Genomic DNA, 72,089 nt, shown 5'->3' on the forward strand with positions numbered 1-72,089 from the left:
AAATTATTTATGCTTGGAAAAAATGTGGATATTTGAATTGATGGATTTGGGAGTTGGTGGATTTGAAAATCATGGAATTTATGGCATTGATTACAAAGAAATTGTGGGAAAATTCCCGGTTCAAGCGGATGGATTATGCCCGCTATGCTTATGAAAAATGTGAAATTTGTTTTATAATTTAAATTGTGGATTTTATGATTTTTAGATGCACCGTGCACGTACTGGTGTTCTGATTATGTGATATGGTATATGTGATATGGTTAGTGTGCACACGGTTGTGATTAGCGCGCAGGTGGGTGTGATTAGCGCGCAGGTGATGTGATTAGCGCGCAGGTGGGTGTGAGTAGCGCGCGGTTGATATTATGAGGGTGTCCTGTGGATGCCATCGGAGAGGGCGGCCACCCCCCTTTGGCCGGGACACCAGGTTAGCAGCGGCGCTGTGGGACGCCACGCGACCGTATGCCGGTTTCTCTCTATAACCTCCTGTCTGGCGGTACCTTGGGACGCTGGGTACTGTTGGCGCCACTGGTATATAGTGGGTGCATCAAATGATTTTCAGAACTGTGTTTTAAAAATAAAATGTTTGGAAACTGAATTGGAATTAAAAATATAATTGTTACCGCTTCTGGTATTTAATTGATGTCTTGGTTTTCGGGGCATATGGATAAAGGGTTTTTGTGAAATTGTTTTAAAAGGGGAACCTTTCCAACTGAGAGAATTGTAAGGGTTTTGAGAGAAAATATTATTATTTCCAAATAATTATTATTTATACTTATTACTGTGATAATATATGGTATAGTAGTAGGGTCGCTCACTGAGATGATTAGCATCTCACACTCTTAAATTCCGTTCCTCTAGGTACCAGGTTGTCGGTGTTCACTCGGAGCGGACTTGATCTTCCTCGCTGTTTTAGTTCGGCAGTACCCTGTTATTCTTTTATTGCAGTTGTAATATTTCTTTCACTCTTGTTGTATTTATTTTGCACTGGATTACTGTATTTATTTTTTTTAAGTACTGCAATTTGTGGAACCAATTTGTAGTTTGTGGGAGGAATAAGGGGATATTTTTGAAGTGTGTTTTCAGTGCAGGTAAATTTGTGGTAAGTAAATCCCTTAGGGGAGGTGCTGCCGGATTTTCCGTTGGAAGGTTCGGTGGTATTTCCCTGGGATCAGGGCTGTCTAGGGTTCCGGGGAAGGAATTCTGGACGGGTCCTGACAAATGGGGCCCATGCTGGTTTTTTGGATTTTTACTTATGATTCAACATTTTAATTTTTTTCAATAAATTTATATAAATTGCCCACACCACATTGATTTCCCAACAAGTGTTTATTTGGTATTTTCTTTTTATTATTTCTTTTTTACTTCATACCATATATCTCTTAACGGGATGTTTAGGAAGTGTCAAAGTTGAAAGGGAAATTGATTCCCAGGAATTAATTCTCTAGGATTTAGTTTTCTAAGAATTATTTTTTCTATTGATCTATTTGGTGAGTAATGGAAAAGTTAGGGTTGATAAGTAATTAAATTTAATATTATATAATAAAGTAAGAGTAAATACATATTTTAAAAAAAAATTTTAAAATTATTTTCTATGAGATTTTCGAAATGACATATATATATATATAAGAACAACTTTTTTACATATTTTCTTATATTGGTGGGAATCTAATTCTCTGGGTCAATACTTTTCCACTTCACAGTAAGTATTCAAACAAAAAAAAGTTATCACTATTCCGAAGAAATTATATTCTCACTAACTTTACATTTATCCAAATATGCCGTAAATACTAAATTTTTAAAGAATCTCAAATTCCTAAAAATGACATTTTCTCTAATGGGATGTCCAAATATGAAAGAGCATATCCCAAATTCCTATAGACTGAAAGGCATTGATTAATTAAATTGAAAAGAATTGTAATTAACTCTTGGGTAACAAATTCCAATCCATAGTGCCTTCACCTCAAATTTCTATAATTCTACTTCTTCTTTTTTCCTCTTATTTTTTTTTTAATAGTAATCTATAATCATTCTTAAATTGTTTATTTTCATTATATCATGAATGAGAGTCCATCTATCTGAATATCTGATTCTTAGTTGGATCCTCTATAATTTTGTTTACTATGCACCGAGGTTATGGTATAGCACGATATCCACATGCTGGGAAAATGCATTCTCTTTTTCCAAAACCACTGCGGGAAAGTGTATGTCTAGAATTTATAAGTTAGTCAAAAATTAAGAAAGTAAAATGATACAAAACATGATGTTTAGGGGATAAATTCTCATCACCATATGTGATATTCTTTATCTTTTTTGTCTTTTCCGATCGATTTAGTCAGAAGGACGTGACCTCTACTTTGTTTGTATTGCTAGAAAATGTTCTATTTCTACCTCGCATGGTAACATATTTATTTTATGAATTCACACCGAAACATACTGGTACTTATTATTTTTGGTCAACATATTAATAATTAATATTCAGAACTTAATTTACACTTTTTCTGGCCCATTCATTCGTAAGGGACCACTCTTAAATTTTCTTAAGTAATTTAACATTTTGTGCATTAATGAGAGGTTTTTCACAATTATACATATGGGGCACGTGGCCCCCACAATTTTTTTCGCCCTTTAGTTTCTTTTATAGTTTAGTTTCGATACTTATTTTGATATATTTATTTAATATTTCTAGCATTATTCTGAATATATATATATCTTCTGTTGAATAACAAATAGAATTTTACCAAATTTATAAGTCCAAATTTATAAATAAAGTAGATGGTTTTCTTTTCTTGGAGTGCTCTCCTATTATATATATATATATATATGTGGAAAGTGCTACCGGTACCCTCTATATTTTAAGCTATTTGTAAAATCAATTATCCCTTATAATATCTCTTATCTAATTTTAATGATTAAAAGAAATCTCTTATCTAATTTAGATAATATAAATAATGCAACGTTTAAATAGTAACAGGGGAAGAATTTAAATAAAAAAAATCAACAAACATTTAATTATTTTCCGCACTATTATTCCTTTGAAGTAGAAAAATAAACATATTCCACCAAATTTTTGTTTAAACCGGAAAGATAATAGCACTCAATTTATTTTTCATTTTTGTTTAAACCGGAAAGATAATAGCACCCAATTTATTTAGTACGTACTACATACATATAACTATTTCAGGGTACAAGTCACTCCTTCATACATATAAAAGTTGGTAATGCTGGATTATTATTCATACTTTTCTCATAGACGGTAATAGCAGATTTTCCAAATTGATCACATAAGGAAGAATAATGGAACTGTATCCGCTGAGACCATCATAGTACCTGGACCATAACATCACACCTCCATACTTGGACGTGTTTTTTATAACCGGAAGAACTTGATCGATCAGCACATCAGGCGGGATGTACCCGCTTCCGGCAGCATCGGCGGACGCGGGTAACCCCAGAAATAGCTTCCCTGCCTTAAGAGACGAAGTCCATACACTCCATGAGTTTAAAAGTAGATCGACACCAGCATCAGCACTATACTGGCATGGAGGATTATTATAGAACTGAACCCAGACGAAGTCGAAAAGCCCCGTGTCAATGGCTGTCCCAAGATAATAATCAGGATAAGGACACTGAGGAGCTGCTGATAGATAGTAAGTTTTTGTTGATTGTTGATTATATAATTCCTTCAAGTCAGCTGCAAGATTGTCATAATATAGATTGGATCCACCCTCAATATCGAAATCCACACCGTCTAAAACGGCATCGCCAAAAGGACGTGTAGCAGATGAGTCAGTACCACCCAGATAGGAATTCCAGATCTGGTCTGCAACATTTTTGGCATCCTCAGCAGATGATAGAGAATAGCTTCCAACAGCTCCTCCAATAGAGAGGAGGACCTTAATACCTAGGCTCTGACAAGTCTTTATCTCTTCCCCGAACTTGGTGCAAGTATTTGACGGTGGGTCGCAGTGACCTGCAAGGTTGAGTACCAGGTCTCGGCCATTGCCAAATTGGATAAGAAAAGCTATGTTTATGTAAGAATAGAGGCCAGTATTACAGGCTTCGGCTAGAGTTCCTTCGTTGCCGTTTTGACCCCAGTAGGTGGCTATTCCACCATCAGCCTCAGAGATTTGTAGTAAGGCCGAGCTTAGGAGGCAAACCAGCAGAAGAAGTTTGGCTTGAAGAGCCATTTTTTATGAATATGGACTCTGGAACAAACTATCTTGTGGTGTTTGTGTGATCGATAGATGGGGATATGTTGTTTGCCAATGGTTTAGCACCCTCTTATAGAGAGGTCTTAGGAGTGCTAAAATTGTAATATTATACAACTTAAGTGTTAATGAGAAGGAACACAACTAAAATGAGAGGTAAAATGGAAGCTGACGTGGTTCATGTATGTGGAGATTTTGGAAGAGTACAACGTATAAAATATATATATATATATATATATATAAAATGCTTAAATTGTTTGAAGTTGATAACGTATTTGTAAAGATTTCTGTGGTCCTTAATTATTGTACGAAGAATATGAATTTGATATTATCTTCAACAGCATATTGTAAGGAAATATTATTTAATTGTAGTACAGTACTGTTAATAAGGGGGACCACATGCACCTAAAACTGACAAAAATGGAGATCGCGCGGCCCTCGTGTTTCTCCTGATAAACCCATCATCCATATCCACATGGATGTGGAGATTTGAGAAAGACTACAAAGTCATTAGATAAAACACATGCTTAAATAAACGTGGGACTTCTTAATTACTGTACTATTAATAATATTTGATATCTCTAACAGCATATACTATGGAAATTCCTAATTCTATACTTTTAATTAATTAATCACTTCTAAAGTATTGCCTATGTTTCATACCTACCCTTTTATCTGTTTCTCTTCTTTCTTTTTCAATCTTCCATCATTATTTCATACGTACCCTTTTATCTCTTTCTCTTCTTCCTTTTGCAACCTTCCATCACTATTTCTCTACCTCCTTAATTCTCTTCAATACAGTATATTTAAAGATTAATTGCATTTTAATATTCCGTATTTTGCTAAATATTAGATCTTCAAGTTTAAAACATTCTACATCAAATCTTCAGTTTATAATTTATTTCACATTAATACAATTTCTATATTAATTTTTAAATTGACTAATAAAAAGTTAAAAATTGAGAAAACTAATTAATTTTTTTAATTTACTAACAATATGATAAAAAAATTTGATTAATTAGTTAATGAAAAAACTAATCAATTTTTTGCTAGTCAATCTATGAATCAATTTGAGAATTAAACTAATTTTAACAAATTTTAGAGGATCTAATGTAAAACATTTTAAATTTAAAGATACCAAAATATATAATACAAAAGTGCATTTAACTTTAGATGTAATTACAAAACTCGAGATGCATTATGGCATCTATAGTGGTTGTGGGAAATTCAGCTCTAGTTATGGAAGCTCATGCATTTTGCATGGGCTCTTGACAGTGAAGAGTTTGGGAATCATGCTGTCTTCATAGGATCAGATTGTCTTGATTTGGTTAATGATATTAATTACTTGTGATATTATTAATTCTTAATTATATATGTTTATAGAGGATATGATACAATGAATCATATATTCATAATCGAATAATTTATATACGTATATATACCTTTACAAATGATAAGAGAATTTTATATTTCACAATCACATGTTGGCGCTGATTCTTTATTAATTAGCTAATTCTTCTTCCCATGAGTTTTATACTAGTTTCCTTACTCAAGGTTAATTTAAGTTTGACTGGTCAAGTTAGGAATAGGCAAGCGACACCAAGTTTGGTTAGAAGAGCTATTTTATGAATAGGATCGCTCAAACTATTTGTGTTGTTTGTTTATTTTTCTAAGGCTTCGCAGAGCACCCTTTTATAGCGATGCTTTGACGGTGTCAAAATTGCAACATTATCCAACTTCAGTGTTAATGAAAAAGGAACACAACTAAAACGAGGGGTAAAAATGCCCAATGAAGGTTGACGTACGCTCATGCACCTAGAGAGAGAGGACAAAACGGATAATAAAAAAAAGAAAAGAAAAAAGGAACACATGCTTAAATCGTTTGAAGTTGATAAAGATATAAAATGTTACATTTGGCCCTTAATTATTATCCTATGAATATTAATTTATGATATCTTTAACAGGATGCATATACTTAGGTTAAATATTTTATTGAATTGTAGTACCATAACGTTAATGAGAAGGAACGCACGCAGCAGCTAAATCGAGGGCAGAAATGGAGGTCCTCAGTCGTGTTCCTTCCTGGTCATCATCCATATCCATATGGATGTGGAGATTGAGGAAGGCTACAATGGATAAAATAGAAGACATGCTCAAATCGTGGGACGTTTTAATTAAAGTACTAATAATATTTAATATCTTTAACAGCATATACGATATATGATAATTATGTAGTACTAATTAGTAATTGTAGGTTTGATTTAGAAGCAAAAACTCTCTAGTTGTAATGAGTTTAGTGCTGACAATAATAATAATAATAATAATTAATTACCTATAAACTACTGCCTGTGTTTCTTTATTCAGCTCTACTGATGGAAGCTCATGCTATCTTTTTGCAAGGATTTTTGACAATGAAGAGTTTGGGAATCACACTGTCTTCATAAAATCATATTGTCTTAATTTAGTAAATGATATTACTCGTAATATTGTCGAGTCATATAAGTGTTTTATGGATAATACGATACAACAAATCATATTCATAATAATTTATATACATATATATGCATTACAAATGAGTAAGCTTTATACTTTACAATCACATGTTGGCATCTTTCTCTGTTAATTAGCCAACACTCCTTCCAATGAATTTTATATTAGTTTCCTCGGCTTGTGGTTAATTTTAGTTTGACTGGTCAGGATAGTGGACTTTTAGAGTTTATCTTGTAACACCCCGTCCCAAAGTACAATGAAAATTTTCCAACTTTGACCGTTAACCGTTGACTTTGACTTTGATCGTTGACCAGGGAGTCAAAAGTTGACTTTTTGTTCCGGTTGGAATTCTAGGTTGACTGAGGCACCGTTACGAAGTACACGTTAGCACGAGTTCGTAGACTAGTAGCACGTTGAAAACGAAGCTACGGTTTGAAAGTTATGAGCAAAACAAGTTGAGGTCCAAACTATCCAAGGGGTGCCGGAGTTGACTTTTTATTCATGCAAAGTTGAGCTTTGAATCATGCATGGTTGTGAAGTATTAGTCGATACGAGTCCGTAGACTAGTGGCACGTTCGATTTGGACATGTGGTTTGAAAGTTATGGACCTGTAAAGTTTTTCAAATACTGTATTATTTTAATATTATTTTTTAAACGTGTAACGATGTGCCACGTGTGACTTAATAAATGTGACCATGTGTCACCATGTTGAGATGCCACATGTCAACCATGCTTAATACCCTAGTATTTTATTATTGTTATTTGTTTTAATAATATTATTTCTAATATTATTTAATTAAATTATTTTGTTTTCTTTTATTTCTTTTTCTTTTCTTTTTTTTTCTTTTCCCCACATGGGGAAAAAGGGCACGGGCCTTCTTCTTCTTCTTCATTCTTCTTCTTTTCTTCTTCCTTTCATTTCCTTCTTCCTCTCGGACCGTCGCCGTTTCTTCATTTCCAGCCACCACCTTGCTACACGCGCCGGCCAGTGATGAGCGGAGGGAGGAGGAGAGCTCGGCCGCAAAATTTCACGGTCACCGGCTCCAGACGCGCCCAGATCGGGCTGGAGAAGTCGCCGATCGGAAAATTTCTCTCTCCTCTTTTCTTGTGTTTTATGGCCAACCCAGTCCAAATTAAACCTCTTTCCCCTTTATTTTGGGTCCTCTGAGTTCAAATATGGCCTCCAATTTTCAAAATTCGAAGCGGTTTGCAAGATACGAGGAATTGAATCTCGGTCGAATCTTTCCGGCCACCTCCAGTCGAATTGAACTCAATGGAGATCGGTAATATGATCCTCATCTCACAAGCTTTCCATAGACATATAATTTGTCAATTTTGGATAACGTTTGTGTTTGACCCCCCGGGTACCGGGTATTATTTATCTGAATAAAATATTAATTTATTTGACTGTGTGTGAATTGTGTTCTAGGAGCACGGCTGAGTCGTGGGATTGATCCCTTGGAGGATCTTAGATTAATTGCGTGCTCCAGGTGAGTGACACACCTTGAAAACTATTTTGGGCAATTAATTATATTTATGCTATGTTAATTTGATATCTAGAATTTGTGTTCATGTGGTAGAATTTAAATATAATCGGGAAAAAATATTATTTTATATATATAGTTATTTACCCATTGATGCTAAACGGAATTTTGGGTCATTAAGAAATTCCTGATTATTATTATTTTATTGTGATTTACTTGTATTTATTACACATGAGCAAGTAATTTCAGTAATTCATTGTGTTTGGATTTTACATTATTTTGGGCATAATTGGTTTAAATATTTTAAGAAAAATATTTGTTTAATTTGGTGGTTTAATTTTTATAATTATGCCTGTGGTATATTATTTGTTGAACCTCGTATTACGAGAAAAATTATTATTTTATTGGTTATCGATGTTTTCGTACCGGGTTGTTAAATGAAAATATATGGGATGCTAAATGTGAAATTTGGTATATTTTCCACGGTAATTTTGGAAAACGGTACGGTTATAATTAATTTAGTAATTATTTTAGATACACTCATACAATATTGGTGTTCTGGTATATATGTGGTTTAGCGCGCAAGTATTATCTCTCCCGTGAGTTGCCATTGAACCGAGGGCAGGCAAGTCTTATATATTGCGCATCAGCCGCCTCCCTCCTTGGCTGGGATGACGGTTTCAACAGCGGTACTGTCGGGACGCCGAAGTGCCATTTGCAAGTTTCTCTCTTTAATCTCCCCGCCAGTCGGTGCTTGGGACACTGGGTATCGAAGGGCATCACTGGTATATGGTGTGGTGCATCAAATGTAAATTTTCAGATAAAATTTCAAATCCCAAAGTGTTCAAAAATTATTTATCATATTTCATTACATTTTATTTATATTTGGGGTATTTATTTATTTGTTGTTTATTAAATTATTTGATCCCTTGATTTTCGGGAAATACGAATAGCGGGTTTTGTGAAAATGTTTTAAAAGAAGAACATTTCCAACGGAGTGAATAGTGAGAGTTTTGAGAGAAAGTATTACATTCAAATGTTTATTTATTTATTTATTTAATTGTTCGGTATTGATTAATTAAATCCCTTTATTTGGTATATCATTAATATTAAAGGTGTTCAGTAGATAGGGTCACTCACTGAGATGATTAGCATCTCACGTTTTAAATTCCGTTCCCCTAGGTTCAGGTTGGGAGATGTTGATTGTCCGGGGCGAGCCCAACGTCTCAATTCGTTGCCAAAAGTCCAAGAAGTATTTCTTCCCTTTTCCTCTCCATCTTGTACTGTTTCATCTGTCATTCTATTAATTTCACATCTAATTGTATAATGCTCTGTATACTGTATTGGACGTGTAGTTATTATTTATGCACTGAGTTGCTGTTATTCTTTGAAGTGCTGTAAATTTGTGGAAACAAATTGTAGTAACATGGGAGGAATAGGGGGATGTATATAGAAGTGTGTTTTCAGTGCAGGTAACTTTTGGTAAGTCCTACCCTTAGGGGAGGTGTTGCCGGATTTTCCGTTGGAAGGTTCGGTGGTATTTCCCTGGGATCAGGGCTTGTCTAGGGTTCTGGGAAGGAATTCTGGACGGATCCTGACAATTTTGTACGACATATCTTGGTTTACTGCCCAAATTATAAAGTAAAATACAATTTATTTTGTTGAAATTCAAGATGAAGAAAGAATTACAAACATTTATACAGAAGCACATGAAACTCATGAATATACAGATAACATTTATCGACACACCTTTACCCTCTTTTCCATGAAAGAGGGTTTATCATGTTTTTCCGTCATTAATAAAATACTAAATCTATATAACATGTTAATTATTAAAAAACAAAAGTTTTTTAACATATGAAAGTGTATACATTAAAGATATGAATAAATGAAGTATATTATTACATTAATTGGAGTTCAAAAACCGATAATCATAAGCCAATCTTGGCCCTTACAGTTCAAGAAATTGATAGTAGATTTGTTGGCTAATTGTTGTCGTCCGAAATGAAGAAGGCGTGGTTAGGTACCTCTTAACACCGGAAGAAACACATTTTTAAATTATATAATATTTTTTATTAAATATTTAGTACTTGTTAACATTATTCAATATTGAATTTTCTGAATATAATTATTTTTATAATTTTTTTCTTACTAATCATTCAATAATACAGTTTTATGCTTATTTAAAAATATTTATTATGATATGTTCAAAATATTTTTGCTATAATATATTTTTATTTTTAAAAAAATAAATTTTATAATTGAGTTTAATAAATTAATGAATTGTTTTAGGAGTTATATGAAAATTTAATTAACGAATTTGAATTTACATATTTTAACACAAAAAGTTAACTGGTCAAACTTGGATGAAGAAATTTTAACTTGGATACAATATAGTAAGGCACTTTGCTATCAATTGATTGCGGAAAACTTCTGGTACAAGCGCATTTAATTTTCTTGTTAATTAGTTGGGAAATTACATGCCTAGAGTAGGATTAGATTGTCCTACCTTGGTTCATGATACCTTCTTGATATTTTGCCATTGTACTTTTATTTTTTTTGGGAATCAATATAAGCAATATATTTGTGAATAGAAAATCACGTACATATCCTATCTAATTTTAATGAGTAATTCGATGTTCAAATAATAGCTGAGGGAGAATTTAAATAGAAGGAGAAAATGAAATAAATATTAAAGTAATTCCAGCACATTTATTCCATAAAAGTGGAAAAATAAATATTTCCCACAAATTTTAATTTAAACAAGAGTGATAGTAGTGCCCAATTTATTTAATATTAGTGGATATAAGATTATCCCAGGGTACAAGTCACTTTTTCCATACATCGACGGTAATTATGACGGATTATTCATACTGATACATTCTCATAGTTGGTAACTGCTGATTGTTTTTCAACTTAACAAAGTCAATAATAGCGAAACTGTAATTACTCAGACGATCGTAATACCTGTTCCATACCATGATACCTCCATACTTGGGCGTCGCTTTTATCAGCGGAAGAATTTCATTGTTCAGAACATCAGCCGGGATGTACCCGGTCGAAGCAGCATCAATGGAGGCCGGTACCCCAAGAAACAGCTTCCCTGATCCCTTGAGTTTCGAAGTCCATGTATTCCATGCGCTTAAAAGACCCGCAGTACCAGTCACATTACTATACTCGCATGGAGAATTGTCATAGAACTGAACCCAAACATAGTCAAAAAGACCCGTGTCAAGGGCATTCTGAAGATAATAATCAGGATAAGGACACTGAGGAGCTGCTGATAAATAAACAGGTTTTATTCCCTGTTGGTTAATAGCCTTTAGGTAATATGCAAGATCTGCATCATATTTTGTGTTGGAACCGACTAAGTCAAAATCTACGCCGTCCAATACAGCATCGCCGAAAGGAAGTGTAGCAGTCGAGTAAGTACCACCCAGATAGGAATCCCATAACTGGTCTGCAACATGTTTGGCATCTTCAGGAGATGTTAGATTATAGTTTCCATTTTCTCCTCCAAGAGAGATGAAGATTTTGACACCATGCAGGACTTGACAAGTCTTTATTTGTTCGCCTATATGAGTGCAATCCGGCGGGGTGCAATGACCAGCAAGGTTGAGTACCAGATCATTGCCATCGCCAAATTGGGCAATTGAGGCTATGTTTATGTAAGAATAGAGTTTAGTTGCACAGGCTTCCCCTAGAGTTCCTTCGGTCTCATCGGAGTATTGACCCCAGTAGGTGGCTATGCCGCCATTAGCAGCTTCAGAGATTTGGGCCATTAAGGCCAAGGTTAGGATGAGGCAAACCACAGCAAGTTTGGCTTGTTGAACCATTTTTCTTTGAATACTATATTTTGTGGGTCTTTGTGTGATGAACGGTTATGGGAATTGGGATATGTTATTTGCCAAGGGATTGTCACCCTCTTATAAATGGATTTTGAGTGGCAAACTTGTAATATTATTGAATTGTAGTGTAGTATAATATTGATAAGAAAGAACACAATAAAAACGAGGGCAGAAATGGAGGTTCTCGTTGGTGGATCCAAGGATATGGAGATTGAGGGAGAAGGCTAGAAAGGGATAAAATAAAACCCCATGCTTAAATCATTAGACTTGATATGAATATAACAGATAAGATTGATCCTTAATATTATTGGACAATCAATAGTATTTAATATCCTCACATCATATACCATGCAAAATCCTAATTATCTACAGATTATTAATAACCGTATAAACTTGTGCTGATGTTCCCTATTTATCCCCTTTTTATTCATTTTGGCTTTTCTAGTTACTGAAGAAACAAAGTCATTCTACAGAGATAGATTGTTCTTATTTCTTACACATACTATTTTTTGGATAATTATTTCTTACACATGCTAAATGTACTAAACGTTGACATTTGATGTCTTTCTAAGAAATACTGTTGAAATTATCAAAATATTTATTAAACTTATTAATCAAATAATATAATAATATATAATTAATTTATTTTTTTAATTTATTTATCTATTTAAATATCTATTTTTTTATATTTAGATTATATAAATATACCAATTAAAAATATTTTGATATGTGTCATTTAATAAATATTTTTATAATTATAATAGTATTGTAAGATATAACATATGTTAATGTTTAGAGAGGCAAGTCAGTGGTGGCAAGATATCTCAATTTCTTAAGTTTGGGTCCAGGTTGAGGCCCTAATAAACAGGATCTACTTGGCCCAAATATATATATATATATGTATGTGGGTAATGTTCTGTTTTTATTATTATTATTATTATTATTATATATGATATAAAAGTAATATTTTTTTATCCATTATTAAATACTTATAAGTTTATAATGATTTTTTTTTTACTAATCATTAATTAAGTATAATTTTATAAATTATATTTATTTAAATGTTTTTTTATAATATATTTTTATTTTTTAATAAAATAATTTTTTATCTCAGTTTAATATAATGAACAATTATGTTATGAGCTATATCAAAATTTAATAAATAAATGAGAATTTATATATTTTTACATGAAAATTTAATTGTCCAAATTTGAATTAAATAATTTTACACTGACACGATAAGACAGGACACTTTGCCAAATTTAAGTGTGGTGGTTCTGGCATGAGTTCAAATATCACTTATACTATCAAATATATATATATATATAAATTATAATTTATAATATCTCTTTAACTTATTTAAATGGAAAATAATTCAATTCAAATAATAACAGGGGAAGAATTTAAATTTAAAAAAAAAATAAGGCTCAAACTGTGAAAGATAATACTTAAATTTCCCCACAATTATTCCACAAAAGTAGAAAAATAAACATTTTCGAGCAACTTTTATTTAAACCAAAGTGATAGTAGTACTCAATTTATTTAGTCCTGCATATAATTATTTCAGAAGACAAATCACTCATCCATACATTTTTTTTTTTTTTTGGCTATATAATGTAGGTACTGGTAGATTATTATTCATGGATTTCCCATAGATGATAATAGCAGATTTTCCAGATTAACACAGGGGCAGAGACTAATAATGGAACTGTATCAGCTAAGACCATCATAGTACCGTGCAAATTTTGAATGCTTCTGTGAGCAATGCTCCTTTCTGTTATTAAAAAAAATAATAATAATAATTTAAAAAAAAAAGAAAAAAAAAAAAAAGGTGTCTTAAAATTTACAAAAGGCATACCAACTCAATTTCACTTGAACTCACTTGTACCATAACATTACAACTCTATTGCTTCACATCTTTTTATGAACAGAACTTGACTGACTGCTATGGTAGAAAATCTTGTATGCATAGGTGAGATGCTACTACTCCAAATGATTTGATTTTTATTCATGCTAAAACTGTTCAGACTAAAATGGTTGAAACTGTTGAATAAATTAATATTTGTGGACTTGGCATAATCAATTACTCACTTACAGGGTCTATTTATGTCATTAATGGGACTAGTTTATTTTATTATTTTGTAGTAGGGTCCTTGATCACACACTTTCTATAAGACTCCAGTTGACCCATTAGACTGGAGGACCAACTCTCTTTAAAAGCCCAATGACTTACCCATATTTTTTCTAGTATTATTATATTATTAAATTATTAGTATTTTGTGTGTGTTAAAATTAATGGGTACGTGTGACTTGCAAAGACTATAAAAGGTTTAGAGCAAGCAAATAAACATATGCCATACGGTATTTTGATATTAGGGTTTTCAGAGATCTGAGAGTGGTTTGAGAGTAGTGTGTCCATAGGCACTATTTTATATTGTTTTTTATTTTGCAGGATTAAAGATTTAATTTATCAATGGCTGCGTTTGGAGGTTAGTAATTCATGATTAATAGAATTTATTATGTATATTTAGATCCATAAAATTTCTAACAATTGGTATCAGAGACTGGTTAATATGCATAATAAATTTCATTGTAATTAGTCTTCGTTGTATCTACGATGATCGAATTGAACTGTATATGGCCATTGAATGATATGTGGGATTCAAATATATGTTCTTTATTTTATTTTTCTTTCTGCATGCATGGATCTGTGAAGCTATGATCTTGATGTGCGAGGAAATATAATACATGCCTGATTGTTATTTGTAAAAAAATAAAATTAAAAAAAGAAAAAAAAAAGAAATTGTGATGTGAAACTAGTGGTAATCGGGTTTTGAATCAAATTTGTGCAAAGTATATAAACCTTGTTTTAGTTTGAATTAAGACCTGGGCATGGTGGAAAATTGTTTTTCGATGTGTTTTGTATTGTTTAAAATCTCGAATTGGACCTGAAAAGCCTTAATAAATAAATAAATAAATAAATAATTGGAGAAAACGTGGCCGAATACAACCTGGATTTGTGAATTGTTTTTGGTTAATTTTTGGCCAAAATTGATGCCAACAATGAGATGACAACAACAAGACCAATTTTGCCCCCAAAAAAAAAAAAAATTCTGCAATTTTCTTGGAATTACATGGGTGTTTGTTCGAGTTTTGGCCGAAACAATTCTTGTGTTGGGTGTTTATTTTTTTGCATTTTTTGAACCAAATTGATATGGGGCAAAACTTTCTCAAGAGGAGAGGAATCAAAAGGCATCTATTTTGCTCAAAATTTTCTGGAATTTCTTGTGATTACACGGTTGTTTATTTTAGGCTCTCCTTTAGTCAAATTGATACTTTAAAATTGTTGCCCATGCCGAAAGGAGAAGAATGGCATCGGTGTTGTATAAAACAGTGGCCGGAATTGTATTTTACAGGCGGGTTTGTCAACCGGGTCATGTGACCCATTAACCAGGAAACCGGGTTGTCCTTGACACGGCTGAAGGAGGAAGAAGGCTGACGTCAGCAGCCATCTTGCTGACGTTAGCAACCCGAAATTAAAAAAAAAAATTTATTTGTTTTGTTTTGTTTATTTATTTGTTGATGATTTATTATTTATCTATTGTTTATTGTTAATAATTTAAAAAAAAAAGAAAAAAAAAGGGAAATTCTTGTTATTTATTTATTTATTTGTTTATTGGTGATTAGTTCAGTTATTTATTTGTTTAATTATCACATTCCAATTTTATTAAATTAAATTAAATATTTGTGATTGGAAAATTAGATTGTGTGAGCTTATCCAAAGAAGCTTTGTGTCTAGTTGGTATAGTAGTGTGGGATTTTAGGTACTCACCTATCGTGAGACTTATTTTGTTTGCATTATGTGTACCAATGTAATGTGTGTTGGCATAGTGGATGGGTTATCTTTTATTTACTTATATCATGAAATTGCCAATTTGTTAATTATCTTCCACTTATTAACCAGGGTCTATACGGGTAACTAGGCTACCCTGTCGGTAGTTTTAGTTGCTTTGTATGACGCCTGGAATGGGAGTGGAAGTTAATTAAATGCCATGTATTGCAGGTTCTGAGTTGCCCTGTCGGTGATTCAGTTCAATGTATTTGATTGTGGTTATTTGGTTGACTGTCCCTGACCCGCGAAAGTGTATCTTTAGTGCTACAAAGACCTTAGAATATTGATAATTTATGTTTTGTGTTAAGGGGCTGGAAAATAGTTATTTTTTTATATATATTAAATGCTTTATTGTGCTTATTATTTTCACAGTTAGTAGCATCCTGAATGTTCTGCTTATGACTGCTATGATAAAATTGGATGGGATAAATTATCAGAAGTGGAAAAAGACCTTGGTTATGAATTTGACATTTATGAAATTGGATTTGGCTTTGGAAATAGATTCACCCAAGATACCAACTAATGATAGTAGTGCAGTAATTAGGAAACTTTATGAGGATTGGAAACATTCTAATAAGTGCTGCATGATGATGATGGAGAATTACATGAATGAAGCTATATATACTAATATTCCTAAGGTTGATATAGCAAAGGAACTTATTGAGGAGACAGGAAAGAAATTTATCAAGTTTGATATGAATGAGAAGCATTATTATTTAGACCTTTTGAATAATACTAAGTATGATGATGCTTATCAGATAGGAGAAAGGAAAGAGTATTTCAATGGAAGGTGTGGTTTGAGAACTTTATGTGGCAATTTATATAGACTTAAGTTATTTAATAATGATCTCAATTCTTCTATTAATTCTGTTGTTGCCCCTGTTATTGCTTCTAAACTTCCAAGAGTTAATGATAATTCCTCAATGTTGCAGCATAAGCGTTTGGGACATATTTTTAGGCACAGGATGGAAATGTTAGTGAAGGATGGAATACTTACTAATTTTGATTTCTCCGATCTGTTGACTTGTGTAAAATGTGTGAAGGGGAAGCTAACTTTCAAGATTAGAAAGGTTAAGATAGTAATGTATGAAGATGTTTTGGAATTAATCCATACTGATGTATGTGGGCCTTTCACTCCAACTGCTTTGGGTGGTTATAGTTATTTTATTACCTTTATTGATGATTTTTCTCGTTATGGACATGTTGAGCTTATTCGTGAGAAGTCATATTCTTTAGTTGCCTTTAAAGAGTTTAAGGTAAAGATGGAGTTTCAAAAGAATAAGAAGATAAAAGCTGTGAGGTCTGATAGAGGTGGTGAATTTTATGGCAGATATGATGAGACTGAACGGAACCTAGGGCCATTCGCAATTTATTTACATGAGTGTGGCATTGATGCGCAATATACAATGCCTAGTACACCTCAACAGAATGGCATAGCCGAAAGGAGAAATTTCACTTTGTTGGACATGGTGCGATCTATGTTGGCAAATTCTAGCTTGCCAGATTACTTGTGGGAAGAGTCTTTAAGGACGGCTGCTTATATTTTGAATCAAGTTCCAAGTAAATCCGTTCCTAAGACTCCTTTTGAGTTATGGTCAGGAAGAAAGCCTAATTTGCACCATTTTCGAATATGGGGTTGCAAAGCTTAAGTAAGGATTTATAATCTCTAAATTAAGAAGTTGGATCCTAAAACCATTAGTGGATATTTTGTTGGCTATTGTATAGGATCTAGGGGTTCAAGATTCTTTTGTCCTTCTCACACCACCAGGATCTTGGAATCAGATAGGGCCATTTATTTTGAAGATGATTTTGGATTTGATAATAATAATGGAACAAGGGTGCCTCAATTTAAAGAAGAAAGTGTTTTCATTCCCAGTATAGTTGTTCCTGATACAAATATTGTTGATCTAGTAGTTTATGAACCAGTAGTTAGTCAGAATGAACTCATTGTTGAAGAGCAGGATATTCCAACTATTGTAGATGCTGATGTACCTTTGAGGAGGTCACAAAGGACTAGGAGATCAGCTATTCCTGATGACTATGAGGTTTACTTGCAGGAGCATGAGTTTGACATAAGTGATAATTTAGATCCAGTAACTTATGAGGAGGCCATAAGCAGTTCAAACTCAAATTTTTGGTCGGATGCAATGGAAGATGAAATGAAATCCATGGCATCAAATGGAGTTTGGGATTTAGTTGAGTTACCAGAGGATAGCAAGCCTATTGGGTGCAAATGGATTTTTAAGACTAAAAAGGACTCCAATGGTCAAGTGGAGAGGTATAATTCGAGACTTGTAGCTAAAGAGTTTAGCCAGAAAGAAGGAATTGATTATACAGAGACTTTCTCTCCTGTATCCACAAAGGATTCTTTTAGAATCATTATAGCGATTGTGGCGCATTATGGCTTGGAGTTGCATTAGATGGATGTCAAGACTGCTTTTCTGAATGGTGATTTATATGAGAATGTATGGTTCAACCAATTGGTTTCCAATAAACAAGGAATGGTAATTTGGTTTGTAAGCTTAAGAAATCTATTTATGGTCTTAAGCAAGCTTCAAGACAACGGTATCTTAAGTTTGATGAGGTTGTCATCCAAAATGGCTTTAAGGAGAATGTTGTTGATAGATGCGTATATAAAAAAAGGTCAGTGGGAGCAGTTTTATATTTCTGGTATTGTATGTTGATGACATACTTTTGGCTACTAATGACACTGACCTATTAGCTAAGACAAGACAGATGTTGTGCAACCATTTTGATATGAAAGATCTTGGAGAGGCTTCTTTTGTTTTGGGCATCAAGATTGTTCGAGATAGAACTAATTATGTGTTGCAATTGTCTTAAAGAACCTATATTGATAGAATCCTTAAGAGATTTGATATGCATAATTGTTCTCCTGGAAGTGTGCTGGTCACAAAGGGTGAAACATTTTCTAAGGATCAATGTCCCAAGAATGATAAAGAGAGGATGGCGATGAGAAATGTTTGTTATTCTTCAGCAGTAGGTAGTTTGATGTATGCTCAAGTATGTACACGGCCTGATATAGATTTTGCTGTGGGTGTGCTTGGTAGATTTATGAGCAATCCCGGTCCTATTCATTACCAAGCAGTTAAAAAGGTTTTTAGGTATCTTCAGGGTACTAAAGATTATATGTTGACATATCGTAGCATCAACTTTCTTGAAGTAGTGGGTTATAGTGATGCAGACTATAAAGGTTGTGTGGATGATAAGAAATCTACCACTGGTTATATATTTATCATGGCAAGAGGTGCTGTGTCTTGGCGGAGTGCCAAGCAGTCAGTGACAGCATCCTCGACTATGGAGGCAGAGTATGTGGCGTGTTATGAGGCTACTCGTCATGCAGTTTGGCTTTGAAATTATATTCGTGATTTGGGAGTGGTTGACTCCATTGAGAGGCCTATTATGATGTATTGTGACAATACTGCAGCAGTATCTTCATCCAATAATTTAAAAAAAGTACCCCTGGTGCGAGGTACATTGATGTTAATTATTTTGTGGTTAAAGAGAAAGTTGAAGAAGACCTTATTACTGTTGTTCACACGCCTACTTACAGCATGGTGGCAAATCCACTGACCAAGGCCTTATCCGTAGGCATATTTGGGGAGCATGTGTCCCGTATGGGATTGTTAGACAGCTGAGACCGCTGTGCGTCAGTGGGAGTTTGTTATAATTTCTGCAGTAATATCCATGTTGAATATTATTTATTTATTTGAGTATTTTGATACATTGATATATGTGGATCATTATTTATTTATGAGATGATTTATTACACATATTATTGCTCCTTGTATTTACAGGCTTGTTGAGACTATTAGTCTATATATATGTGTATGTTGATCCACAGGTGCCATGGTGAATCCCTACTACCTAGTTTGGGTATATTGTTGTATCCTATCGATACGCAATGTGCTTGAATGAAATGGTTTTGTGTGTTGAGGGATTGCACATGGTTAGGTAAATCTCTACTACCTAGACTGAGTTTATGGCATGCAAAGTACTCAGTTGAAATGGTATAATGTTTTAGGAGATTTACTGAGAGAATCTCTACTGCCTAGTCTAGTATATTGTTGTGCCCTGTCGATATACTATATATTTGGATGAAATGGCATTATGGTTCGGGAGATTCTATAGTAAGTGAGTTTGGATTTTATATGATGATTATTATGCAGTCCAAGTGGGAGAATGTTGAATAAATTAATATTTGTGGACTTGGCATAATCATCACTTACAGGGCCTATTTATGCCATTAATGGGACTGACTTATTTTATTATTTTGTAGTAGGGTCCTTGGTCACACACTTTCTATAAGACTCCAGTTGACCCATTAGACTGGAGGACCAACTCTCTTTAAAAGCCCAATGACTTACCCATATTTTTTTCTAGTATTATTATATTATTAAATTATTAGTATTTTGTGTGTGTTAAAATTAATGGGTAAGTATGACTTGTAGAGACTATAAAAGGTTTAGGGCAAGCAAATAAACATATGTCATACGGTATTTTGATATTAAGATTTTCAGAAATCTGAGAGTGGTTTGAGAATAGTGTGTCCATAGGCACTATTTTATATTGTTTTCTATTTTGCAGGATTAAAGATTTAATTTATCAGTGATAACATTTGGAGGTTAGTAATTCATGATTAATAGAATTTATTATGTATATTTAGATCCATAAAATTTCTAACAGAGACTTCAAGAATATGAACAAAAAATTCCTCAATCTAGTCCATCTATGGATTACACTTCCTTCCTTGGATCAATTGTAACACCCCGTCCCGAATCATGTCGGAATTTTTGCACGTTGACCGAGGTTGACTGTTGACCGTTGACCGAAGGGGTCAAAAGTTGACTTTTTGACCCGGTTAGAATTCTAGGTTGACTGAGGTACCGTTACAGAGTACACATTGGCACGAGTTCGTAGACTGGTAGCACATTGAAAATGGAGCTACGGTTTGAAAGTTATGAACAAAACAAGTTGAGGTCCAAACTATCCAAGGGGTGCCGGAGTTGACTTTTTATTCATGCAAGGTTGAGCTTTGACTCATGCATGGTTGTGAAGTGCTCGTCGATACGAGTCCGTAGACTAGCGGCACGTCCGATTTGAACATGTGGTTTGAAAGTTATGGACCTGTAGAGTTTTTCAAACACCGTATTATTTTAACATTATTTTTGAACGTGTAACGATGTGCCACGTGTGACTTAATGAAGGTGACCATGTGTCACCATGGTGAAATGCCACATGTCAACCATGTTTAAAATCAAATTATTTTTATTATTATTTCAAATAATAATATTATTATTTAATTATTTAATCATTTTTATTTTCCTTTTTCTTTTTCTTTTTCTTTCCTTTTTCTTTTCTTTTTCTTTTTCTTTCTTTTTCCCCACGTGGGAAAACACCCCCTTTCTTTTCCCTTCCCTTCTTCTTCCCCGAGCCCGACAGAGGCAAGACAAAACGCACAGCCTTCTCTCTCTCTCTCTCCTTTGACTCTCTCACCCTCTCTCTGTTGACCGGCGTTTTGATCGCATTTCAGTCTCCGGAATGCCACACGCGCCGGCTACCGGGAAAGCCCACCTCGCCGCGATCTCGACCCCTAAATTTCCCGGCCTGTCGCCGCCGGACGCGCCCAGATCGGGCCCTTGAAGCCGGCGGCGGCCGGTTATGTTTTTCCGGCGATTCTCGCCGTTTCCGACCAACCCAGCCCGACCCATACCTCTATCCCACCATTTTTGACCCCTCTGAGCCCATTTCCGGGGTTAGATTGCCCAAAATCCCCACCGTTTGAAAGATCCCTCAAGTTTAAAACCGGTCGAAGCTTCCCGACCAAATTCCGGCCACCTCCGGCGGAATTGGGGTCGATGGAGACCGGATTTGTAATCCTCGTCGCTCAAGCTTCGATTCGGTATATTATTCGCCTATTTTGGTTAACGTTTGTGTTTGACCCCCCGGGTACCGGGTATTATTTACCCGAATAAAATATTAATTTATTTGACTGTCTGTGAATTTTGTTCTAGGAGCACCGGTGAGTCGTGGAATTGATCCCATGGTGGATCGTAGGTTAATTGCGTGCTCCAGGTGAGTGACCCACCTTTAAAAATATTTTTGGGGTAATTAATTGTATTTATGTGGTATTAATTTGATATCTGTAAAATTGTGCTCATGTGGCGTATTTTAAATACAATCGGGAAAAATATTATTTTATATATATATTTACCCATTGGTGCTGAATGAAATTTTGGGGTCATTAGAAATTCCCAATTATTATTTTATTGTGATTAAATGGTATTTATTACACATGAGCAAGTATTTTCAGTAATTGATTGTGTCTGGATTTTACATCATTTTTGGGCAATTAATTATGTTTAATTGGTATTTAAATCATGCTCATGTGGTACAATTTGGTTATGGTTTTATTGTGGTTTAATTATTTATTATGCATGAGCAAAGTGTATTTCGGTAGTATTTGTACGTGGTTTTAAGTATTATTTTTCGGGCATAATTGGGTTAAATATTTTACGAAAATATTTGTTTAAATTTTATAAATTATGCCCGCTGTATTTTTATGGTTGCATTTCGTACTTCGAGAAAATCGTGGTTTGTTTGTTATCAATAGTTAGTACCGGTTTATTAAATAAAAATATGTGGGATGGTAAGTGTGAGAATTTAATGTATTTCCCACGGTAATTTTGGAAAACGGTACGGTTGGTTAATAATGTTTATTTTTAGACGTACTCATACAGTATTGGTGTTCTGGTGTATGGACACGTGGTAGCGCGCAGGTATTATGTGGTTTAGCGTGCGGTTATTATTTCTCCCGTTGTTGCCATTGGACCGTGGGCAGGCAAGTTTGTTATTGGCCACAGCCGCCCCCCTCCTTGGCCGGGAGATGGTTTCAGCAGCGGTACTGTCGGGACGCCGAAGTGCCGTTTGCAGGTTTCTCTCTTTAACCCCCCCGCCAGTCAGTGCTCGGGACGCTGGGTATCGGAGGGCATCACCGATATATGGTGTGGTGCGTCAGGTGTAATTTGCAAATAATGTTTTAAACCCCAAAGGTGTTCAAAAATTATTTACTATAATTTATTACATTTTAATTATATATTGGGGTATTTATTATTTATTGTTTATCAAATGGTTTAATCCCTTGGTTTTCGGGGAGTACGTACATCGGGTTTTGTGAAAATGTTTTAAAAAGGGGAACATTTCCAACTGAGTGAATAGTGAGGGTTTTGAGAGAAATTATTATTTCAATTGTTTATTTATTTATTTATGTAATTGTTCGGCATGGATTGATTAAATTCCTTTATTTTTATATTATTAATATTAAAGGTATTCGGTAGTTAGGGTCACTCACTGAGATGATTAGCATCTCACACTCTTAAGTTTTGTTCCCCTAGGTCCAGGTTGGAGACGTTGATTGTCCGGGGCGAGCCCAATGTCTCAGTTCGTTGCCGAAGGTTCAAGAAGTTTTTCTTCCCTTTTTCCTCTCGAACTTGCATTGCTTCTTTATCTGTCATTTTATAAATTCCACATTTAATTGTATAATGCTCTGTATACTGTATTGGACACATTTTTTTTATGCACTGGGTTGCCTCTGTTTTCTTTTGAAGTGCTGAAATTTGTGGAACCAATTTGTAGTTTGCGGGAGGAATAAGGGGATGAGTATAAAAGTGTGTTTTCAGTGCAGGTAATTTTTTGGTTAGTCCTACCCTTAGGGGAGGTGCTGTCGGATTTTCCGTTAGAAGGTTCGGTAGTATTTTCCTGGGATCAGGGCTTGTCCAAGGTTCCGGGGAAGGAATTCTGGACGGGTCCTGACATCAATGGTCAATGGTCCATAGAGTTCGGCAAACCACACACTTAAAACGCAAATCCAAAAGCAATTAGTATTGCTGTATTTCTGATTCTTGTTTGAGTACGCAGAATTTGGAAAGTGTTGTTATGATGATGTACTTCTTCTACTTGAAAATCTTCCATGTGCGTTTTACAGGAAAAGGCTCAAAAAAAAAAAAAAAAATCCGAGCTCTGTTTTTGTTCACAATGGAGGAGATGAGAGATGAAATCTCCATGGAACCACCAAAAGAAAACAAACAAAAGAGAAAAAAGATCAAAGGCGTGCTGAAAGTCTATGTTTCCCAAAAATAAATTAAAATAGAGTGATAGTAGTACCCAATTTATTCAATATTAAAATTATTTCAAAGCACAAATCACTCGTTCATACATCTATAGTTGATAACGATGGATTATTCATACCTAGCTAGACAAAATGGAAAATAGCGGATAATTCAAATAAACAAGGTCGCCAATTTGAGAACTGTAATTACTCAGAAGATCATAATACCTAGACCATAACATCACACCTCCAAAATTTGACGCTGCATTTAAGACCGGAAGAATTTGATCATTCAGCACATCAGGGGGGATGTACCCGCCTAAAGGGGCCGCATCGAAGCTGGCCGGTAACCCCAGAAACAGCTTCTCTGCTTTAAGAGACGAAGCCCATAGATTCCATGAACTTAAAAGTAGTTCGGCACCAGACTCGGTAGTATACTGGCATTGAGGGTTGTTAAAGAACTGAAACCAAACAAAGTCGAAAAGCCCAGTGTCGATGGCTGGCCCAAGATGATCACCAGGATAAGAACACTGAGGAGCTGCAGATAAATAGTAAGATTTTGTTCCCTGTTGGTTGTATAATTCCTTCAAGTAAGCTGCAAGATTGTCATAATATAGTGGGGAACCCATCTCTATGCCGAAATCTATGCCGTCTAAAACAGCATCTCCGAAAGGACGTGTAGCAGATGAGTTGCTACCACCCAGATAGGAGTTCCATATTTGATGTGCAACCCTTTTGGCATCCTCAGGGGATGCTAAAGAATAGAGTCCAAGAGGTCCTACAAAACCTCCTCCTATAGAGAGCAGGACCTTAACACCCAGGCTCTGGCAAGTCTTTATTTGTGCGCCGAATTTGGTGCAAGTGTTGGATGCTTGGTCGCAGTGACCTGCAATATCGAGTCCCAGGTCTACGCCACCGCCAAATTGGTTAAGAAAGGCTATGCTTATGTAAGAATAGAGGCCCGTATTACAGGCTTCGGCTAGACTTCCTTCGTCGACATTTTTACCCCAGTATATGGCTATGCCAGCCTCACCACCAGCCTCAGAGGTTCGGATTAAGGCTGTGGAAAGGATAAGGCAAGCCAGTAGAAGAAGTTTAGCTTGATTAAGAGCCATTTTTACAAATACGGAGGTTATTTGGCAGGGGTTATGTGACAAAGGTTTGACAACCTTATACAGAGAGGTTTGACAGTGTCAAATTGTAACAATTAATGAATTCACTTCACAGGTAATAAGAGTGTCCAGTAATCGACAGAAGAATAAAAGACAAAAATTTATATGAAAAAACATAAAAGGTACAAAAATCTGAGGGAGGGAGAGGGAGAGGGAGAGAGGGATAGAGAGAGAGAGAGAGAGGGGGGGGGGGTGGTTGGTGGTGACGTGCTTCCCTAAGCTACAACGGATAATAAAAATAAAAAAATAATAATAATAATAAAAAGGACGCATACTTAAATATTATTAAATTGTAATACGCTTGGTGTTAGTGAGAGGTAACACATGCAGCATTCACCAAAACAGAGAAGGAGGAGCACATGCAGCAGCAGCTAAAACGAGGGCAGAAATAGAGGTCCTACCTGTGGATCCATCATCCATATTCATATGGATATGAAAATTAAGGAAGGCTACAAAGAATAAAATAGAACACATGCCTAAATCGTGGGATTTCTTAATTACAGTGCTGTCAAAAATATGTTCTTTTAATTTTTATTTTTATTTTTTTGGGTAAATTATGTTATTTTAATATTTGATAATAAGTGAAGTGTATTATTACATTTATTGGCGTTCAAAATCTGATAATCATAAGCAAGTCTTCAGTCTTCACCATATAGTATAGTTCAGGAAATTGATACTAGATCTGTTGGTTAATTATTGTTTCATCATGATAACGAAACATATTTTTAAAATATATTATCTTTTATTAAATATTTATTGCATGTTAAAATTATTCAATATTTAATTTTGTATTATTTTTTGTGTTACTAACCATTAATTGAGTACAGTTTTACATTTATTTAAATATTTTTGTTTTTTTGAAAAAAAATATATTTTATAATTAAATTTAACATATTAACATATCGTGTTACGAGCTAAATCTTTAGATATACATATTTTAACAATAAAATTTAACAGTTCAAATTTGGGGAAGAAATTTTGACTACACCGATACAATATAACGTACGACACTTTGCCAAGTTTATGTGTGATCGTTTTTGGCTTCAGATCTATTGATTGTGGGAAACTTGGCATTTGGTAGAAGCTCGTTCTTTTTTTCTTTTTTTCTTTTTTTTTTGGTTTCTGACAGGAAATAGCTTGGGAATTACATGCTTAGAGTAGAATTAGATTGTCCTACTTTGGTTAATGATACCCCTTTTGGGATTAATTGTTTTTCGAAGTGTGATATTAATTGCTGAGCAAAAATTTATATAAAGTCGTTGAATGGATGATATAGTCATACAAACCATTTATAATAGTTGCTAATGGCCCATTATTTTGTGACTTAACATAGTCGATAATGGACGAACTATAATTACTCAAACTATCATAATATCTGTTCCATACTGTCATATCTTGCAGTCGGCTTTATCACCCAAAAAATTTGATTAGTTAGCACATCAGTCGGGATGTACCCGGATAAAGAGGCATTAGTGGATGTCGGTTTCCCAAGAAACAACTTCTCTTCTCCCTGCATCCCCAAAAGGACGTATAGCAGTTGCGTAAGTACCACCTAGATGACTAGTCTGCAACATGTTTGGCAACTTCACGAGATGTTAGATAATAGTTTCCATTAGCTCCTCCAAGAAAGAAGATTACCTTAACACCCTGATCTCGATAGGTATTTATTTGTTCGCCAATATGGGTGCAATGACCAGCAAAGTTCAGTACTAGTTCTTTGCCATCTCCAAATTTGAGAAATTGATGCTGTGTTTATGTAAGAATAGAGCTTAGCAGCGTAGGTTTCGGCTAAAGGTCCTTCGTTGTTTTCGTTACCGTATTGACCCCAGTAGGGGGCTATGCCCCCATCAGTGATAGAGATTTGGAATAAGGCCAAGGTTAGGATCAGGCAAGCCACAAGAAGTTTGGCTGGTGGAGCCCTTTTTTTTTACTTTGGCGAAAATGTTATGAATACGATTGTTCAAATTAACTATGTGGCTACTTGTCTAACCCAATGTTGATATGTTATTTGCCAAAGGATTCACACCCTTTTATAGAATATAGAGAGGTTTCAAGTGCCAAATTGTAATATGATCAAACTGTAGCAAATTGTGTTAGAATAATTAGAGGACTGCACACAATCAAGTTGCCATATTTAATGTTTCAATGATGGGATTTTAGATTGCAATGAGACACCCACCAGGATCATCCTTTCTTTATTCTTTGGTTAATCCATTAAGACAAAAAAATCTTATATCTTTTTATAATCCAATTTTAAATTTCAACCGGTTTATGTACCTATCTTTATTTTATAAATATATATTATTTATTATTATTACTGTTTTATTATAAAATAAATAAGGGTCATTGAATTGACAGTTGCACTATGATTTAACTTAAGAGAATGAGATGAGGCTGAGAGATGCTTCAAAAGAGTCTTTTTGCATTTTTTTTTTTATTTTTTATTTTTTTTGCTAGTGTGGCTGGCCCGTGCAGGGTTCGGTTGTGGTTTGCTCGGCCACTTGAGTTGTTACTGCGATCCTAAAAGTTTTTTTGCATATTTTTTTTATGAATAAAAAATGAGCTTTCTGATAGGTATCATCGATCTAGAAAACTTGAAGATTATAGGCTATTAGCAATAGTTGTTTCACAATCCTCATGTAACACCCAATCCATCACTGTACAGCTGCCCTAAACTCCCTCCCCATATTGTATGGAGGCACGCGAAATCTACACCAAGATGTAATGTGGAACTATTGGAACTCGAACTCATAATTCTTACAAACAGGTATGATGGAGAGTTAGCTCTCACCACTTAATCCACCCCTTTAAGTGTGAGTCTTTTTGCATATTGATTGTTTATTATTTGGCAAATTTTATAATAAATAGTCTGGAATAAGCTATATTGAATGATATGTTTTAAATCCTCACAGCCACATACTATTAAATGATATGAGTGGTTAGGAATAATCATTTTATTCATTGCGTTCATTTGTGATCATTCCATATTATGTTCATTAAAATCTATCAGTATGTAGTAGGTGTTAAAGGGAAGAAACAAAACAAAAACGAGGGCAAGAGATGGACGTAGACGTTGGTGGTTCTCCATGATCCATGGACGTGGAGATTGGAGAGAAAGTGGTCGTTTGAAACTATTAAAACACAAAATAGACAATATCTAGCTGTCCTTAATTATTGTACTGTTAACATTTAATATCTTTACCAATACACCTGCCCTCTGGAAACAGTTCAATTGATAATAATGACCTGTAATCGGTAATAATTTTAGTTGTTGCATTCGATCAGGCATGTCATACTAAAATCCCCCCCTCCAGTTGATAAAAAGCAACATATACTATGCATGTGGAAATTCCTAATTCTGTACTATTAAATACTCTCCAAACTACTGCGGTAATGTTATGTGTCATTGTTCATCCAGTCTTTGTTTTCTTTTTTCTTTTTTCTTTTTATTATCTTACCTGAAGAAAGAAAATCAACTTAAATTCATTAGACAAATTTCTAATTATTTTTATAATTAGACTGTTTTTATTTCTTACACATACTTTTTTTTCAAACAAATTTCTTGCGCATACTAAAATACTGGTTTTCTTTTTCGTTTTTTTTTGAATAAATTTTTTGCACGTACTAATAAAGTAGAAAAAGTTGGCAATTGATGTTTGCCCACGGTGGGGTTTGCCTTTTTAAGTCTTAATGAGAATTTATTTAGTGTGGGCTTTTCCTTGTGTTTTTTTTTTTTTTTTTTTTTTTTTTTTTTTTTTTTTTTTTAGTTTAAAGCGTAATTTTAGACTTGTCAATCTGACCAATTAAAAAGACAAAATATTCAAGTTTGAAAGACCAAATGTCTTGGCGTGTTTGTGAAAGTTCCGTTTTTCCCCAAAATACCCTTGAGAAAGACACCAATCCCTCGTCCAGTTCGGCCTTCCTTTGTTGGTGCTCTCTCCTCTCAGAATCTCAGGTCATATATTTCGCGCAGGTCGAAGCAAGGTATGGACCTGGTCAAGGAAATTTTCTTTGCCACGATTAGCTAAAGATCTGTTGGAGAAATTTGATATTCGCTTAAAATAATTGCAGATATAATTGAAAAGATGTGTTGTTTGCTTTTTAAACTAGTCAAAACTGCTTGAATTTATCACACCTTTAGTTTTCATGAATAACTACCAATTAATAATGCTAATAATACTAAATTTTAAGGGTTTTCAAATAAAAAAAAAATACAAGAAAACTAATATTAATCTGTTAAACGATGTTGATTCAGTTTGCATGCCTTTTATAACAACATAGAGGTTTTAGATTTAAGACATCTCTCCCTTCCCTTTGGATTCGAAGTTGTATTACTGTTAAAAAAATAAATAATTCTTTATCAGTTATTAAATGTTAAAATTATCATGAAATATATCTTAATTATATTAAAAAAATGACACGATGTAGAATAAAAGATGCATATATATATATATATATATATGTATGTAAGTTAATAGGAATTCGAAAATTGATAACCATAAGCAGGTCACCACCCTTATTCAGGAAATTGATAGCAGATCTATTGGTTATTGTAGTGTGTATCCATAAGTAAGTCACAATGATTGTCTTGCTTTGGCTAATGTAAACAACTGTGATAATTTTGTTTTTAAGAAAAACTTATATGCAACTATTATGTTTTGTTTCGCTGTAAAAATAAATAAATAAAACAATCGTAGATACTTTTCTCCGTTTGGACATTTCATCTATTTTATATATGCATCTTGAAAAAAAATGAATATTGATAGTAAATTGTAACACTCTACAAATTAATAGCACCAAAGTTTAATTAATCTTAATACTCAAATACAACAATATCTGTTGTAATATTATCAGATATTCTGGCATAGTATTAATGATGAAAGGAACACTCAAGAAAGGAGGGCAGAAATGAAGATGGACGCTGGTGGTCCACTGGTTCTCCCATGACTCGAAGGATTCTTGGATGTGAAGATTAGAAAAAGGCTAGATGGTACCACAAAGAGTATGGTCTCCTTAATTTTGTGGCATCGATATTTAATACCTCAACTGCAAATAGTACATTGAAATTACTATATTTCTACCATTTAGTATAGGACAATTGCGGTAATGCTGTTTGTCATTTATCCAGTTTTTTTTTTTTTCTTTAATCTATTTTTAGCTCTACTAAGCGATAAAAGAAATTCATTCTACAAATTAATTTTTAATTCTATTTATAAGATTGTTTCTTTTTTTTAAGACAGAGTAAAACTAATAAAATGAAATTTCATTTTTCTAAGAGGAAAAACAAAATGAGTTAGTTTTATATTTCTCATGTTGCATCACTACCTTCTCTGTTAACTAATTTTTGCATCCCAACTTGAACTACCGCTGGCATTCCCTTCGCTTTGTTTGAGTTTGACTAATGGTCAAGTGGATCAATGCTAAGTATGACAATTATCTATAAGCTTGTAAATTAAAACAATAGCGGTTACGTATCACACAACAACGACCACATGCTTTAATGGGAAAACGTGGGATGCTTCAGACAGTGTTGATACATGGCAAAGTTCTATATGATATTATATGAATTATCAATAGTGGAACAACACGTTAAAAAATAATTTAATAATATATATTATATTTTATTAAATATCAATTAATATTATTTAAATATTTTTATATGTAATATTTTAATTTATCGATTAATTTTTAACTTTATAAATATATTTATTTTTTATACTACTAATTATTTATTAAATATAATTTTGTATTAATTATTTTGATTTTAATATTTTTACATAATTATTATTTATTTATTAATTTTTTATTTTTTATTTTATTTTTTTAACAAATTGGGTGGGAGAATTGTGATCCAAGTCAAAATTCAAACCTCAGGCCCGAAGTGTACTTTTATTCGATTGATCATTAAATCATATTTATGAATATAATAAATTGTATAATTAAATTTAACAAATTAAACAAAATTTTAATGAGTTATATAATAATTTAATAAATAAAGTTGTATTTACAACTATAGGAAAAGCTTAACAAGTCTGTGAGAAAAATTTGACACATTAGATTGCCTAATCTATCTTAATTAGGATATTATTTTATGATGAGCATTGGAGGAGTTACTTATCACTAGCAGTGACCACATACTTTAATGGCTGTGCAGGAAAACGCCGAAAACGACAAGGCAATGACTGGATTACTCTCTCTCTCTCCCTCTCTCTTTCTTGTTTGTCCTTCTGCAATAAATTATTTGTCCTCCTGGATTATTCTCTCTCTCTCTCTCTCTCTCTCTCTCTCTCTCTCTCTCTCTCCTCTTTTCTTTAGCCAGAGCATTAATTAGTGGTCATTTCACGGTCAAACAAGTGTATGTTGTTTTCTTTTTCTGTAGTACTAACAACTGCAATAAAAACACACACACAAGAAAATCAACTAATATAACTCAAAAGATGGCTGGATTAGGGTCTTGATTTGACGAATAAAATGCTGCACTATAAGCAAATTTTTCTCGCTGTGCTTGCTTGTACTATAAGCAAAATTTTCTTGCTAATACATTTGGACTTCTAATTTATTTCGATTTCACCTACTGTATTAGTTCCTGCAGAGATGTCTGTCAAGGATTAGGAAAATAATAAGAAAAAAGTAAAATCTAAATCCGAAGTTTCATATGAAGATAATCGCTCCTTCCTGCATCCTCGTGGACCGTCAGCATATAAGGTACTCAGAAAATTATGAATTGAAATCACGGAAAATTATTGTGAATAATAATAATAAAAAAGAAAAAGAAAAGGAAGATGTTTGCTTTTGTTTTCTGTAGTACCAAATTCCGATCAAACCGTACAAGAAAATCAACTAATATCTCAAAAAATGGCTGGATTAGGTTCGTGATTTGACGAATAAAATGATGTACCATAAACAAAATTTTCTTGCAACAGTATTAGTTCCAGCAGAGATATCTATCAAGAATTAGAAAAATAACAAGAAAAAGTAAAAATAAAAATCCTAAGAGGAACACAGGAAGTGCTCGTAGCTCAATAATTACTGTTGGGGGAAATAAATGATTTCTATTTTATTAATGATTTATATAAAACAAATACGTAGATAAAACATAAAATATTCATACATATAATGGGATCCACATGCAGAATAACTTATGAAATACTTAACACCTAAACACTCGACGCTGCTAACTTGGACATGATAGCTCTTCTTCTAGGAGCCTACTCTATTCACTTTGAGTAGCCCACATTATATGGAAGCCTATCTTCCCTTTAAATAGCCTGCTCATATCGGTTGCTAAACTTAATCAAAGCTTTTGGATTTCTCCTCAAAGTCGGTACTCCACATTGCAAAGCTTAAATATTTTCTTCACCAATTCCAAAGCTTCGCTTGTTGTCCATGTATATCAGATATACTAGATATTCTAGAAAAATGTCGAGCATCCTTCAATTACCAAATAATCTAATACTGTAATAATAAAACTAAAATCTAAATCTTGGATTTCATATGAAGATAACTGCTCCTTCTCACATATTAGTTGACTTTCAGAATTTTATGCGGTACTATGTTTTAGAATAATTTTTTATAAAGAAAAAAAGAAAAATTTCGAAGAAAGCTTGCGGATACTGAATTGTTTACAAATGAAATAAACATCATATTATTATTTTGTTAGTTAAAAGATGAAATATTACTTAAATATTAATTATTGAGATTACTTCGTTTACATATTAAAATCACAAATTCTAATAATTAAATTTTTTTTTTTAAACATTAACAATTTAACATGGATAAATAATGCTTCGAGTACCAACGTCGTAAAACACCATTTAATGAGAATTGGAAAATTGATAACCGTAAGCAAGTCAAAAATTGATAATAGATTTTTGTTGTTGTACAGCGTAGTGAGGGTGTGTGATGTGTCCTTACACCTTGATATGTATTGGCTATGGGAAATTACTCAAACATAATCGATTATAGAATACCTACTCAGAAAATCATAGCCTGTTTGGTAAGATCACAGTTCTATGCATTGACGTGCTTTTTTATCACTAGGGGCAGCATTCTTACATTGTTGGTGACCCTGGAAACAGCTAGCTAAGTGTAGAGTCAAAGAAGGAACCACAACTAAAACAAGGTCATAAATGGAGGTGGACCATGATCTGGCAGATTTATGGATCGAGACGATAAAGGCTACACGTATCACAAATTCAAACACATTCTTATAGAGCCCACTTAAAGCCGAGGTCAATAAGGTTCAAGCCTTAGGGCCCACTAACAGGGGCTTAAAAATAAAAGTAAAAAATCTATATTTAAATTTAAATAAAAAATTCAAATTTAATTAACAATATTTAATAAAAAGTCGCAGAATAATTTTTGTGTCGGGTCTCTTTAATCGGCCTGTTATATGGCCGGCTTAAAATATATTATATTTTTAAATATATATTACTTATATTATTTAAATATTATTTATTAATATATATTACTTATTAAAATTAAAATATGTAATATTTTAATTTATTTATTAATATTTAGTTTTATAAATATGATTTTTATACTACTAATTATTGATTAAATATACTTTTGCATTAATTATTTTGATTTTAATATTTTTATATAATTATTATTTATTTTATTTAAAAATAAATTTTATAATTTTATTTATTTATTTATTTATTTTTATTTACAAATTGAGAGAAAGGATTTTAATCCAAATCAAGGTTGAAACCCTACACTTCAAATATACTTTTAATGATATATCATTAGATTAAAATTATAAATATAATAAATTTTATAATTAAATTAAATAAGTTAAATAGACTCTTAACAAATTATATAATAATTTAATGAATAAGTTTAAATTTCAATAAAAAAATTTTGGCATAAACACTGTAAGAAATAATATAACGTGTTGTCAAATCTATCAAGTTTGATAAGTAATATAATCTGAAAGCGACTCTATGAAAGAGTAAGAGTGATTATCGATATTAATCTATGAGAGGATTATATTTTTAGATGGTTTAGGATTTATTAATACAATATATAAATAGTTTGAATATATATATATATATATATCTATACATGATTTGATTTAAATACTTATTTATTATATAAATAAATACCTATTTTTACATATATGAGTTATTATTTTTTGTGATTTTTAACAAAATTTTAATGGTTTTAAATTGTAATAAGTTAATAATGAACTTGTGAACCTTAATACTTAATTAACTTGGCATTTGGATTGATGTTTTAATCATTTTGAAGAATAATTAATTTTGAAAAAGTGGATTGAAAATTGTGTATTTCTTACGCATGTATGTTTAAGTTTTTTATATTTCAAAGTATATAAAATGGTTTATAATTATATATATATATATATATATATATATATATATATATTATTGATATTTATATTTTGGTATGAAATGGTGATTTAGAATTTTTAAAATATTTAAATAAATAGTTGGATTTGAACTGATAATAAAATTCCATTTCATTTAAAATATAATTACTTTTATGTATTTAGTTTATTTTTTCTTTTTGATACTCTTTTTTATGAGATGGTATTGTATTATTGTAACAACCCTTAAATCAAATAGGGATATAAAAATATAAAATAAAATAAGACAGAGGATTTGAATCTTCTTGTTATCTCTCTACACGCCATTCCCTGTTTACGTTAATTTCCGTTCTTTTACATGTACTTCCTACCGTCTTTATTAGCTATCCGACACAAATAACAGCCCTTCCCTAATCGCTAGTAGTCTGCCACGAGAGGAGAAACAGACCAGCGAAAGAGGAATAGCAATAGCAACCACTACATAGTCATCGGAATTGCGAATAATAATGCCTCCATGTACCCATCTTGCTTGGTTTCCGTTTGACATCGCTACGAGAAATTGGCAATGAGTCATTCTTCACATCTTGGTCACCAAATTAAAGTGTATATGAAAAGAAATTGAGGACGACATGTGTTAATATTAGTTATGATATTGTATTATTTTGAAGCAACTCCGTCTTGCTACAAGCCAGATAGAGTTGACTGTTGGAATTCATGGGATACCACATTCGTTGGTTCACTCAGCCGAAATAATAATAATTTTAAGACAGTACCACAAATTTTTTTTTTTTCGGGTTTTTTCCAATAATGTTAAGATACTACTTTCTCATACAATTATTTTTAGTTCAAATTCCAATATTAAAAAAAAAATTGTAATTATACGAATTTGTTTTGTCAAATTTATTCTAAGAATTTGTAATTATATGTATAAGGTTAAATTAATTAAAAAAATAAAAAACAAAAAACAAAAACTATTCTTAAAAAATTAATCTTATTAAAAAAATATATAAATAAAATAAAAATTCACTTTTTATCTGTTTTAAGTTTTTAAAATTAATAATATTTTAACATGATATTAAAATTAAAAATTCAAAAAATTTTAAATTTAAAACTCAATAACTTCATTTAACAAATAAATAAAATGATAATGCATTAAATCAATCAAGTGCATATTAATATGCTAAAACATAACACATGCTTCATAAAAGTGTCTTTACATGCATAATTAGATACCAACATCCATTACCATACCACATATGTCCATAAACAACCATACAACATATGTCCATAAAGTTCAAATATAAATGTTCCTAATTATCATCCCCTCATACATAGGCTTAAATATATGATTCACAACGATACTTAGTAATTTAAAAATTTCCTATCAAATTCAATCTTGCCCGCATCCGTCCTGATAATCTTAAACACCTCAACATTCGATGGATCCAATCTCATTGCCTTAGAGATATAGAGATTGTCATCAGTAGAGAAGCCTAACCTGTCAAGCTCCATAGCTAAGTATTGTGGATAATTGGCTTCAGATTTATCTAACTTCACAACCAATTTATCAAACAATTTCTCTGCTAAATTGCCAAACCCGCTCACAATATCATCATCCTTCAATCCAGATTTTCTCTTTTGATTTAGGTCGGGTGGACGGTTCACTATGTATTTCATTCATAGACATAGGAGAACACGCATCATTAAATTGTTCATTCCCACTATCCAAATTCAAATCATTGACCATATCAATCGGAGTTTGTGCTCCATGTCCTGTTACCCGATCCTTTCCAAAAACTGTAGCAAGCCTCTCATACATCGGAAACGATTTACCTCTCCACCCCTTTGCACTTGGATTACTCTAAAATAAAAAAAAAATAAAAAAAATAAAAACAAACTTTTAATTGTAAACAATAGAAAAACATACTTCACGTTAAAAAATTCAATGAAAAAAGATGTCTAATGTTTCAAAACCTGCACATATGCTTTCCAAACTTCGTCACTATCAACTTCCACACATTTAAGAGAGTCATTCCATCCAAACCCACTTTTGTTTAGCATATCATATATTATACCGTATTGCTTCTTCCACTTTTTCAATTTTGACTCAATGTGTGGATTTGCTCGCAACCCCGAATTAAGACATATCTCAGCTAATCGCCTCTCAATCATAGCACTTGTGCCAGGCTTGAATGATCCTGTATCACACCGCTGCCCACTAGCTACAACCCCATCTAAAATAAGCAGCAAAGCATCTTCCTCCCTTTTACTCCATATTCATCTAGATTCGACCCCTCGGATATCATGACTGCTACCTTCAACCTCCATTTCTATCGAAAATTCACATTTTTATGATTTCAACAATACAATAATAGCAAGCAAATAAGCAACAATCATTCACGGTTGACAACAATGGCACAAAATATATATTGGTTTTCATACAAATGATCCAAGATGTTTAAAAGACAATATAAAATACAACAGTTAGAGAAGCATTAAAGACAACAATCGACCACTAATGACCACGACGACCTCTCCACTTATCAAACATTTGCTTAGCTAAATCATCTCTCCAGTGGATCCATTGGTCCGATGAAGAAATCCATCCTATAAAGTCATCCTCCATACTAACGTCAACATCATCACTCCTATCAAACTCGACTTCCCCAGGATCAATTATCATTTCTCTTCTAATAAGATTATGTGTAACGTAACATGCGGTAATTATCTTGATTTGTGTGCAATAGGATAGAAAGATGGACTTTTTAAAATTGCCCACAGCTTTTTAAGAACCCCAAAACATCTTTCCATGACATTCCTAGCAGATGCATGCTTTATGTTGAAATACTCTTCATGATTTATGGGTGCACAACTATCTCTCCACTCAGAAAGATGATATCTTGTTCCTCTATATGGTGCAAGAAACCCTTAACCATTAGTGTAACCAGCATCCACTAAGTAATAACAACCTAAAAAAAAAAAAAACATATCTCCTATTAGTGTATGCAATGTTGACTACTACAATGTAAAACTTGAGAATTAGTCTTACCGGTTTGTACCCTTAACCCATTTGGCCTACTTAATGCATCTCGGAGTACTCTTGAATCTGAAGCAGAACCTTCCCAACGAGGTAATACAAATATAAATTCCATATTTGGATTACATACACCTAAAACATTTGTGGCTATCTCACCCTTTCTTGTTCGATATCTTGGTTTATCGTTTTCTGGGACATTCACCTTAATATATGTTCCATCTAAAGCTTAGAAACAATTCTACGTCATTAACAAAGTTACTAATATTAGATAATGTTACAAATAATTAAACTATAATATAAATAACCAAACAATTCCACAAACGTACCGTAAATACTTTCCATCTATCATCCAAACAATTATCTGATACAGGTTCTGGTTGTCTCAATAAACTCTTATGTAAGCGCAGTACTCCATGCAACACAGAATTGAAATATCTACTAATCGTCTCTCCTGGTCTAAAAAATCTAATGATAATTGTACGATTCTTTGTATGATGAGCAATTATGTGCAGAAATATACACACTTGCTCTTCCAATGTAACAATGCCATCACTTTTAACATATCCATTCTCGTGTAATAACTGACACAAAGTATCAAATGTTCTCCTATCCATCCTAAGCTGACTAATACAATTAACATCATTGTCTAACAGACTATTTAGAAATGACATACACAATTCTGCATTTCTGGGTAGTTGATTCCTATAATCTCTAGCATGTCGCCTTATATACGCCCAGTATATATACATAAACAAAAACAACATAAATGCCGTACAAAAAGACTCTAATTGTGAATCATTTGGAAGCAAAAAGAATGCAGCGACTTTTCTTCGATCCATATGTACTACCCAAAAAAAAAAAAAAAAAAAAGAACAAATATATCAAAAGCACATTATATTTAAGACATATAATTTATTTTGGATGAAATAGAAACAATTATTTATGGAACTAAGAAAAGATAAAAGAAACATAATCATTCCCATACTTTTTTGTTTAATTGATTATAGCAATGAGGTAGGATTAAAGAATAAAAAAAAAATAAGAACTGCATATTTAATATTTATTTACATTTATGTTCTACTAATATTTTTTTTTTAACATTTGTTAATTTGTAATCAAATAATATACTTCATAATTGTTATATCTAATACGTATTTTATATATTTTTATTTGTTTATAACATGTTTTAAATAAATAAGGCATCAATTTCATAACCTCATTTCAATAAAATGGATCGGCTCAATAGGCAAACATCATCAATAGCAATCCAATGGAAAATACCAAATGCGCAAACATCAGAGATTTTCCTAAACATAAACTGTAGTCAAATATCATCTCAATGAAACGTATAAACAGAATTATTTTCCACATCCAAGAACATGAGATAGATTTTCTTCAACCAAATACAAAGAAAAAAAACTTAGCAGAAAACCAACAATGAGAAAATTAAAACATTTTATCAACACCACTTTAAATATGCACTTTTTGGCTAACCAAGCTTTTTTGGGTGTCATGGACTGAAGTTTCTCAACCACTTGTAAGCTGCACTGCCTCGTTGTCCAACCGATCCAATTCACAAGATAAGTCTAAACTACAGAAAAAGAAAGGCATTATTAATAACAGATAAGGTCTAAAGTACACAAAAGAGAAAGGTCCTATGCAACACTAGAAATTTGTCCCAAATAGAACGTGGAACCCATGGAATTAGATTGTGTTGCCTTTGAAATTCTTACATTTACTTATTAAAATTAGTTTTCTTTTGTTTTCTTTTTTGGTTTTTTGTTTTAAATACTTTTATCATTAGCTAATAATTATATTTCTGGGGGCCATGATTAATAAAAATGTTTCTTTCTTCCCTTTTTTTTGGGCAAGCATTATCACTGCTATAAAGTCATTGGAATAGATTTTAAATGTTAACACTATAATAATAATATGATTTGAAGGCGCATAAATGAAAGACATGATATTGTGCTACAATGTGTCCTGCTGGTGTTTCATTTATATTTTTAATTTACTAATCTATTTTTTTAATTTACTAATCTATTTAAAGTTTCATTTATCTCTATGTAAGTTTTATAAATATGCTAATCATTAATATATTAACATATGTCTATATTAATAAATAAATTTATTGAATGTTTTGATATTCCTAGTATTACTATTTGGCCATACATCAATTCCATAAGGCATGACCAAAGTCTTATATGCATTTATGTTCTTCAAATTTCTCCCCAAAAAAAACAAAAAAGAAAAAAAACGTTTCCTTTTCAAAGCTCATATAAAAAAATCCAAAAGCAAAATGCCAAAAGGGAAAATATATATATATATATATATATATATATAAAAGATCAAAAGATGACACTTGCCAATAATTCATCATATTTTTTGCCACACATCAGTTCGATAAGACATGGCCAAAGTCCTGTATATATGCATGTGTCTTCTTTAAATTTCACCCAAAAAAAATAAAAATAAAAAAGGCAATCTCTTTCAGAGCTCATATTTATGCATTTCTATTCATAGTTGCCAATGAAGTATAACTTAACTGGAAAAATAGATATGCCTATTATTCATTCAATAAAACCATTCAACTACCATTAAGTCCATTATGATATTAAAAAAGGAAAACCAATACAAAGGAACAAAACGAAACGAAACGAAACGAACCAAAACAAACAAAACTACCAGTTAAGTTTTCTAAAGTGAAATCTTCAAGCGCTAGCAGCAGCAGAAGCACTGTCCATCTGTTGAAATCCAACCATCTCTTTCCCTAAATCATACACAACATTCACATTTTGCTGTTTGCAAAAGCTGACGACTACTTGATTGCATATGCTTTAAGAAACAAAAATGGGAAAAACTTCCACGTTGCAGAAAACATTTTTAACAATTAGCAAAACAGAAAATTAAAAAAGATGTACCATAGTATCTAAAAATGAAGGGAATGCATTTGCCTCCATAGGAGACCATTTAGGCCGAGACTGCAACTTATTCTTTGAATGACAGAAAGATAAAAAGATGGCTCCATGTGCTCCGATTCATTATGTGAATTCCAATCCGGGAGCATTACCAAAGTGTTTCAAAGAAGGGTTATTCCAATCCGTTTGAATCAAATATGAAACTTCATACACTGTAAACATGCTAAATTCCTCGTTAATCTCCAAGACATAAAACTATTTTTTCCCCCTTTTTGAATAAAGAAATGGCACTTGTTTTATCCGAGCTTTTATCAAACATGCAGCATAAAATTTGTTCAAAATTTGTTACATAATAATACAAACTACAAAAAATTGCCCAAACCAACAACACAAACATAGTGCAAAAGAGCATATCAAACAAATTTTCCCATACCATAATAATCAAGACCCAAATGTTAAAGAAAAAGGACAGATGCAGATGTCTCTTTCTCAAATAGATGTAGTTGTTGAAGAACAACTTATTTCTACAGATTCAGATATGCAGAGATGGAGGGTACTCACCGATCGTGTCTCTTTCTCCGACAGATGCAGATGTCCGGCGATCTCCTTCGACTTTCCACTGCGTTCCAGCGAAGTCCTTCTGCGAGAGAATAGATATTTTCCAGATCTAGTCAGATCTGCTTTCATTTCAACAAATGATAACAAGAACAGACAAGGAAGAAAAGATGCAAAGATGGACGCAAGGAAGAAACAAATAGAGAGATGAAAAAGCACCCTCAAGGAAGAAACAAATACAGAAATGCAAAGATGGACGTAAGGAAGAAACAAACACAGAGATGAACAAGAACAGACAAGGAAGAAACAAATACACAGATGCAAAGATGGACGCAAGGAAGAAACAAATATAGAGATGCAAACATGGAGGGAAACCGACTGTGTTTTTTTCTCAGATGTCCGGCGAGCTCCTTCAGCCGAGAGAGTAGATTAGGCTTTCCTTTCAGTTCGGGACAAATATGACCCCCGGGGGGGGGGGGGGGGGGGGGGGGAGGGACGGGTTAATTGAGTCCCAGCCATTTGGGATTATATCACTGTTTGGGTTAAGTTGTCTCAAACTCAAAATTGCAAACCAAACACCACACTTGGAACACAATCCCATCCAATCCTGGCCGATCCCATCAACCAAACACACCCTATAGGAATTAGGTTGTCTTGATAATAATCCGTATTTGTCAAAAGAATGTACTTAATCTATCTTCTATTAAGTAATGTCTATTATTTTGCCATCTAAAATATTAATATATCTTCTATTAATTTTCTCCCTGTTGAATAGTTAATCTACTATACATTTACGTCTAAACATGTTTTCCTCTTATTCAAAGTCGTTTGGGAATCAGGAATCACTTATATTCTTATCTAATTTGAATAAAACAAATAGTTTAATGCTATTTTATAAATTGGACCTTACACATGCCTAATGGCACTTCAATACAAATAACAACCCAAACAACAAAATTCAATACAAATTGGAAAGTAAGGATCAAACTTACCACCTCTTGGACACTGACACTTAGATATGCAATCTTAAATCAATTAATAGGAGGTGGACCAACAATATAATAATCAATCATATTTTCTAAATATTATGGTGTAGCGTTGTGTGTTTTATTTTATTTTTGGGGATAAAAATGGTATAGTGTTGTTAACACTAAAAAAGAACACAACTAAAACAAGGACAAAAATGGAGTTGGACGTTGGTGATCCACTGGTCACATCTTGATCCGGATGATCCATGGATGTGGACATTTGAAAAGGCACATACCTTATAACAAAGAGCAATGGTCCTTAATTTTGGACTGTGAATATTTAATATCTCAACTACAAATTCTACTAAAAGGCAAAACCAGTTCTGATGCTCCCTGCTTAGCGATTCCAGTTAGCCAATTGGCTCGACGAAGACAACAATCAAGGTAATTGAAGCTCCATTTCTTGATTTTCTTGATTGAATCCATGGAAGCTGAATCCATGGGTCATCAAGAGACCTCCTCTGAACCCATTCCTAGGGAATCTATGGTCAATAAAGGATTTGGTACTTTCTCTGATGAGTTCATGGATCTGAATGGTGGATCTATGGATTTCAAAGCTGCCTTGCTAAGGAAATCTCATACTGAGCATTCTAAGGAGGATCTGTTTGATGATGATGTTGATTTGGATGAATTTGAAATTAATGATGCTGATCTTCCTAATGATTCGTCCATTCCTATTCTCAGACTCCCTAAGCATGAGCGTAAGAAGCTTTGGAAACCATGGGTCCACTCTTTGATTATTAAAGTTCTAGGAAGTCTCTGCCTTATAATTTTTTACTCCAAAGACTGCACTCACGATGGAGAATTCAGGGTGATATGAAGGTTGTAGACGTGGAAAATGGGTACTATTTGGTGAAATTGCCTTCATGGGAGGATAAGGCTCAAGTTCTATCTAAAGGTCCATGGGTCATTGCAAGTCATTATCTGTCTGTGCAAAGTTGGACGCCAGAATTTGATCCCCTTGCAGATAAGATCCGTCATATGGCTTTGTGGGTTTGTTTGCCTTATCTTCTTTTTTAGTACTATAACTCTTTTGTGCTTACTCGTTTGGGAAATCTCATGGGGAAAACTCTCAAGATTTATAAGACTACTGAAATGGCTAACAGAGAAGGTTTGCTCGTATTTGTGTTAAAATGGATGTCTTTAAGCCTTTAATCCCTAAGCTGATTGTTGGAGGTCTAATTCAGCATGTAGAATATGAAGGTGTTGGAACCATCTGCTTTCATTATGGTTACATTGGTCATAGAGATACGAATTGTGATAAAATGGATAAGAATGTTGAAGCTATGAATGTTAATTCTAACCAAAGGACTGATGGTATTCCTGCTGAGACCACTACTGTAAAGGAGACTAACCAGCATAAAGGTCAGTATGGCCCTTGGCTTATGGTTCAGCACCGAAGGCCTTTTACTAAAGGGCATTCTATAAAGAGCTCTCCTGCCTCCCATTCTGTGCAGGAAAATGTTTTCAAAGTTCTAGATTCTCTTGGAAATATGGAAGAAGAGCAAGATATGGTCTCCCAAGATTTACCTCGAAGTGAGGAGGCTCCGGAGAAGATGGATGCTAGTATGATTGCTAAACAAGATAATATTGCATCCTCAAGCAAGTCTGGGTCCTCAATGGCCTTAGCTGATGTTTCTAATCTTCAAGTCCAAAGAACTCCTTTCAATGTTGCTACTGCTAGAAAGGGTAAGTCTCAAGGTCATAAAGGCCCCCATAGTCAAGGGTTGAGCTTCAGTAAGAGCATTCTAAATTTTAAAAGGAAGAGGGATAGGAAGCAAATTGAGTTGAGCAAAGCTGGGATTCATGAATCATTTGAAGAGAACTTTATTGATGGCTTCAAGGAGAACATGGAATCAATTGCTCTAGACCTCAAAAACAAAGTTTAAGGCAGTTTAGGTTCCAAGAAGAAAATAAGCTTTGAAATGAATATCAATCCAAAGTCGCCTAATCTAAACCTAGATTCTTGGCAAGAGAACCATCAATTGGTTGATTCAACTTCTGATAAGCAAGTGGCTTATGATGTTACTGTCCTTGATGCTAGTATCTAATAGGTACTATTTAATGTTTTTCTTTTCTTATTTGCTTATGAATATTCTTTATGGAACGTGAGAGGTGCTGGTAGTTCTAGTTTCATTAGAGCTATTAGAAATTACATATCCCAGTATGATGTCCAAGTTTTAGTTCTTATGAAAACTCAAATTAGTGGGTTATAGGCTGATAGATGTATTGCTCGTATTGGTTGGAATAAAGTAGTGAAGGTAGATCCCATTGGATTTTCTGGAGGCATTTGGTCGTTATGGAAAGATAAGCTGCTTGATATTGATCTGATTTCTCTTTCTAATCAAATGGTTAATGTTATTATCAATCATACTCGTAAAGGTAAATGGTTGTTCACTGCTCTTTATGCCAGTCCCATTTCTAGTGTTCAAAATAAGTTTTGGAGTTCTATCAAGGAAATAAGCAAAATAAATAGATTTCCATGGCTTTTTGCTGGTGATTTCAATGAGATCTCTAATTCGCTTGAAAAGAAAGGGGGTAAGAAAGTTAACATCTCTACCACTTCGGGCCTTCATAGTTTGATTTAGGATTATTGTTTAATTGATCTTGGGGCAGTTGGTCCTAAATTCACTTGGTGTAATGGTAGAGTTGGTAATGCTTGTATTAAGGAAAGGTTAGATAAGGCTTTCTGTAGTATAGCTTGGAAGGAAACCTTTCCTAATGCTATTGTTCACAATCTACTCCGTTTCAGGTCAGATCATCATCCTATCCTGATAAGGCAGAGCTTACATCCAATGTTTATTCCCATATCAAACCTTTTCGGTTTGAGATGGCTTGGATGCTTCATCCTCAATTTAGTGATTTGGTGTCTGTTGGTTTCCAAAAGGCTAATGGTCTTTTTCTTCAAAAGATAAATTCCTTTAAGCAAAATCTTAAGAGATGGAACAGAGAAGTCTTTGCCAATATTTTCTATAAAAAGAAAAGATTGCTAGCCAGACTAGGTAGTATTCAAAGAATATTATGCTTTAAGGATAATCCCTATCTTATAAATTTTTAGCAGCATCTCATCTCTGAGCTTAATGCGGTTTTGGAGCAGGAAGAATTCTTATGGAAGTAGAAGTGACGGTGTCAGTGGTTGCAGAGTGGGGATAAGAATACTAAATATTTCCCTCTCACTACTCTAATTCGACGAAGAAGAAATAAGGTTGATATGCTCAAAAGCAATCAAAGGATATGGATTTCTGATAAAGATGTCCTTAAAGATATTGTTGTTTCCTTCTTCGAAAATCTTTATTCTTGTGAGAATGCTAGCTCTCGAGATATTTTCCTTCCTAATCTGTTTCCTAGAATTGAAGATGCTGATTTATGTGAGTTGAATAAGTCTATTGAAAACTGGGAGATTCAAAATGCACTCTTCAATATAGGCCCTTGGAAAGCCCCAGGAATTGATGGATTCCCTGCTGCCTTCTATCAGCAATATTGGCATTCTCTTGGTCCTGATATCTGTAAGTTGGTCAAAAACTTTTTTACCTCTGGTTGTCTACCTAAAAGCCTTAATGATACTTTAATTTTTGCTATTCCTAAAACAAGTTGCCCTCAGAGTATGGTTAATTTCAGGCCTATTAGCCTTTGCAATACCCTTTACAAAGTCATCAGTAAGGTTATCATCAAGAGGCTCAGGTCCATCATGGGAAAGATAATCTGTCCCAATCAAGCAAGTTTCTTGCCTGGTAGACAAATTGTTGATAACATAATGGTTGCTCAGGAAATGTTAAACTTTTTTCGGAAGTCTAAATCCAAAAAAGGAATGATAATGTGGAAGATAGATCTTGAGAAAGCTTTTGACAAGCTAAATTGGAGTTTCATTGAACACCCTTTGAAGGAATCTGGTCTCCCAATTTATTGGGTTAATCTTATCATGCAGTGTGTCAAAGTTGAGAAAACTCAGCTCGTCTGGAATGGGGAATTAACCCAAGGCTTTTCCCCTAATAGAGGTGTTAGGCAAGGAGATTCCCTCTTCCCGTACGTCTTTGTTCTCTACATTGAAAAACTCTCCCATATTATATTCAATCAAATTTCTCTTGGTAAATGGAAGAGTTTAAAGGTTTATAAAAATGAGCCTCATATCTCTCATCTTATGTTTGCTGATGATCTTATCATCTTCTCAGAAGCTGCTCCTAATCAAGTAGAAACTGTTCTCAAATGTTTAGAAGAATTTTGTTTGATCTCCGGCCAAAACATAAACACTCAGAAATCAAAACTTTTCTTCTCTAACTCCACAACTAGTGATGTTAACGCAACTAGTGATGTTAAAAGGAAAGTTTGCAGTATGACTAATATTCCCATAGCTGATGATCCTAGGAAATACTTAGGTATGAATCTCTCTCCCGATGATAGAAGCAATAGAAACTATAAAGTTGTTTTTGAGAAGATGCGAGACAAATTAAATAGCTGGAAATCCAAGGTTCTATCCTTTGCTGGCCGAGTAACTCTGGTTAAATCTGTCCTGTGCTTTATGCCTCTGTATCAAATACAAACCATTAAATTCCCTCAATACATTTGTGATGAGCTTGATAAGGTTAATCGAAGCTTCCTTTAGCAAGGTTGTGAAAATAATAAAAAAAATTCATCTCATCAACTGGAGCATAGTTTGCAAGTCTCGAAGTTGTGGAGGCCTTGGAATCAAAAAGGCTGGAAGCTTGAATAAGGCATTTTTAATGAAGTTAGCTTGGAGACTTATTAATAACTCGACCAATCTTTGGGCTCAACTCCTAAAAGGCAGGTATCATTTTAATCCCACAAGTTGTAACTTTGATGTTGGTAAAGGTGTTAGCTCTTCTCAATGGAAAGGGATTAAAGTTGGTCTTAAGTACTTGCACAAAGGTTTAAGTTGGAGGATTGGTAATGGTAAAAAAATCCTCTTTTGAAATGACAGATGATTTAACGATAGTAATCTAAAAGATTTTAATATTGAGAACCTGAACATTGATTGGAGACTAAGGGTGGCTGATGTCATTGATGGAGGTTTTTGGCAGATGGATAAATTAGTTTGTTTGGTCTCTAATAATCTGAATCAGGATATTTTGGCTATTTCTGTGGCTGCTAATCCTTCTATGGAAGATGCTTTAATCTGGCCTTACTCTTCCAATGGTAATTTCTCTGTTAAATCAGCCTATTGTTTCTTGGAAAATATCTCATATCCTCAGGATAACTGGATTTGGAACTCTATCTGGAAGCTTAAAGTCATCCCTTGGGTTCACATGTTTTGCTGGTTCTTGGTCCATGGAAAATTACTAACCAATGCTAGCAGGTTTAGTAAAGGTCTGTCTGTTTCCCCTCTTTGCTCTCTTTGTCAATTTGTGGATGAAGATTTACCCCATGTGATGAGAGATTGTAGATTTGCTAACAGGGTTTGGTTGGCCCTGGGTGTACTGGACTATGATGCTAATTTCTTTAATTATGAATGGCATGATTGGCTCTTTTTAAATCTTAAAAGCAAGGTTAATATAACACCCCATACCAAAAAAATATACATGATTAAACAAGTTTGACCAAATTGACTAAGTTTGACCAAGTTTGACCAAGTGAACAATATATGGGTTCAAGTTGACTTTTTCAATAGTCAATATTTTTGGTTTGAATGAAGTATCATTGTGTAGATCTCGTCGATATGAGTTCATAGACTGGTGGCACGCCAAATTCTGAGTTACGGATAAAAAGTTATGGCTGTGAGAAGTTTTAAGCATAAGTTTTAAATCAGTATCCAAGCCAGTTTTTCGTTTTTGTCTGTTAGTGACCCAAGGTTTTATATAAGCCTAGGTAAGCGTTTAAAACAGTAAAAAAAAGCCCAAAATACCCATTTCTTCCCCAAAACCTGAAAAATTCTCTCCTCAGACTTGTGGGTTCGAACTGGATCGTTTCGACCCGTTTATCGTCGAACCGGGTCACCGTCGTTTTGCTCATTTCTAGCCAACCACCACTTACATGTGCCAGCCAACTAGAAAGTTCACTTGAAGGCTAGCTCAGCCATGAAATTTCATGGCAAGAAGTGGCCGAACGCGCCCAGATCGGGCCGGCAAAGTCCGCGGCGGCCGGCGAGGTGGGTCGCCGGATTTTCTCATTTCTTGGCCGTTTCAGGCCAATCCATAAACCTTTTCCACTATTTTTGACCCCTCTGAACTCATTTCCGTGGTTATTTTGTCCAGATTCCTCACCGTTTGAAAGATCCGACAACGGGAAGTTCAGCCGATGTTTCAACAGTGTTTTCTGACCACCGGAGGAAACTTTGGACCAAGGTGAGCATACTGATGAGTTCCTTGTCTCTTGGGCTTTCCGTCAATATAAAGTTTATGAATTTTGCAGGTCGTTTGATAATTTTTCCATTTTTGGATCAATTAGTTAATTTTCGGATAAGTTGAGGACTGTGTTTGGATAAAATTTGTCAAATTAGTTAAAATTGCAGTTGAATTAGTGAAATTGGATATTATTAGGACCCATTAGGTGGTTCGATTTTGAAATATTAGGCTTCGGGTGAAAATCTCCAATTTTGGATACCGGGTCCTAAGGACACGCGGTATAATTAGACTATCCGATATCCAATTTATGCAATTTTTGTAGTACTGTAAATTATTTTGAAACATTTGGATTATACAAGTGTCTCTAGTTTAGTTGTTTGGAGCCTGAGAAATATTTTATTATATTATAGGCACTCGAGTTGAGCCTAGAGGCAATCCTGTAGAGGAGAAGGCGTGAGCATCTACAGTACAGTGAGTGGTTATTAGTTTTAAAAATGTTTTGGATATATAGTATAATATATATATATATATATATATATATATATATATGTAGTTTGTTTATTTTAGTTATACCTATTGTTTGATTGAATGTTCATTCTATGGATGCATAAGGATCTGCTTTTATATATATGTGTTATCATTTTATATGACTTTTGTCAATATTTTAAACGTTTGGCAATTCTAATGAGTTCATGAATGAACTTGTGGTATTTAAATATTTTGGTATTTGAATTGAGGTTTTCAATCACTTTGGAAATTAATCGATTTGAGAAGGCATATTGAAAATTATATGATTTTAAGCATGTTCAAATATTTTATAAATTTTTAGATGCTTAAAATCGGTTTATGGTGAATATATTTCATTGTGGTATTTTCTTATTTTAGTAAGAAATCATGATTTGAAGTTTTTTTTTGAAATATTTAGATAAACGGTTGAGCGTGAATATTAAATTATAATTTATAATACGGTAAGATACTGTATCGGTTATTTTAAATTGATGTACCATATAGTACCAGATTTTGGTTTAGTATTATATTATAGCGCGCTGGGTTTACCATAGTGCCGTGAGGTTGGTTTCATCCAACGGTTATCTATTATTACCACGAACTGTGAGGTCGGGTTTATTCGACGATTTATTATTATTATTACCATGGTGCCGTGAGTTTGGTTTCATCCAACGGTTATCTATTATTACCACGGACTGTGAGGTCGGGTTTATCCGAGGGTTTATTATTATTATTACCACGGTGCCGTGAGTTTGGTTTCATCCAATGGTTATCTATTATTACCACGGACTTTGAGGTCAGGTTTATCCGACGGTTTATTATTATTACCACGGTGCCATGATGTTGGTATCATCCAATGATTTATTATTGCCACGGACCGTGAGGTTGGGTACGTCCCGACAGTTAATTGATATTTCCACGACACCTTTCTTATATTGAGAGTCGTGAGATGGGTGTCTTCCACGGGTTACAGATTGGTACATCGTTTGGTATATTGTGTACGTTTGAACATATTGTTGATTTACAAACATTATGGTGATTTCTGCATTTTCATGATTATTTGGTGGAACTGTATTTATTATATTTTATGCTCAAATATTTATATATTGATTTGAGACATTTTATAATATTACAATGATCGTCCATTTTATATTTGAGCATCGGTTTTATGATATAGTAAATTGGGATACAAGTTTGGGTTTTGTGAAATAATTTTTAAATGGGGAACTTTTCAAACAAATGGAACGAGAGGTCTTAAGAGAAAGATTTTTCAAAAATAAATTATTATTTTCTATTATACTATGCCACCCACTGAGATTTTTTTATCTCACGTTTTATTGTTTTAATTTCGTTCCCCTAGGCCCAGGCAGCTAGTAGCAGTCTACCTTGCGCACAGCTTATCGTTTTGTTCCTTCCACGACAGCAGTCGTATTTATCTTTCCTTTATCTACTGTTATCTTTTGGATTTATTTATTACTTATTTGTACTCCTAGATTTTGTTGATACTCTTAGAATACTCTGATTTTAGATATGGGACTCAATAGAGACCATGGTACTTATGCGTGTAGTTATGGCCTGTAGTACAGTAGGCCGGTTGTAGACTTTACACTGTTGTGGATTTATTTATTTTGTTTTTTTTATATACATATTGAGGTATTATTGTTATCGCTTGTATTTGTTGTCCACATTTTAAGATGAGATTCCATTGGATATTCTCTAAGGATTGTTCAGTGGGACTTCACTAGGCAAGGCCACTGAGAGGATCCTAAGAAGGTTCCCGGGGCGGGTCCTGTCAGTTAAAGTGTCTCATTTGGTTTCTAAGCAGAATATTCCTTGGAATGCATTATTTTCAATTGGATGCTGGTTAATTTGGAAATTGAGATGCAAATCTTGCTTTGAAGCTTCTTTTAAGTGGCCTACTAATCCCAAAAACATTATTATGAACTACACATTTGACATGACTTCAGCTTTAACTCGTAGTATTCTTAGGAAAGTTCAGCAATCCATTTGGATTAAATGGAGTCCTCCTCCAGCTGGTTTTGTCAAGTTGAATACTGATAGAAGTTATAAATCAAGCTTAAATTCTGCTGGTGCTGGAGGGGTTGTTAGAGATGCTAATGGCTGCTGGATTTTTGGTTTCTCAATGAATTTAAGCAGGACGAGCTGTATTCTAGCTGAACTTTGAGGCCTATATTACGCTCTCAAATTTGTTGAGGGTGAAAACTATTGTAATGTGCTTGTTGAAATGGATTCTGCTTTAGCTATCTCTTGGATCCTCAAGGGTGTTCAGGCTAATCATCCCTACTATGCTATTGTTAATAATTGCCAAGTTTTCTTTAAGAACAATCCATGGTTCTTAATTTGTCATATATAAAGAGAAAGCAATATTGTTACTGATGGACTTGCTAACTCTAGTCATACTTACAGTATTGGTCTGCATACTTTGGTTACTGCTCCTAAAAGAATTGATAATCTTGTATCTTTAGACTGCATGGGAAGGTTATCTTCACGTGAGGTCCTTCCGTAGTTTCTTTCCTTTTTCCATTGTAATAAAAAAAAAAAAAACTGCAAATTCTACTTTGAAACTCCTAAATTTCTTCTATTAATTAGCATAGGACAACTGCAGTAACGTTGGTGTGTCATTTATACATATTTTTTATTTTTATTATTATTAATTTATTTTATTCTTTCTTTGTTTTTTATTATTTTTTGTTTGGGCTCTAGTTACGGATGAATGAAATTCATTCTCCAAATTTCTAATCCTAGTTATAAGATTATTTTTATTTTTTAGGAGAAATTAAAAATAATAAAATGAAATTGATGATGGTAGATATTTTGATTATTGTGGCGTGTAAGGAGGATTTCTGTGGTCTTTAGCCTGCAGTAGAATCAGATTGTCTTGCTTTTGGCTATTACAAGTGATATGATGATACTAGTTACATATATTTTTCTTTTCTTTTCTTTTTTGGTTGAGATATGAGTTATATTTACTTTTGAAACAACAAAAATAAATGCATTATTGTATATATGATGTGGTGGAACAAACCAATTATGATAAGATAATAATTATATTTTGTCTGGTTTGTATTGGTCAGTAGGATATATCGAATTATTTAAAAAAAAAAAAAAAGGATATATCAAATTTATTTTCTATGGAATTAAATTTGCTATTTTGCCACCCAAGAAGAGGAATAGGAAAATAAACATTTACAACCGATTTTTATTTAAAACACGCATGGAGGATATTATAGTATTTAATATCCTTAAATCATATACCACGCAAATTCCTAATTATCTACAGATTATTAATAACCCGAAAAACTTGTGCTGATGTTCACTATTTATCTCCTTTTTATTTTATTTATTTTGGCTTTTCTAGTTACTGAAGAAATAAATTCATTCTACAAATTAATTTCTATCTATTTTTATAAGATAGATTGTTCTTATTTCTTACACATACTTTTTTTGGATATTTACTTCTTACACATGCCAAAAGTACTAAACTTTGACATTTGATGTCTTTCTTAACAATACTGCTAGAATTATTAAAATGTTCATCAAATTCATTTATCAAATGATGTAACAATAAATAATTAATTTATTTTTTAATTTTTTTATCCATTTAAAAATTTATTTTTTTATATTTAAATTATATAAAATTTTTAATTAAAAATATTTTAATATATATTATTTGATAAATATTTTAATACCTATAATAATATTATTGGAAGATATAACATATGTTAATGGTTAGAAAGGCAAGTCAGTGGTGGCAAGATATCTCAGTTTTTTAAATTTGGGTCCCAAGCACACATGTCCTTTATGATCATTTGGGGTTGAGGCCCTAATAAACAGGGCTGCTTGGCCCATATATATGTGGGTGATGATTCTGTTCTCATTATTATTATTATTATTATTAAAAGTAATATATACTTTTTTTTATATATTATTACATATTTATAAGTTTATAATTATTTTTTATTATCTTTTGTGTTATTAATCATTAATTAAGTATATTTTTGTAAATTATATTTATTTAAATATTTTTGTTTATAATATATTTTTGATTTTTTGGTAAAATAAATTTTTTATTTGAGTTTAACATAATGAGTAATTATGTCATGAGTTATACAAGAATTTAATGAATAAATTGAAATTTAAATATTTTAATACGAAAATTTAACGGTTGAAATTTAAATTAAAGAACTTTAACACTACACGACACGATAGGACACTTTGCAAAAGTTAAGTGTGGTGGTTTTGGCTTCAGATCAAATATCACTTATACTATCAAATATATATACATATATATTATAGTTTATAATATCTCTTTAACTTATTTAAATGAAATAAATAATTCAATTCGAATAATAACAAGGGAAGAATTTAAATTAATAAAAATAAAAATAAAAAAGCGCAGACCGTGGAACATAATACTTAAATTTCCGCACAACTATTCCACATTAGTAGAAAAATAAACGTTTCCGACCAACTTTTATTTAAACCAGAGTGATAGATGTACCCAATTTATTTAGTCCTGCATTTAATTATTTTGGGGGACAAGTCACTCATCCATACATATATGATGTAGGTAATGGTGGATTAGTATTCATAGATTTCCCATAGATGATATAATAGCAGGTTTTCAGATTAACAGAGGGATAGGGGCTAATAATGGAACTGTATCCGCTAAGACCATCATAATACCGTGCAAATTTTGAATGCTTCAGTGAGCAATGCTCCTTTCTCTTTTAAAAAAAAAATAATAATAATAATAAATAAAAATTAAAAAAATTAATTTGGGACCCACGTAAGATCCTATGTGTGGGCCCGTTTCCTTATGAGAGACGGGAGCAATATATATATATATATATATATATATATTTTTTTTTTTTTTAAAAGAAAAAAATAAAAAAGGTGTCTTAAAATTTACAAAAGGCAAGTCTTCCCTTCCTGTGGAACACTTGACTAAATCGTGGGATTTCTTAATAACAGTACTGTCAAAAATATATTCTTTTAATATTTGATAATAAATGAAGTATATTATTACATTAATTGGAGTTCAAAATCTGATAATCGTAAGCAAGTCTTCACCATATAGCTCAGGAAATTGATAGTAGATCTGTTGGTTAATAATTGTTTCATGATAACGAAACATATTTTTAAAATATGTTATCTTTTATTAAATATTTATCACTTGTTAAAATTATTTTATTTAAATATTTTTGTTATAGTATATTCAAAATATTTTTTTAATAATATATTTTTGTTATTTTAAAAAAATAAATTTTATAATTGAATTTAACATATTAACATATTGTGTTGCGAGCTAAATGGAAATTTAATAAACGGTTTGGATATACATATTTTAACAAGAAAATTTAACAGGTCAAATGTGGGAAAGAAATTTTGACTACACTGACACAATATAACAGGACACTTTACCAAATTTAGGTGTGGCCCTTTTGGCTTGAGATTTATTGATTGTGGGAAACTTTGCTTTTGGTAGAAGCTTGTTCAATTTTCTTCGGTTTTTGACAGCAAATAGTTTGGAAATTACATGCGTAGAGTAGAATCGGATTGTCCAACTTTGGTTAATGATACCTCTTGTGATATTAATTGTTTTTCGAAAAGTGTGATATTAATTTTTGAGTAAAAATTTATATAAAGTCGTCGAATGGATGATATAGTGCTAAAAACCATTTATATATAATAGATGTTAATGGCCGATTATTTTTTGACTTAACATAGTCGATAATGGAGGAACTGTTACTACTTAGACGATCATAATATATTCCACACCATCACAATACCTCGGAGTAGGCTTTATCACCGGAAGAATTTGATTAATTAGCACATCAGCCGCGATGTACCCAGTTAAAGAGGCATTAGTGGATGTCGGTATCCCAAGAAACAAACTTCTCTCATCCCTGCATCCCCGAAAGGACGTTTAGCGGTTGCGTAAGTACCACCCAGATAAGAATTCCATAACTGGTCCGCAACATGTTTCGCAACTTCGGGAGATGTTAGATTATAGTTTCCATTAGCTCCATGATGACCTTAACACCCTGGTCTTGATAAGTATTTATTAATTTGTTCGACAATATGGCTGCAATCTGGGGTGCAATGACCAGCATTCAGTACTAGGTCCTTGCCATCTCCAAATTGAGTAATTGAGGCTATGTTTATGTAAGAATAGAGCTTAGCAACAAAGGTTTCGGCTAGAGTTCCTTCGTTGTTTTCATTACCGTATTGACCCCAGTAGGAGGCTATGCCACCATCAGCGATAGAGATTTGGAGAGATTTGGAATAAGGCCAAGGTTAGGATCAGGCAAGCCACAAGAAGTTTGGTTAGTGGAGCCATTTTATTTTTTCTTTTTTCTTTTGGCGAAAATTTTATGAATACGATTGTTCAAATTAAATATTTGTGGGTACTTGTCTAATCCAACGCTTATATGTTATTTGCCAAAGGGTTCAAACCCTTTTATAGAATATAGAGAGGTTTCAAGTGCCAAATTGTAATATGATTGAATTGTAGTAAATTGTGTTAGAATAATTAGAGGAATACACATAATCAGGCTAATATATTTGATCTTTCAATGATGGAATTGAAAACTTTATTTATGTGACATTGCAACGAGGCCCACCAGGATCACCCTCTCTTTATTCTTTGGTTGACCTATTAAATTAAAGAAATCTTATATTTTTCTCATAGCCCAATTTTAAAGTTTAACCGAAATTATCTTTATTTTATAAATATATTATTATTATTGTTATTATTATTATTATTATTTTGTGTATGTTATAAAATAGATAAGGATCATTGAATTGACCCGTGGATAGCAGTATAATTATTGTTTTGACTTAAAAGAATGGGATGAGATTCAGAAAGACGCTTCCAAAATATATACTAATTGTTTATTATTTTGCAAATTTTAGAATATATAAAAATCCATGACAAAAAGTCTGGAATAAATTATATTGAATGATATATTTTAAATCCTACTACTGCACACTATTAAATGATATGAGCGATTAGGAATAATCATTTTATTCATTGCGTTCATATGTGATTATTCCATACTATGTTAAAATCTATCATTATGGAGTAGGTGTTAATGAGAAGAAACACAACTAAAACAAGAGCAAGAAATGGACGTAGACGTTGGTCGCCCTCGATGATCCACGGATATGTGGAGATCGGAAACAAAGGTTACAAGGGATAAAATAGAACACCTGCTTAAATCATTTGGACTCTATGTATCTATATAACATAGAAAAGTGGTCCTTTGAAAACTATTAAAACACGAAAAGTACACAAGAGCTGGCTGACTCAGAATCAGATGGATGGTTTTATACATAGGATTATGAAATGTGATATTTAAGAATAATTATAAATTCATCAAAAAAAAATTTTTTTAAAAAAAGGGCTTGAAGCCACCAGGGCTTTGTAATTGGAATTTGTTATGAAAGAGTTTTATTACATTTTTTAAATTTTAATTAATTAATGCCTTTCAGTTTATAGGAATTTGGGAAATGTTTTTGCATATTTAATGGTAAGCACATCGAAAAAAAGAAAAGGGAAAATACCATGTAATTACTTCCTCTAAAATTTGCCTACATTCCATCACACATATGACAATTAGTTTAAAACTATTCACTTATATTTTTGTAGGGGATATGAATGATATTAATTTTTTAATACATATTGCATGAGATCGATAATAATATTACAATTGAATGATTAATATTGGAACATTATTATTGCATGAGATGGATATTATCCTAATTTGTGCTTGTTGCAGCCATTTATTTCAAATCATTTAATTCAATGAGCAAAATGAAGGACATATTATTTAATGTTACATGCTTTTCATATGATAGCTATAATTCACCTCATATGCGAGGCACACGAGCTTCCTTTTTTCTTTTTTCCAATTTATATATCCATATGGGACCAATTAATATATTGTATTTTATGTATTTACATGGGTTTGTGGAAATTACGAATTTCATTCGTAAAGGATTAATTTTTTATTTAATATTAACATTGCCCATATTTATAAAAAAAAGTAGTTTTACAAAATAGATGGGTGGTGTAATATAATAAGCCACTTGACCTTATCACCAATTTATCAAAATAATAATAATAATAATAATAATAAAATCTTATCACATCATAAATGAGATCCATAATATATATTTAATTAATTTGGCACAAGTTTATTCCACAAAAATATTAAAATAAACATTTCCCACCAAATTTTATTAAAAAAAGAGTGATACACAGTAGTACCCAATTTATTTGGTACTATTTCAGGGTACAAGTCACTCATTCATACTTATACGGTTGCTAATGGTGGATTATTTTTCATGCATACGCATAGAAGGTAATAGTATATTTGCATTCTTAATATAGGGGTTAATGTTTGGACTGTATCCATTCACAACATCATAGTACCTGGACCATAACATCACACCCCCATACTTTGGCGCATTTTGTATCTCCGGAAGAACTTGATTGATCAGCACATCAGGCGGCATGTACCCGCTTCCAGCAGCAGCGGAGGACGCCGGTAATCCCATAAACAGCTTCTCTTTAGCCTTAAGCGACGTAGCCCAATCATTGTTCCATGAATTTAAAAGCTTACTTACATCACCATCATTACTACTATACTGACACGGAGGATTGTTATAGAACTGAACCCAAATAAAGTCGAAAAGCCACGTCCTAATGGCTGCATCAAGATAATAATCAGGATAGAAACACTGAGGAGCTGCTGCCAAATAGTAGGTTTTTGTTGTTTGCTGGTCATATAATTCCTTCAAGGAACGTGCAAGATCGTCATAATATAGGTTGGATCCACCCTCGATGTCGAAATCTACGCCGTCCAAAACAGCATCTCCAAAAGGGCGTACAGCAGATGGGTCGGTACCACCCAGATAGGAATTCCATATTTGGTTTGCAACATTTTTGGCATCATCAGCAGATGTTAGATAATAGCTTCCAACAGCTCCGCCGATGGAGAGGAGGACCTTAATGCCCTTGCTCTGACAAGTCTTTATTTCTGGCCCAAATTTGATGCAAGTATTCGACGTTGGGTCACAGTGGCCTGCAAGGTTGAGTACCAGGTCTCGGCCACCGCCAAATTGGATAAGAAAGGCAATGTTTACGTAAGCATAGAGGTCAGTATTGCATGCTTCGGCAAGAGTTCCTTCATAGCCGTTTTGACCCCAGTAGATGGATATGCCACCTTCACCAGCCTCAGAGATTTGGATTAAGGCCGAGGATAGGATCAGGCAAGCCAGTAGAAGAAGTTTGGCTGGAAGAGCCATTTTTTTACTACAAATATTATCAATATGTGAATCAAATGGATGGTATGCCATTTGCCAAGGGTTGGCGTCCATTTTATAGTGAGGTGTCGAGTGCAAAATTGTAATATTATTGAATTATAGTTCTCATTTAGTAGCCATCCTGGTGGATCCATGGATGTGGAGATTTGAGAAAGGCTGCAAAGAGACGAATAAAACACATGCTTAAATCGTTGGAATTCTTTATTGTTTATGACACAGAAAAGTAGTCGTCCTTTTTCTTTCAGAATTTCATTAGTGGTCCTTCATTATTGTACAATCACCTACCACCTTTAAAAGCATATACTTTTATGTTTATTACTTACCCTATAACTGGAAGGAAAAAAAATACCCCATAAGCATTTTTGCGTAAGTGTCATGATTATCCATTCCACTTTTTCTTTCTTTCTTTTTTTTTTTTTTTTCAATTTTTCTTACAGAAGAAATAAATTTATTCTACAGATTTATAATTATATCTATAATATTATTCTTATTTCTTACACATACTAAAAGCAATAAAATTGGCAATTGATAGTGAAAATTTAGCAACAAGGAAGTTAAAAAAGAGTATGACATATATATATACACATCCTAAGAGCATCCCTAAGGGACTCTTTATATGTTTAATTTGAAAAGCTAATATGTAAAATCATCTTCCAACCCATTTTGTAATTTTAACTTTTTAAAATACAGAGTGGGTTTTGGAGTGCCAAAAATATTCTTCATTATTTAATGATAATCAAATTCCCAGACAACCATAACATATTTTACTTGCTAAAAAAACCAAAAAAACTAAGAGAAATAAACATAATAATAAATATTTATTGAAAAAAAAAATAAAAAGTGAAAATAAAAAGTGTTGTTGAAGAAAATTTTAAAGCTTAACTCTTTAAACATAAAAATGCTTTCTATTTGACAAAAGATGCTCTTTATTTTCAGAGAATCCCTTGGAGATGCTCTAAGATAGTGTTGTTAGACCCTCCATGTCAGCTTATGAAGGTAAAAAATAAATAAATAAATAAAAAGAGTCACATGCATAGTTTGTTAGTTACAGCTGTTAGCCTAGACACGTGAATAGTTTTGCTATAACTGTAATTTTTCAGAATAGGCATGTATGGCGGTTGAGTGCTATAAATATATGTCCTGTACTAGCTTATGTTGCAAGCAGAAACATTAATACAGAAAATGATTTTTCTTTCTTATTTTTCTTCCTTCTTCTTCTCTTTGTTTTTTCTGTAGTTCTGTTATCGTATCAGAGCTAGAGATTCAAGAGATTTTGGGCTCAAAAAACTCAATAATTTTACCTAAATTAAAAAAACAAATATAAAAATCCAGAAAAAAAAAATCCAAAAGAGAAGGATCTACATTTGAGAACAAGTGTTAGAAAAAAATATAAATGAAATAAAAATTTATCTTTCATTAATTTAAGTTTTTTGAATAAATGGTATTTCAACATATAGAAATCAAGTTCTTGATATCAAAATTAATGTTAAAATTTTCTTTTTTAATGCTTGAATCACATAGTTTAATAATGGATGAATGCACGTTTCTTAAAATTGAAACACATTGTTTAATTTTTTAGAACATAAAGCATCAATTTGTGGTCATTCCATTATTCACCCAAAAAAAAAAAAAAAAAAATTGGTGGTCATTTCACTGTAAAAACTCCAGACTGGTTTGCTTTGCTTTCTATTGTACCAACTCCAATAATTTTTTTTTTAACAGTACCTCAATTTCATTAACAAGCAACAGAGATACAGCCAGCAAATCAATGGATAGGATCCAGGCCGTCAGGACTATCCTCCAACATAGTTTCAAACACATTCAAAGACAAGCATGACAGCTTTATTCGCTATTACTGGTGCAAAAGTGCAACTAAATTGAGGATTAGCGAACAAGACATGCTTAACCTCATCTAGAATAAAACATTAACTTACTCATGAGAAAACAACGACTATAACTCACAGGATGGCTGAATTACGTAATGTTACCAAAAAAAAAAAAAAAAAAAAAAAAAAGAGCTGGATTAGGTACTGAATTTGCGATTAAAATATATATAAGCAAATTTTTCTTCCATACATTTGCACTTCTAATTTCTTTTGGATTTCACCTTCAGGTTAATTCCAGCAGATAATTTATCAAGAATAAAAAGTATAATAATAATAATTAAAAAAAATCCTTAGAGATATATATATATATGAAGTGTGCCTCAAGAACTACCAGTTGATCTGATAACGTAACAAAATTAAAATCTAAACCTTGGGTTTCATACAAGGATATAATCGCTCCCTCTTGCTGCGGGCTAGAATGTTATGTGGAACCATATCTTAGGATATTTATTATAATAATAAAAAAAATAAAAAATAAAAAGAGCTATAAGCACAGTTTATCTACCAACAGAAACAGTGCCGAGTTATTATTTTATGAATAATGCCAAGGGTATCAAGTGTACAAATGTTATCGTCTTATCATTTAACATATTAATATAATCTAGTTGTGAATAAATAAATATTTGAAAAAAATATGTATAATAAAAATAAGGATCCATTTGATATAGCTGATGGAAATAGAGATTTGGTTTGTAGAGATTTATATAATAAATTTTTTTGAAAAAGAATTTTTATTAAAAAGTTAATAAGTGTTTTGTTGTAAATAAAAAAATTATATTTAATGTTTAATAAGCTGTATTAAATGCTTGTTAAATTTCCATATAAAATAAAAAAAAAATATTTTTAGAAAAGCTCAAAATTTGGGCTTTTTTAAAACAACTTAAAAAAACTTATTTTTTTTATCAAAAAGTATTTATTGATTTTTACCAAAAACCTTTATTTTTTGATAAAAGAGCTTTTGGCCTTTAAGTATAGTTTTTAAATTAAAAAAAAAAAAACTCTGCCAAACAGAACCTAAATCAATCATGTACATTTGGCATATTAGGTAGACTATTTAACAATTTTAGCATTATTCATATACATATATAGATATATATTTGAAAATAGTCACAACTTCCTTAAGCAATGATCAAAGTTCGAATTCTGACATCTTCAATATCATATTTGATTAGCAAAATTAATATATCTTTTTTTTTTAAAATGCTAATGTAATTTTTTTATTTGATAAAAGAATTTAATATAACTTAATTATAGATTGTTGACATAATTTTATATGCATATTAAACTCACTAATATTAACTTAAATATTTTAGAAACTATGATAATTTAACAGGGATAAGTGGTTTTTGCAAGGAAAGTTTAGCGGCATAATTATTTAATTAGAGTTTGAAAATTGATAACCATAATTATGTCACTATATCATTACTCTTTTTTTATTAACTTTTTTCTTCTCTATATAATTTGTCTATTAGTTCAGGAAATTGGTAATAGAAATATATATAGTAGTTAAGGAAATTGATAATAAATCTATTAGGTTGTCGTAATAATTAATAAATAAATCGATAAGTATTTTATAAAAAATTCTTCATACTAATTCATTTGTTAGTTGACACAAATCGAACTCATATTTATTAGGAAGATTTTGTCGATTATGGATTTTTGTGGAAGTTTTAAAAATAAAAGTGAGAGGAAAAATCTGGATTATGCATTGAATTAGTCGCCAATAGATGATTTTTTTTTTTTTTTTTTTTTGTAAATATGTGAATATAGATCTCTAAAGATTTAGATGAGGAAAGGATCTAGACTTAATGAAACGGAACACAACCAAATTAATTAATTCTAGGGTAGAGTTGACGAGAAGGAACACAACTAAAACAAGGCCATAAATGGAGTTGGACGGCATTGGTGGTCCTCCAGTGATGTGGGGGATCGATGGATATGGAGATGAGATAGGCCACAAGGATCACAAATTCGAACACATGCTTATTGATTCGTTGGAGTTGATAATACATATAACAAAAGCAGTGGTTCTTAATTTTGTATGTATATTTGATATCTCAACAGCAAACCGTACTGGGATTGGAGTTATATTTTTCTCTAATATCCCCTTCTATACGTGGGCATAGACTTTATTTATTTATTTATTTATTCATTTTTCTTATCTTTATATGTATTTTTATATTTTTGGATAAAGTTGTTAGAATTTTGAAATTAAGTTCTTAAAAATTTTTTGCTAAGATGTAGAATTACCATTTCACCAAAAAAAAAAAAAAAAAAAAAAAGAAATAACCAAATGACAAAGATCCACTCATCTAATCTTTATCAAATTTTTCATGGGTTTTTTTTTCCGAATATTTTTAAGTATCTTTTGGCAAGTAACGTTAACAAATGGTTATTTTCTATTAAGTCCATATTATTAACACAGCAGACAAAAATTTGATGCCTTTTTTTTTTTTTTTTTTTTTGGCTACTAGAAGGATTAATATTTGTTCAAACATAAAGTTTACACATTGTGAAATGATTAAAAAAGTAAGGAAATTTATTTTTGAAAATAATAAAAAAAAGTTATGTACAAATACTAGATTGGACAAATTTCATTTAGACCTTTTAATTTTTCCATATCTACACTTTGACCTATATTTTTGTAATATTATCATTAATTTTCCTTTTAAGTTTTTATATCTATCAAAATAAATTCACTTTGTTAATTTGTATTAGTTAACTTCAACAATTAAAAACCAAAAAAAAGATTAAAAATCAACATTATATGAATGAATAATGTTGTGAGAATACAATTTTGGTCTTAAGTTTATGTTGGTATTACTGTAGCTTTTAAGAAATTCAACTTTAGCTATTTTGTAGAAAGAATTAATTAAGTATCTGGTAAAATATTATTTAATAATTGTTGTACAACTCAATTTTTGAGTATTTGATCATAATATTTAATTGTTGTTCTGGTATATAATATCTAAAAAGTACATTATTTATTATCATTTCTTTACTTATTATTATTATTATTACTGTTACCATATGTAACACACATTACTAAATATTTAACAAAAATTTTCATAGTAAATGTTGATCAAAAAAGAAAAACTACAGTAATTAATTGAAAAAACCACAAAAGAAAGAATAAAAAAAATTGATCATATTTATTACTCGTGATCAACGGCGAAAGAAAAAAAAGAAAAAAAGAAAGAGAATGGAATATTTGGTAAATTCAATATTAGAAATTTTTAACGTTGTTTAGTAAAATACAAATATATCTAGGATAGAAGAATATTATCATCTTAATGAGGATTAAATTTGGTAATTTAATTATAAACATTCAAAGAAGTTAAAATCAGAATCTCCAAAATTAGTTTTTCGCTACTTCTCAAAAACAGAGGCTACAAAATATATATTCTTATAAAATCATAATTTTTAAAATTTATCAAACATTTAAGGTAGCTTTGGATTCTTTAATAATTAATTTTAGAGCTTCATAATCAATCTGAAATGGAACCTTAAACTATCAAGGAAATAATCCACATGACTTCCATGAGTTTTGCCGTGATTCAAATTTAGTTCCTTCAGCTTCTATACATAAATTTTATTCACATCCTCATAAATCAATTTTAAAGAAAATAAATTATTATGAGATTAAATGTAGATGAACGTTGGTGTTCCACTGATCCCCCCATGATTCGGAGTGTTCTTTGGACATGGGGACTAGAAAAAGGCTATATGGTATCACAAAGAGTTCTGTCTCCTTAATTTTGTAGCACCGATATTTAACACCTCAACCACAAATAGTACAGTGAAATTCCTATATCTCTACTATTAATTAGCATAGGACAACTGCGGTATTGTTGTTTGCCATTCATCCAATTTTTATTATTATTATTATATTTTTTAATTTATTTATTTTTGGCTCCACTTAGCGATAAAAGAAATTCATTCTACAAATTTATTTTTAATTCAATTTATAAGATTGTTTCTTTTTATAGGACAAACGAAAACTAATAAAATGAAATTTCATTTTTCATAGAGGAAAAAGAAAATGAGTTAGTTTTATATTCCTCATGTTGCATCACTACCTTCTTCGTTAACTAATTCTTCCATCCCAACTCGGATTACCGCCGGCATACATGTTAGTTCACTTCGATTTGTTTTTGACTAATGGTCAAGTGGATCAACGCTAATTATAACAATGATCTGTAAGCTTGTAAGTTAAAACAATAGCAGTTAAGTATCACACACCAATGACCACATTGGGAAAAGGGGGATGCTACAAACAGTATTGATACATGGCAAAATCCTATATGATATTCTACAAGATACGTTAGTTAGTGAGACACGATAATAAACCCTTAACATGTTAAAAATATATTTAATAATATATATTATATTTTATGAAATATTTATTAATATTGTACGAATATTATTTTTTTTATATGTAATATTTTAATTTATCTATTAATATTTAACTTTGAAAATATAGTTATTTTTATACTATTAATTATTAATTAAATATAATTTTGTATTAAGTATTTTGATTTTAATATTTTTATATAATTGTTTTTTATTTATTTAGAAATAAATTTTATATACATATATTGAAATTCTATGATAAGGACGATCTGCATGAGAACCACAGTATTAGTGATGGTTTTTTATAGTATGAACGACAGTTTTTTAAAAAATCGTCACTAATATTATGAAAAATCGTCACCAATACTGTAGTCCGCATGAGGACCGTCCGCAGCATAGACGGACTGTATACATATATATAAATATATATATATATATATATATATTTAACAAATTGAGTGAAGAATTTTAATCTAAGTCAAAATCGGAACATTGGACCTGAGGTGTAGTTTTAATCTATTTTTCATTGGTCAAAATTATGAGTATAATAAATTTTGTAATTGAGTTTAAAAAGTTAAATAAATTTTTAATGAATTATATCATAATTTAATAAATTTACATAGTTGGATATGAAAGATCAACAAGTCCGTGAAAAAAAAAAATTCGACACAAATATAGTATGACATAACACAATATATTGTCAAATCTTAGTATATTATTTTATGATGAACATAATAGGAGTTGTGTATCAGTATTACTAACAGTGACCATATTCACCCAAAAAGAAAAAAAAAAGAAAAAAAACAGTGACCACACAGTCTAATGGCTGTGCAACAGACTGGATTACTCGCTTTTTCATTTTTGTCCTTTTTGCAATAAATTATTGGATCAGCGTTTTATATATATTGGGACACGTGGTTGAATTGTCAAATAAGTGTACGTAGTTGGCCGTTGTCCGTAGTACTACAAACTCCAATCAAATCATTCACAAGAAAATCAACTAATATAACTCAAAAGATAGGTGGATTAGGTTCTTGATTGGACGAATAAAATTAGGCCGACACCAACGTATTATGTTAAATCGTATTTATATTATATTATATGAAATTAAGATAGCTTAAATATAATTTGTTAAATTTTTATATAAAAATAGATAAATTTTAATTTATTTAATAAATATTATTATTTATATTAAATATAAATTTAAAAATTTAAATTTTATTTAGTTTTGAAATAATAAAATAATATTTTTTAAAAAAATTATAAAAAATTTATTTATTTTTTAATTTTTTAAAAATTAAACTAAAAAATAAAAAATTAATATATATTTAATAATAAATAAAATAATTTTAATATTATAAAATTTATGTAATTATCATAATATTTTTTTAATAAACTTAATGAATTTATTGTTTTTAGTGTGTTTTATTCGTTAAAATTTGTTAATTTATTGGATAACACTGTTATGAATCCGATACGATATCATCAATCCAAATTTATAAATTATCGTATAGATTTATATTATGTTATTGTATTATGTGAGATTTTACCATGTTTAAATAAAATACCATACTATAAGCAAATTTTTCCTGTTCGGTAACACAATTAAAACAAGGTGACCACGATCTGGCTGATTCATGGATACGGAGACGATAAACGCTACACGGATCACAAATTCAAACCCATGCTCATTAATTCATTGGAGTTGATTGTAACACCCCGTCCCAAATCGCACCAGAATCCGTGCACGTTGACCGAGGTTGACCCTTGACCAAGCGGATCAAAAGTTGACTTTTTGTTCCAGTTGGAATTTCTAGTTGACCAGGGTACCATGGCGAAGTGCATGATGCCCCGCGTTCGTGGACTAGTAGCACGTTGAAAACGGAGCTACGGTTTGAAAGTTATGGGCAAAACAAGTTGAGGTATAAACAGTCCAAAAGGTGCCCCAAGTTGACTTTTTCTTGTGGTGTAATTTTGTTTTGACTAGTGGCACACTTAAATCGGACATTTGGTTAAAAAGTTATGGACGTTTGAAGTTCGCCGGATACCGTAATATTTTATTATATCTGGCTTAAGTGCACAGTAACGCCACATGTCAGCACCTGATTGGTCCATGTGGAATGAACAGTGTCACCACGGTGGCTTTTATTTGACAAAAATCTCGGGGAAGAGAGAGAAAGAGATAGAGGAGAGAGAGAGAGAGAGAGAAACCGGCCGGCCGCCGGAATCTTCAAATTTTCTGGCCGATTCACGTTACAAGCTCGTGTCAGGACCCGTCCAGAATTTCTTTCCCGGAACCCTAGACAAACCCTGATCCCAGGGAAACCCTACCGGACCCTCCAACGGAAAATCCGACAGAGCCTCCCCTAAGGGATTTACTTACCACAAATTACCTGCACTGAAAACACACTTCTAACAACATCCCCTTATTCCTCCCACATACTACAAATTGGTTCCACAAATTTCAGCACTTCAATAAAAATACAGTAATCCAGTGCAAAATAAATACAACAAGAGTGAAAGAAATGGTACAATTGCAATAAAAAAGAATAGGTTACTTCACGAAGTAAAACAGCGATGAAGATCAAGTCCGCTCTGGATGAACACCGACAACCTGGTACCTAGAGGAACGGAATTTAAGAGTGTGAGATGCTAATCATCTCAGTGAGTGACCCTATCTACTATCCATTATAATATCACAGTAATAAGTAGATAGATAATAATTAATTGGAAATAATAATTTCTCTCAAAACCCTTACAATTCTCTCAGTTGAAAAGGTTCCCCTTTTAAAACCTTTTCACAAAACCCTTTATTCATATTCCCCGAAAACCAAGACATCAAATAAATATCCGAACAGTAATAATTAATTTTAATTCCAATACAGCTTTAAAACAAGTTATTTTTAAAACACCGTTCCGAAAATCAGTTGATGCACCCACTATATACCAGTGGCGCCAACAGTACCCAGCGTCCCAAGGTACCGCCAGACAGGAGGTTATAGAGAGAAACCGGCATACGGTCGCGTGGTGTCCCACTGCGCCGCTGCTAACCTGGTGTCCCGGCCAAAGGGGGGTGGCCACCCTCATCCGATGGCAACCACAGGACACCTCATAATATCAACCGCGCACTACTCACACCCACCTGCGTGCTAATCACATCACCTGCGCGCTAATCACACCCACCTGCGCGCTAATCATAACTGTGTGCACACTAACCATATCACATATAATAAGAACACCAGTACGTGCACGGTGCATCCAAAAATCATAAAATCCACATGTTTAAATTATATAACAAATTTCACATTTTTCATAAACATAGCGGGCATAGTCCATCCGCTTGAACCCGGAAATTCTCCGTAATTTCTTTATAATCAACACCATAAATTCCATGATTTTCAAATCCACCAACTACCAAAATCCACCAATTCAAATATCCACATTTTCTCAATAGCATAAATAATTCTCGAAATATAATAATCAAATCTCATAATATTCCATGGGCATATTTTATAAAAATTGAAATCACCAACATAACCAAATATTTTCCTTGAAATATTTGAAAGTCAAATCATGCCCAATTTACCATTAAAACCACACCAATTTCAAAATCCTCAAAACCATAAAATAATTTCACATGGCCTAAAGTTGTAGAATGCACATTTTCTTAAATCCAATAAATTCATAAATAATTCCACAATAAATCCAATAAATATTTGGCACATAGAAATTAAATTCCAAATATTTAAATCGCACATAATATATTCACCAAATAAATTTCCAAAATTAATTTGAAGGTGGGTCACTCACCTGGAGCACGCAATTAACCCATGATCCACTACGGGATCAATTCTACGACTCACCGGTGCTCCTAGAACAAAATTCACAGACAGTCAAATAAATTAATATTTTAATCGGATAAATAATACCCGGTACCCGGAGGGTCAAAACACAAACGATACCTAGAATTTACGAGTTATATACCGAATCGAAGCTTGAGTGATGCTGATCACAGATTCGGTCTCAATTTCCAAGGAACGTACCCGACGGGGTCGGAATTTCGCCGGGAAGCTTTTCGGGTTTCGGCTCCACAATTCTCCCAAACCGTCGCGAATTGGCGGAAACGGATGCCGGATTCGGGTTCAGGAGGTCGAACACAGCGAACTGGAGCCGGCCGGAAAACTGGCTACTCGCCGGAACAGTACTTTCCGCGCGAGCCGCCGCGGTCACCGGCAACCGTCGCCGGCGGCGGCGCGTGCGGTGGCCGTTGGTCGTGAAATTTTGCAGACTTGTAGATCGTGAGGAGAACAATCCAACGGGACCGGCGGTGAGCAAAACGGAGGCCGGACGGCGGAGAAATCACCGTTTGAAGATTTCCGGCCCCTCGCCGGAAAACGCTCCGATCCCGGCGCGTCGGTGGTCCGATGGCCATGATTTTTGGTGGGTCGGTCGGACTTGAGGAGAGGATCAAGGCTAGCTGGCGCGTGTGGCCAGAAAATGGCCGAAAAAGGGTCGATTTGCGGTGGCCGGCGGTGGAGGGGAAAAACTCGCCGCCGAACTTCGGAGCTCCGATCCGGGCGCGTCCGGCGGCCGTTCACCGTGAAATTTGGAGGTTTTGCCGGAAATGAGGAGGGTAATCTGGCTGGCCGGCACATGTACAGTAACTCGGCCGGAACAGTGCAAAAATTCCGGTGGCCGGCGGTCCCCTCTCTCTCTTTCTCTCTCCTCTCTCTCTTTCTCTCTTTTCCCCGAGAGTTTTACCAAATAAAAACCCTTGTGTGACACTGTTCATACCACGTGGACAATCAGAAGCTGACACCTGGTGTTTCACTGTTCACCGACCCAAAAACATTAAAATAATACGGTATCCGGTAAACTTCAAACGTCCATAACTTTTTAACCGGATGTCCGTTTTGAGCGTGCTGCTAGTCTGTGAACTCGTATCGACGAGCACTTCACAACCACACACGAGTCAAAGCTCAATTCCCCATAAACAAAAAGTCAACTTCGACACCCCTTGGACAGTTTGGACTGCAACTTGTTTCGTCCATAACTTTCAAACCGTAGCTCCGTTTTCGACATGCTACCAGTCTACGAACTCGGGGCATCGTGCACTTCGCCACGGTACCCTGGTCAACTCGAAATTCCCACCGAGTCAAAAAGTCAACTTTTGACCCCTTCGGTCAACGGTCAATGGTCAACCTCAGTCAACGTGCACGGATTCCGGTGCGATTCGGGACGGGGTGTTACACGCGGGCCAGACGGACGCCTCTCCCCATTTCCGGCAAAACCCCAAAATTTCACGGCCGTTGGTTGCCGGACGAGCCCGGATCGAGGCGGCGAAATTCGACGGCGATTTTTCACTCCACCGCCGGCCACCGCCGTTTGTCCTATTTCCGACCATTTTCAGGCCACACACGCCAGCCACCCCTCACCACCTCCTCAAGTCCAGCCTACCCACCAAATTTCACGGCCACCGAACCTCCGATGCGCTGGGATCGGAGCTTTTCCGGCAAGGGGCCGAAATTCTTCAAACCCCAATTTCTCCGCCGTCCGGCCTCCGTTTGCCTCACCGCCAGTCCCGTTGGATTCCTTTCCCCTCGAACTACAAATCTGCAAAAAAATCTCAGCCAACGGCCACCGCACGCGCCACCGCTGGCGACGGTTGCCGGTGACCACCGCGGCTCGCTGGAAGTTACTGTTCCGGCAAGTACCCAGTCGCACCGCCGGTCTTTGTCCACTGGGTTCGAGCTCCTGAACCCGAATCCGGCATCCTTTTCCGCCAATTCGCGATGGTTTGGGAGAATTGAGGAGTCGAAACCCGAAAGCTTTCCGGCGAGATTCCTGCCACCTCGGGTCCGATCACCGGAAAGTAAGACCAAATCCATGATCCTCATCACTCAAGCTTCGATTCGGTATATAACTCGTAACTTTTAGATGTCGTTTGTGTTCGCTCCCAGGATACCCATTTGGGAAATACCCGATTAAAATATTAATATATTTGGTTGGTATACTGTGGATGTTTTAGGTGCACGCGCGAGTAGTAGAGTTGATCCTGCGAAGGATCTTAGCTGATTTACGCGCTTAAGGTGAGTGACCCACCTTCAAAAATATTTTGGGCAATTAATTATGTTTAATTGGTATTTAAATTATGCTCATGTGGTACAATTTAGTTATGATTTTATTTGATTTAATTTATTTATTATGCATGAGTAAAGTATATTTCGGTAATAATCGTACAAGGTTTTAAGTATTATTTTCGGGCATAATTGGGTTAAATATTTTATGAAAATATTTGTTTAAATTGTATAAATTATGCCGGCGGTATTTTAATTGTTGAACCTCGTATTACGAAAAAATTATGGTTTATTTGTTATCGATGTTTTTGTACCGATTTGTTAAATAAAAATATGTGGCATGGTAAGTGAGAAATTTTGGTATATTTCCCACGGTAATTTTGGAAAACGGTACAGTTGGTTTAATAATTATTTTAGACGCATTCATACAGTATTGGTGTTCTAGTATATGTATATGTAGTTCAGCGCACAAGTATTATTATTTCACCCGTGAGTTGCCATTGGTGTAACATCCCACATCGGTTGGAGAGGGGCACGAAGCGGTCTTTATAAGGCTGTGGATACCTCTCCCTTTAGGACGCGTTTTGTGAGCAAAACCTTGAGGCCAGGGGGGAGAGAGGGTGTGAACCCTGAGCCAAAGAGGACAATATCCTGATGCGGGTGGTCTGGGCTGTTACAGTGGTATCAGAGCCAGGACCCGGATCGGTGTGCCAGCGAGGACGCTGGGCCCCAAGGGGGGAGGATTGTAACATCCCACATCGGTTGGAGAGGGGCACGAAGCGGTCTTTATAAGGCTGTGGATACCTCTCCCTTTAGGACGCGTTTTGTGAGCAAAACCTTGAGGCCAGGGGGGAGAGAGGGTGTGAACCCTGAGCCAAAGAGGACAATATCCTGATGCGGGTGGTCTGGGCTGTTACAGTAACTGTCAGGACCCGTCCAGAATTCCTTCCCCGGAACCCTAGACAGCCCTGATCCCAGGGAAATACCACCGAACCTTCCAACGGAAAATCCGGCAGCACCTCCCCTAAGGGATTTACTTACCACAAATTTACCTGCACTGAAAACACACTTCAAAAATATCCCCTTATTCCTCCCACAAACTACAAATTGGTTCCACAAATTGCAGTACTTAAAAAAAATAAATACAGTAATCCAGTGCAAAATAAATACAACAAGAGTGAAAGAAATATTACAACTGCAATAAAAGAATAACAGGGTACTGCCGAACTAAAACAGCGAGGAAGATCAAGTCCGCTCCGAGTGAACACCGACAACCTGGTACCTAGAGGAACGGAATTTAAGAGTGTGAGATGCTAATCATCTCAGTGAGCGACCCTACTACTATACCATATATTATCACAGTAATAAGTATAAATAATAATTATTTGGAAATAATATTTTCTCTCAAAACCCTTACAATTCACTCAGTTGGAAAGGTTCCCCTTTTAAAACAATTTCACAAAAACCCTTTATCCATATGCCCCGAAAACCAAGACATCAATTAAATACCAGAAGCGGTAACAATTATATT

At 33.2% G+C, this 72,089-nt stretch overlaps 5 protein-coding genes across 5 annotated transcripts; all 5 read right to left on the reverse strand.

The window, feature by feature from the left end:
• Window positions 1-2,992: 2,992 nt before the first annotated feature.
• On the reverse strand, window positions 2,993-4,266 carry LOC125421276 (hevamine-A-like). Its single transcript, XM_048469641.2, has one exon. The coding sequence runs from the start codon at window positions 4,185-4,187 to the stop codon at window positions 3,234-3,236; it is 954 nt and encodes a 317-aa protein (XP_048325598.2). The 5' UTR covers window positions 4,188-4,266; the 3' UTR covers window positions 2,993-3,233.
• A 6,780-nt stretch (window positions 4,267-11,046) lies between these two features.
• LOC125421616 (hevamine-A-like) lies at window positions 11,047-12,018 on the reverse strand. The gene has a single exon (XM_048470850.2). The coding sequence runs from the start codon at window positions 12,016-12,018 to the stop codon at window positions 11,047-11,049; it is 972 nt and encodes a 323-aa protein (XP_048326807.2).
• A 12,058-nt stretch (window positions 12,019-24,076) lies between these two features.
• LOC107414540 (acidic endochitinase-like) lies at window positions 24,077-25,346 on the reverse strand. Its single transcript, XM_016022676.4, has one exon. The coding sequence runs from the start codon at window positions 25,160-25,162 to the stop codon at window positions 24,188-24,190; it is 975 nt and encodes a 324-aa protein (XP_015878162.3). The 5' UTR covers window positions 25,163-25,346; the 3' UTR covers window positions 24,077-24,187.
• A 10,813-nt stretch (window positions 25,347-36,159) lies between these two features.
• On the reverse strand, window positions 36,160-36,898 carry LOC132799266 (uncharacterized). Its single transcript, XM_060819884.1, has 2 exons — window positions 36,522-36,898; window positions 36,160-36,408 (listed from the first exon to the last, which is right to left on the reverse strand). Exons 1-2 carry the CDS (start codon window positions 36,717-36,719, stop codon window positions 36,160-36,162), a joined length of 447 nt encoding a protein of 148 aa, XP_060675867.1. The 5' UTR covers window positions 36,720-36,898.
• A 20,229-nt stretch (window positions 36,899-57,127) lies between these two features.
• Window positions 57,128-58,293, reverse strand: LOC107414534 (acidic endochitinase-like). Its single transcript, XM_016022672.4, has one exon. The coding sequence runs from the start codon at window positions 58,273-58,275 to the stop codon at window positions 57,253-57,255; it is 1,023 nt and encodes a 340-aa protein (XP_015878158.3). The 5' UTR covers window positions 58,276-58,293; the 3' UTR covers window positions 57,128-57,252.
• Window positions 58,294-72,089: the final 13,796 nt, after the last annotated feature.

Source organism: Ziziphus jujuba, chromosome 8 (assembly GCF_031755915.1).
Source record: "Ziziphus jujuba cultivar Dongzao chromosome 8, ASM3175591v1".
In the NCBI taxonomy this organism is placed as follows: domain Eukaryota; kingdom Viridiplantae; phylum Streptophyta; class Magnoliopsida; order Rosales; family Rhamnaceae; genus Ziziphus; species Ziziphus jujuba.

Excerpts from the sequence above, each read along its gene's own strand:
- LOC125421276 (XM_048469641.2), bottom strand. The coding sequence starts at position 4,187 with ATGGCTCTTCAAGCCAAACTTCTTCTGCTGGTTTGCCTCCTAAGCTCG.
- LOC132799266 (XM_060819884.1), bottom strand. The coding sequence starts at position 36,719 with ATGATTGAGAGGCGATTAGCTGAGATATGTCTTAATTCGGGGTTGCGA. Across the intron at positions 36,409-36,521 it reads TTTGGAAAGCATATGTGCAG|AGTAATCCAAGTGCAAAGGG; the intron begins GTTTTGAAACAT and ends TTTTTATTTTAG.
- LOC107414540 (XM_016022676.4), bottom strand. The coding sequence starts at position 25,162 with ATGGCTCTTAATCAAGCTAAACTTCTTCTACTGGCTTGCCTTATCCTT.
- LOC107414534 (XM_016022672.4), bottom strand. The coding sequence starts at position 58,275 with ATGGCATACCATCCATTTGATTCACATATTGATAATATTTGTAGTAAA.
- LOC125421616 (XM_048470850.2), bottom strand. The coding sequence starts at position 12,018 with ATGGTTCAACAAGCCAAACTTGCTGTGGTTTGCCTCATCCTAACCTTG.